This window comes from Pyxicephalus adspersus, chromosome 11 (assembly GCF_032062135.1).
Source record: "Pyxicephalus adspersus chromosome 11, UCB_Pads_2.0, whole genome shotgun sequence".
NCBI classification, from domain to species: Eukaryota; Metazoa; Chordata; class Amphibia; order Anura; family Pyxicephalidae; genus Pyxicephalus; species Pyxicephalus adspersus.
Window position 1 is genome coordinate 31,028,531 of NC_092868.1, and position 59,332 is coordinate 31,087,862.

The 59,332-nt window shown below is 38.8% G+C and overlaps 2 protein-coding genes across 2 annotated transcripts; one reads left to right on the plus strand and one right to left on the minus strand.

The window, feature by feature from the left end:
* Positions 1-24,052: 24,052 nt before the first annotated feature.
* Positions 24,053-26,547, plus strand: RNF26 (ring finger protein 26). The gene has a single exon (XM_072425255.1). The coding sequence runs from the start codon at positions 24,530-24,532 to the stop codon at positions 25,913-25,915; it is 1,386 nt and encodes a 461-aa protein (XP_072281356.1). The 5' UTR covers positions 24,053-24,529; the 3' UTR covers positions 25,916-26,547.
* A 5,524-nt stretch (positions 26,548-32,071) lies between these two features.
* Positions 32,072-53,461, minus strand: MFRP (membrane frizzled-related protein). Its single transcript, XM_072425254.1, has 14 exons — positions 53,406-53,461; positions 51,637-51,724; positions 50,044-50,210; positions 46,006-46,108; positions 44,245-44,358; positions 43,030-43,128; positions 42,141-42,348; positions 41,861-41,991; positions 40,155-40,280; positions 39,415-39,640; positions 36,616-36,743; positions 34,791-34,925; positions 34,550-34,677; positions 32,072-32,370 (listed from the first exon to the last, which is right to left on the minus strand). The coding sequence occupies exons 3-14, from the start codon at positions 50,191-50,193 to the stop codon at positions 32,146-32,148; spliced, it is 1,773 nt and encodes a 590-aa protein (XP_072281355.1). The 5' UTR covers positions 50,194-50,210; positions 51,637-51,724; positions 53,406-53,461; the 3' UTR covers positions 32,072-32,145.
* Positions 53,462-59,332: the final 5,871 nt, after the last annotated feature.

Sequence of the window (59,332 nt, forward strand, 5' to 3'; positions counted from 1 at the left end):
ACTTTTAATACACGCTCGCCAGTGTAAAGCTGCCGGATATGCGCGGCTCCGGCCGCGATCTTTTTCAGTTGCTGAATAGCGCGATCGCGTACGATTCCGGATCGCGAATACGAATGCACGACCGATAATCCGATTCTGCTTGATGAATCAGGGTCTATGATTCAGCCACACTATACAAATGATTGGTCTTTCACTTTATTCAGTGATTTTTTATTAAATCCCAATGTATACCCGTGTCACCCAATATTGGCAATAATATACTGTTGTGTTGTGCACCCACTCACCAGATCTATACCACTCCTTTATGAATACCTCCCACATTTGAAGCAGCTGTCCCTTTTTTGGAAGCAAAGTTGTATTTGGGTACTACCCAAAATTTTGTACTGCAGTATGCTTTTCATTCAAACAATTTCAACAACTGCATTTTGGTATGCTTTGAAAAAAAAATAAATCACTACATCGTTTAAGGGCTGTGTACCTCTGGGAGTCTCTCTGGGTGAAAGAAAACTCTGTGTACAGGAAGTAGGGATGAGCGAGAAGAAATTTTCCTTGAACTTCCGATGGGTCCGCAAAATTTCAGTGAACCAATTTTGCAAATCCACACAGGTTCCAATGGTTCCTGGGCTGTAATTATCATTGATAAGTACAGCCCAGGAAGCATGGGAACCTGCGGTCACAGCTGATTGGAGGCACGTGCCTCCAATCAGCTGTGGCTGCAGGCGTACTAATGAACTCATATGACCTCTCAATGGCTAATCTCCATTGAGAGGTCATTTGAGTTCAGCTGTGACTGTCCAGGTTCCCACGCTCCCTGGGCTGTAGTTATCATTGATTAAAAGTACAGCCCAGGGAGGGTAGGAACCTGGCCCAGAGCAGATTGGATGCACGTGCTTCAAATCAGCTGTGACCACAGAAGTACCACTGAACTCATATGACCTCTCAATGGAGAATCTTTATTGAGAGCCCATATGAGTTCAGCTCGCCTGCGAACTCGACCTCACAGCGAATCACAAGGCCATTTTTGCTTACATGTTCGGTAAGCAAGAAAGGCCTAATTCACTGCAAGATCGAATTTAAAAATCTCGCTCGCTCATCCCTAACAGGAGGGTCATGCAATGCTCCATACCCATACCTGGATTTTTTCTTATTCTCACTGATCCATTTATCTCCCCATACAAGAGGCAGTGTTAAAGAAAAGGGGATTGTGCAGCAGCTTATTTCTTATTAGTGATAACTTTAATTCATAAATCAATGTAGAGAAGGATCTCAGCTGTTAAAGTGAAGATAGAAGGAGCGCATGAATATGCGGAGTGCATGAAGTGCACGAAGGAGTGCATGAATATTCCTATACAGAGCGGATGGCTGTCACACCGACAGTGGAGTACCAATGGTACTCCACTGCTGAAGCAGAGCTGAAGAATTAAGCTGTCAGTTTTACAGCTGGGTCTGGCACACTGCATGAAATAGGTGATGCAGAGACTGGAGAAGAGAGTGTCTATTTTACTGCTGCCCAACCAAGTATAGGAGATGTTATATCTGTTAAAAGTAGTCGTGTTCATTCTTTTCCCTAGCAGCGTAGAAGATCATATTTTTCTCTCTACTTTAGTTAAACAAGACTCACAGGCCTTGTCCTTTCTTCAGACAATTGACTGCACAGTAAAACAACCAACAGCAGACACATAATCTCATCTGTGCCCCTCTGCATTCTCTACCCATTAGCATGTTCCATGTGAGCACTTTGCAACAGCTGACTGGCACCTTTTTCTGAACCCTCCCCTTGCTAATCTGAGTTCTCTTTCATTGCAAGTGTCAAATTCTTGGTCAAATTCAAATCTCTAACATACTTCCATTTCAAAAATACATATGCTAATTATTTAGAGGTGGAATAATTGTTGTAATTGGTGTATTTTTTGAAAGCTACTTGTATTTCAGCTATAAATATTCCACCACATTGACCTAAGGATCTCTCCAATTTCCTAGCTTACACCTGGAATGCTGACCTAATGGTACTCTTGCTGTGCTATATTGCACCCACTCCCTGATTCAGTTGTTGATCCTTAGCTCCTGTTCACCCTTGATCAAGCATATTTATGTATGTTTATACTTTTTACCTCTTGGTACAAGAAATGTGTGCAGGAATACTGGAGTGAATGTGGATAGCATAAGCGTGAAAAGAACAAATCAGTATGTTCTTATAGAGTGTGGAAGGTGGAGCAATGTCTATGCAGGAAATGATAACAAATGTATGGCACCTCTATGAATAGTATACACTTAGGAGTGTTTGTTACTTGTTTCTGTATTTGGCCAGCATTTGTTAACATACATTGTACAGTGAACAATATATGGAAGAGGTAAGCACAGCAAAAGATGGGGTCATGTTTGAGAGCTCAGTGCCAAGCATCACAAAAACCTGGAAGTTCTACAGACAGTTTGAAATAGAAAACAAAATATGACAGCAGCTAATGTAGAGTGACCACATTTGTTATAACACAACACACGAGCCTGTGCATTGTTTTTTTTTTTTATAAAAGACGCTTCTTCATTCACAGTATGTACCAATAATTTCAATAACATTGAATCTGCCCATGGTCAGTCTGGTGCAATCAATCCCACTATGTTGCTCTTATTTTGGTACTTTGTTCGCACAATGCACACATTGTACTGAATTATGCTTGCACATGCATGTTTGTGTCCTGTGTTTCCTTAAAGCAGAACTAGACTTTTACTTGCAATGTCCTTCTGTATTAAAATACCTTTTCTAGCCTGATTGCAATTTTTAAATACGATCATCTGTCCACACTCCGTTGTGCTTTCTGCACTGAACTGTTCATGGCCATCTCAATGTAATTTGAAAAGAAGAATTTGAAAAAGTAAGTGTGTTTCATAATGCAACAAACATTGACTGTTTCTTCTTCAATAAACAACCTGCTTGTTTGCAATGTTTCTTTATAGAACTATATCTGCTTTAATATCTACAAAGTTTAATAACTACTTGTAGATTAACTAATGATAAGATAACCATATAAATAATTACCAACCCACTTGCAATTGCCCAATCTCGGGTTAAAAGCCAGAAGAACATACCTATTCTTTAGGTGGTTGTCATAAGCTAGAAAAGCTGTTCTAGTTACTGGTGCAACTGACTGGGTGGGCAAACATGAACAATGCAAATTCCAAGTGAATACTGGCTATTTGACCTTCAAAAGTACTGTATATACAGAAGTAAAGCTGCGTACACACTTCCAATAAATGTCATTGGAAACGAACCACTAACGGCGAATCGTCCGAGAATCGTTAACAAAAAAGGTGCACAACGACTGACCAACGACGATCGTCGCTGGAAATGAACGATCATCCTGTCGGATCTAATTGAGCGATGATCGTTCACTATCTATCGTGTGTACAGTCGTTCAGTGATCGAGGAAGTTTCTGCAATACACTTGCTCGTTACAGCATGTACAGAATTGTGCACAATACGATCGTTCAAATATAACCGTGCATAATTGTTGATTGGCCGTAATCGTTTGTTTTCTAACGATAATTATTGGAAGTGTGTACCAAGCCTTAGATTTATGTATTGCATATGCAATAGTATTTTATGTATTCCTTGTATTATAAATGTGCATCTATAGACTAAGAAAAATCATTCTGTAAATGGATAGAAAATGGCCCTAAAGGCGGTATTCAGAAAACAATGATTAATGATTCATGCTCTGAATGGTCTAAGGCTGTATGTGAGTGGTGTATATGAAGGTTAAGATTTTAGATCTTGTTTTTTATCGTTTTGGAAAAAAGAGTACAATTTCTGTGCTTCTAGATGACAAAGTTCTATATATTGGAATACAGTTTCTGCAGATGTCTCCATCTAATAAAATGACTTGGATGCATCAGCTTGTTGGGCAGCAACATTGAAACCTGAAAGGTTTTCATCCCTTAATTTTTTGTTTGCCATGTCCAAATCACAAAAACAAATCTGACTTTCCTATATTTTCAGCTTTAGCAATTCCTTAGGGACTGAGAGGTCTATTAATAAAAATGAAAACAGAAAAATTTTCTCCGCTTTTTTGCTTTTCACTTTTAGAACCGTGACCTCCACTTTTATACCAAAAATATATTTGTGGGAATAGGTTTATTTGCCTGGCATTTATGTTTCTAAACATGAAGAACAGAGATACTGTAAAGCCTCTAAAATGAGAACGGTTGGAAAACCTGAAAACTGGTATAATCCTGAAAAGCTAGAAACCTGAAAACAGTTCTAAAAAACTTTTCACTAGACATACTCTTCACCTTACAAAAAGCATATTTACAATACAGTAAATGTGACATTTACCAAACATTCACTCCACCTCAATCTCTTTCAATGTGTTTAAAAATATGTAGTTAATATTTAGCCTTCAGTGAAGGTTTTATCTTATAGTTTTCAATATGTTGGTGTTTCTAGCTCTGCATTTTTATAGCACAGAGAGGAAGGTATACTAGTGTATGCATTTCTGTGGATCTGCAGAATGTAAACATTCCTTTATTTTAATTTTGAATTGTATATATTCTGCTAAATATGGAAGGAGTCTATGCTCAAATATGGAATTTTTCAATATTTATACAATACTATACAATACTATATTGAATTTGCAGTAATACCTTCCTTTTGTTAAAGCCTAGTTTAGAGAGTTATTTTTTCCCATCAGTATGGATGTGATTCCCCCATGTCAACCAGTCCCCAAAGCCCTATCATTAAAACAAGCAATCCCTGTTTTTACAGAAGTTTGCTCCCAGTGGCAATGCCAGTAAGGAATAAATGCCTACAACCCCCTCCAGGGTATCAGTCAGTTGAAAATAAATGCCATGGAGCAGTTAACTGCAAGGTTTCAGTCTAAAGCCTATAGATGTCATGTGACCATCATCATACCCATCTTTTCAAACTTGTCTGCCTGTCTTCTATTTCCTAAAACCCTCACTACTTACCCACCAATCCATATCCCCCCTCCTACTGTATCCTGCTTCTGCACCTCTTAGATTGTAAGCTCCTCTGGGCAGAACCCACTCCTCCTACTTTATTACTGTCTGTATCTGTCTATCATTTGCAACCCCTATTTAATGTACAGCGCTGCATAACATGTTGGTGCTATATTAATACTGTTTATTATTATTATTAAAAATAAAAATAATTGTCGCTGGAGATGATGTGTTATGAACGTACCCAGTGAAATTTCATATAGCCATCACTGTAGCTAGGAACTAGTTGCAAAGCGGCTGAAGAAGATCAATAGTTCTGAAGCGCAGAAAAGGATGAACAAAAAAATATGAAAGCAAGAATTTTATTGAGAAACATGGCAATGGTTTATGAAATGCCATTTATTTAGAATAGCCTTTCTCAACCTTTTTAACATAGGGGAACCTTGAAATAGTGTTCAAATCTCAGGGAACCCCTGGTAAAATTTCTATATGTACAGCTCAAAATATATTAGTATGATGGTCTTTGGGAAGAATGTCACCATTACAGACAGCCACACTTGGGGCGGATTTGCAAGGGAGTTATAAAAGCTTATCTGGTCCCCACGTGCCTGCGGTGTCCTCCAGCGATGCCCAGCATCTGCTTTCCTGGTGTGTGAATGTTGGGGATGCGAGGCCAGGGGACGCAAATGCCAGCTGGGCATGGAACATTCGAGCGTGCATCTGGGAGGCAGGACCTGGCAGTAAATTTAAAATAAGTGTTTTTAAATGTACCGCTTTGAAATTTAAAAATAGTTTTTATTCAGACTGCCAGGGAGGTTAAAGTGACCTGAGAACTCATGGCTCAAGGAACCCCAAGCAAACTTTGGAGGAATCTTTAGGGTTTAGGGTTTAGAGATTACATCCAATGGTTTATAGCTCTGTCCTCGGGAAGTAAAAATCAAACTCAAAGATCTGGTCCAGAAAAGCTTGAAACCCACTGGATGAAACAGTTCTCATCCCTTGTTACACTGCAGCAAGTGGCTCAGGAAATGATTTAGTGATGATGGGGGTGACTATTTATAGATTGTTTTCCCAAAATGTGAATCTTTTTTCTCAAGGTTAAAAAATGGTCTCATTGTAAAAAAGCAGCATCGCTGTCTGGGGATGGAAAGGAGGGGCTGCCTGAGAAACAATCACTCCATACAAGGCAATTTGAAGGTGGAGGGGAAATAACTCCCAAGTGCTTCTTCATTCATGTGTGTACTTCAGAAGCATTTCTCAGAGGAAGCCCTAATAGATCCAGCTCTCAGCAGATTCCATTAGTCAAACACTGAAATCTACATGGACCATCACATGACTAATTGTTTAAACTGTGCATGAGTGTTATAACCAGTTATCCGTCTGCAGTGAATTACACTACAAAAGTCTGTTATACCATAATTGTGGTCAACATTATCTTCCTATTGCAGCTTTCACAATGATGTTGCACTAGCTAGCCATACTATGGTTCAATTTTGAATAATTGTGAGATATATATATATATATATATATATATATATATATATATGCATGTATTTTAAATTTAATTTTGATCTGATCTTGTGACAATTTGCATGCTACCCTTTTTTAGCAAATTGTCTTTTGCCAGTCTCTTTCTACCCCATATGACTTAGATTTGACTTTGCCATAGAATTACACTAACAAGGTCAGGCACCAGAGCCACATGAAGCACATAACGTATGTGGAAGGAGACACATGAAACCTTATACGATAGGATGTTTTAGTGGCAGTGGGCAGATGATGTATGGAAGGTTGTATACCATCTCTGACAGCCCGTCCATCCTATGACAGTCTGGCCTTGAATTTAATGCTGCTGCACAATGATATATTTTGCTGTAGCAGTGTGTTTTGGAGTGCTAAAATTGTTATTATTGTCATTATTATTTATAAACATTATAGCGCCTACAATTTATGCAGCACTGAACATTAAAAAGGGGTTGCAAATGTATAGAAGTATTTTAATTCCATTCATAATTTTATCCAATGAGGATTTCCTTCTAAAATGTTTGAATGATAAACCAAATTATTGTTCACATGATTTTTTACATTAAAAGTATGTATTTTTAGTCATTGCAATAAATATTTTACACCATACATCAGCTCCTATTGCCCCTTGCAAAAAATACAATTTTTAATATTTATCCTTGAAGAATGGGAATGGTCAACCCTTCACAGGAACCTCTTGTTGACCAGTGGATGGGAAACCCAATATTTTAGCTTGACTTGATTAGTTGCTAATCTCATATATCCTAATAACATTGTACTCTGCCAGCCCCGACTTCTGCTGTGTTTAATGACCATGAGGGCAAAAGGGGCATCTCCCTAGGTCCACCAGTCCAGGTAGCCCACCCAAAGAATCTGCAGCCTGAATAGTGGGCCAGTAAGGCCATCAATGCAGCATAATAGATCAAAGCTTTCCTTAGATTACATCCCCCCTTTTAACCTATATTCTGGTCAAGTGATTTTATCATATCTCACACAACCCAGTCTGTAGTGCTTAGATTGCAAGGGACTTTTAAAGCCATCAGTACAATACTAAATACTGCTGGGAGAGGCATGGAGAGGTTATCAGTAATGTCATAAGCATTTCTGTTTTATGGATGTTCTATGACAAGGGTGCCCAACCTACAGCCCGCAGACCACATCTGGACAATTTCTCTGTAAGAAAAGGAAATATAACTGCAAGTGCAGGACTCTTGTGGCTAACTCCTCCTAAAATTTAATCACAAGATACAAAAAACTATACCTGTCATACTGTGCTACCCTGTCACACATATCTGGCCACTCACCTTCTGTAAACCCTAGTTTCTCTGGAACGAGGAGATGTGGGGAAGATGTAGTAGTAAGAACATGTACCCCTTGGCTATCTGTCACATGAATCACATTTCTCCTGAAGTACCCATTGCATAGATTTTGGGGTTCAAAGAAGGTTAGCAGCCCCCTATAACTGACAGGATGCATTGTGCAGGTTGATAAGCAAAAATATGGCAACTTCTGGACCTGAGGTGTGCAAGATTTACAAAAATTCTGGATTTTTTTTATACTTACCTCCACACACAGGCCAGCCTTCCTCTCGCAGCACCATGGATATCTGGCACAGTTCCAGGGAGCAGGCAGCAGGGAGGTCTTAACGTGTATTAAGTGTAGCAAGCAAGACCTAACAGCTGTTTCTGCAGAACAGCGCCATGAAAACATAAGTGGCCATACAGTGTACTACAGTCCCGCGATCCGAAATTAACGCCGGGAAACTAAAGGATCTGGATTATCGATGGGCGGATTTTCGATTGTCAACCTGTATAGTGTAGTTTGTGCTCTTTGGTACAGGAAGGTGGTGAGTGGGGAGAAATATATGACCGGTCAGCACTGTTTGATAGATTTAGTTTTGTATCTTTTAACAATAAAATAGGCATCAAATGGTGAGTGCAGAAATGTTTGATTTGTCATTTCCTTTATTTGGTGCAAGTTACAGTAACTAGAAACATTTCAATTTAATTTCATTTTAAACTAAAACTATTCTAGTTTTAAACATTTTTAATGATTGTTTGAACTGGGGCCCGCGAGTTTTATCTCAATCACAACAGTGGCCCCCAGATGAAAAAAGGTTGGGCACCTCTGTTCTATGGGATACAAATCATCCGTTCTTCATTTTCTAGCTTACCAACACTTCAGTTATGAAGTTTGGAGAGAAAATATATACGTAGGTCATGTTTGTACCTGGACTTACCTTCTAGGTAATGGACCCTTCACTGGTTGAGTCTTCAGTGTACAGATGTCTTTTCCTCCAGAATGGGAAGTGCCCAATTCCATCTCCAAATGTCACTTGTTCTGGCAAGATAGATATTGAGTGGGATTCACATTAACTGCTGTTTTATATCTGGCCCATAGAGCTATATCCAAAGCAGGTCTTTTTAGAAGTAAATGCCATATTTGTACACTAAATACATGTGAATAAAATCCACCTTATTAATTCCCACTGCTGAACTGACTGCCAGAAGGTTGCCTTTGTTCACTTGAATTAATGTGACCACAATAGTATATATAACTGGTGTGTCATATACTTTCACAATACCACAATATTTATCATAAACCACAATCTTCCTTTTCAATACGTACAGTAGGAAACACATCATTTCCATATCAATCATGACATTTATTACATTGCATTTACACCAGCCTTGGTGTAAACTATAATATTCCAATACTGCAGCTATCTTTAATGCCATACAGACACTACCGCGACTGTGACAAAATAATAATACTCACTGTGTCTGTTTGCTTGTCAGATATGTACTTTGATTTAAAATGATGATCCTTACCTGGACTAAATTTATTTTCCATTGCAGTGTGTTGTCACAGCACTGGTATATAGATGATATACCACTCTTTTTAGACAATTGACATTTTTAGGTTAAATTGGTTTACTAACACATTATTATTATCTATTTATGTATTTTTAAAGAACCTTTAAAGGTCAGTCACATATAACACACAGTGCCAAGGTCAGTAGTATGTAACAAAAAGTGCAGAGGTCTGTAGTGTGTAAAGCAAGGTGCAGAGTGCAGGGGTCGGAAATATAACTAAAGCAAAGTTCAAGGGTCAGTATTTTGTAACACAGAGTAGAGGAGTCAGGAGTGTAGACCAGTGGTCGCCAAACTTTTCGGACCTACGGACCGCACATGCATGGACAGCTGTGTGTCACTCAAAGGAGAAGAAACTTCCCCCAGAGTGACGTCATGATGCCAGAACCTGCCCACTCTCCCATTAGAGGTCTGAGCCTGTGTCCAGAGACACAATCTGCCCTGAGCCTGCGATCCAAACTGGAGACATGGTCTACAGCTCTGGCCGGGGCACCCCCCCAGCAGAGTGCTTCTCCTGACCCCACTGGGTGGCATACTGGTCAGAGCTATGGACCACCAAAATGTTCCCACCGGTTGGCAACCGCTGGTGTAGACTACAGGAGTCAGAACTATGAACTTTGTACAATATTTTCAACCTGTGTTATCATGATGTGCATACTTAACACATGATTAAAACACTTGCTTTTTTTAGCTATGGATTAAACAGTTACATTTTAGATAACATGCAATGAACCCCCATATTTGGACTGGTAATTCACCTCTATAAATGAGTACCAACACCTTTCTTATTTTGTTTACTTATTTAGGGGGGGCATTAGAGTATATTTACCATGAGACGAGGAACCCTCATTTCTTCAATTGCATCTCATTGACCGTGTTCCTTCCTGAGACACATCGTAGCATCTCATGGTATGTTTGTCAACTCCTTCAATAGACTTGAATGAGAATGCTTTTCAAATGCCTTCTAAGCAGATTGTAAGTGCTTTTTAAGTGTTTGAAAAGCTTTATGAAGATGTTTATGAAGAAGTACAAACATATTACATGTTTCTGTTTCCTTTACCCCTCCAGTTCATGTGAAAGACAACTGAAACACTAGAAAACCGCTCCTATAGTTTTTTCAGGTGTTCTACAAATGCCTCCAACTGTCTGTCCTAACGGCCTTCAAATGTCATTGGCAGTTAGGTGACCTATGGGGAAAGAAGCACAATTATTTCCACAACACAGAATGTAATGAAACGTAATGAACTCAAGTTCATTTTCTGTATGATGTTAAATAAAGAGTGCCTATACATAATATCTAATGGGCCTATTGTAGTCTATGTTTGCATTACTTGTGACATCTCCTCTTTGTTACTTTGACTCAAGCATTGTACAGCTGAATTCCTTTTCCTTTTTTTGTTTAATTAAATTTAGGATACTCCTCCCATCCTACTTTTTCTGCATCTTCTCATAGCAGTCTTTGCAGCTGCCTTTGTCACTCAGCAATATGTTTGGAGTCCTTGTTTCCCAGAGAAGCACTTGCAGTTGATCCCTAGAGGAAGGTGTGGAATGATGGGAGGGATTGTACATATCCTCTGCAATGTTGTAGCTCTTCTCACGAGCTTTGGGCTTTTTCCCAGGGCTCGGAGTTCTATTTCTGGCTCAATGGCTACTTCAATTAGAATACAGTCCCCATCTTGGAGATTAAACGTTTGTCCCGCACTGTCCTCATACAGCTTGCTCCTCTTTGTCTGTTTGTTTTGTAGGTTTGTCAGGGATCACATCCTCACTGAGATATAAACCTACCCCATGGAGTTGTGTTATCTGAAATGTGATATTGTGCCAAAATGTCTTAACTCTTCACCTCTGGAATTAAAGAAATATTAGATTTCACACTGCCAGGCAGCATTTCAAAACTGAAATAATGAAAATATGGGCAAAGAAAAATAAGGATACCTACAATGACTAGGAGTTTTAGAATCATTAAATATGGGTAAACTGTCATTGAACATTCCGTTTTGCATTTCTTATAAAATATTAATATTTACTTTTAATACAACTAGTCTGATTTTTATTGATATCAGCAATCTCTAATTTTAGAGTCAGCAAAGTGTGCTGTATATGTGATGGCATGCAGTATGCTGATAGGAGGAGGAAGCAGTGTGAGCAGACAGGTAAACTGTTGTGGCTTCTTCCTCTTCAATCAGAGGCTGCAGATAGGGAAAACTCATTTGTATTGCTTAACTGCTGCAGAAAAGTCAGATTGCCCATCTGTTTGTACTGCTTTAGCTTCTCCATCGCCATATTTGTGGCAACATCTTTTCACTGACATCTGGATTTTCTTAATCTTCATTGGCAATGCCAGGATGACATAACTCCGACACTTGCACACAAAATTGAATTTATCTTGACCTCTGTGAGAAGGTAAGATATTACAATTATAGCATCTCATTTTTACAACTGTTTAACTAATCATGTTACAATAGCTGACAAAATGAAACAATGAATTTGATATTTACTACATGGAACAGTTTTAGATATAGAGACACTACACATGTTTAATGACTTTTCCGCTGGTTCAGTTGTGCTCCCAACTGCTCCAATTCAACGAAATGAGAGTGGTTTGGGAACAATTTGTGTTTGCGTTTGCAGTGGAAAGCAGCAAGTCTTTTTTGTCCAAGAAGTTTGTTGTTTCTCCTCTGGAGGAAGAACCCCATGGTACCCACAAGGTCAACATACAAACACTTAACCTGCGGTGCAGTTTGCTACTGCTGGGCACATAGCACAAGCCTTGCTATGCACCTGGGAGCAGCTAACCACATGCTTTCCCACAAGTATACAATGTGCCTTATTTACTCATATACTGTTTTATTTACTTTTATAGATTACATTTTTAATCCACATCTACAGTAAATATATTTCAGTGCTACTGCATTGTGTATCTACTCTCTATTATATCTATTATATTATCTGGGTGCACCAGAAAACTATTCGGCTGTGTTCATTTCCAGAGTGCTTATAGCTGCAACAATATCCTGCAAATAAAAAAAACATGCTCCCAGAATGCATATATTATGTTGTACTACAGGAAATTGGCTATGATTCTCAGGAGAAAAGAAGCATTACTGTGCAGGAGGCATCAGGGCAACAATGCTGAAAAGTGAAAAAATATGTCAGAGAAAGATAAGAGAAGACATTAGTATATAAAATAATGTTTTCTCAAGCTTAGAACTGGAAAATGTTATTTTTAGATTTTAGTTCTGGGAGCGTTAACTTATTAAACAAGGCTGCACATTGAAGGGTTCCAGCAGTTTATAAACAAAAGGCCCTATCCCACCCTTCTCTTGCCTCAAATGTGTAATAGCACGTACAGACTTCAGATGATAACCATCTTCTCTCTTCCTGTCCTTAAAATCAAGTAGTAAGATTTTATTATTCCATGCTGTCCTCCATTCCTCATATTCAGGCTCATTTTCCAGGCCTGGCGATAGAGTCTAGAGGTCAGCCACTCTGAACTAGGTACTGGTTGACTAATATTCTATAAGGCTAGGCCTGGTGTATGCACATTGTACAAAATATGGGGTCCAAGTGAACAGGGAACCACGATAATTGAAATTGAGATAAGTATATTTTTTATATATATTAGGACTATATATGATATATACAATTTCAATAAATAAATTGGCGGTAGGATAGGGTTTTTTTGATTGTATCTGTAGCTAGGCTTTTAAATAAAAGTTACATGAAGATAACAGCTTTCAGAATAAACTAGTAAAACAATATGAAGGTGAAGAAGGCGGCCCTGGCTGAACACACTTACAATCAAGGATTTATCAAAAGCCAAGGGGGTTGATTTAGTGCAGTATACATGGTTTAAGCAAACTGGAATCACTGATGTTTGCAAGTATAAGCCTCACTCATAGCCAAATGTCTGCTTGTTATCAGGCTCTTTGTGGTTGCAGCTGTGTGTGTGTTCCAGGCACCTGTCTGAATAGCAGAATAAAGAGGAGAGGGAACGTAATGAAAGAACAGAACAAAACATGGTGAAAGATAGTGATGGGAGGAAAGAGAAAATATAAAAATGTATTAAAAACAAATTGTTGTGTTAAGATAGGGAAAACTGAAGGAGGCGCCCAGCTTTGGGGACATTTTGGGGAAATTTTAGTTGCTATTCAAGCAATTCAAGCAATATCAGCTGTTTTCGGGTGTAGTAAGCCAACATGGTAGATTACTAACATAATGAAAGATCAATTTGGGAAACAAAACTCTAGTGTCCATAAGAACCCTCACACATTTTAATCCTGCTGCAGTGCAACACCAAGCTTTTCTTCTCTGGAAGCTAGGTGAAGAAAAGAAGTGCTATTTTTTTGTGTTCTGACATGTCCCTGGATATCACCACTATGTAATGCATTCTCCTCACCAGGACATGTGATCATTGCTAGTTGAAGAGCAGTAGTTGTGATCTATGCACATGCCTACGGGTATCACCTTGCTCATTTCAGGTCTGTTTTAGGAGTACATGCAATGCTCATGTATAAACAATCCAACTACTTTATTCACATTTATACAGCAAAGCTGACATGCACAGTTGAAGGGCTTGTCCCAGGCGCCTTATTCCTACTGCCATAAATTCTGATCTAATACTAATCTATTATAACTCAGCTTATACTACACTTACCATCCATCTGCTGTTGTTCTGATCACATTCCAGGGGGTTACTGGGAAGTTATCAGTTTAAAAAGATTTCTTGCAAGATCAACAAGTATTCTTTAAAATATGTCCATCTCACCTCAAAAGCTGCAAAAATACAAAAGGAAAAGCTATATTACTTTTTATTCCTATTTGCTAAGCATTGTTTTGCAGTAACCAACAACACTCCTATTGGGGTTTGCTTTACATGGCCTTTAAATATCTGCATTCCAAGGCATTTGTCAATACCCTGATTTACATTAGGTTGTAAGTTCTTTTGCCTTCTGTATTCCTTTTCTTTATCTATCCTTATGCCAAAAAATATCAATTATCAATTATAACAGTCTCTTGGAGATTATATCACGATAAGCAACTCAAAACCAAATACAGAACTGTAACATAAAAGTGATTATATGGCACATTCTAGTGGAGAAGTACAGAAACTGTATGCACATACTGAGCGAGGCTGTATATTGTTACAAATATTTGTACAATGATGCATTACATTATTGTGCACAATGTATTGCAATTACAGCATGGTTCCTTATTGCCCATGCAGTGATGCAGGGATATTCATTTTAAATGATCGGTCGAAGAAGGCTTTGCAGACATGCATAAAGGGGGTTTATATTTTAGCTATTCATAAGATAACTTTCTTTTCCAAGTTACATCAGACAAAAATATTCTATATTATATTTAAAAATATTCTATATACAGGGCAGTGATTTTCTAATATTTGGGCTTTAGAAACACACTAAGCTAAGGGCTGCCCCATTATGTGTTGGTTTTTCGTAGACTGAGAGGGTACCTCTTCTGAGTAATCACCCTCCTAACATAAGGTGGCATCTAGATTTTGGAAGCAATGTAAAAATCATCAAGAACTAGTATTTGCCTACAGTATATACACACATCAGCTCTTGTGGATGAGGCTGACCTCTTGCCAGGCTTATGTGCATTTGGTATCTATTAATGTTGATATCTAAGTAATTATTTTTCAAGCATAGAAAAAACACAACTATAGCCTGAGATCAAGAAGATAAAAAAAAATATATATTAAATGGTATTAATATTTTTCCAAATATATTTATTTAAAAGAGAAGTAAATTGGGGGGGAATATAACATTTCAGAAATGGAAGGTAAACTTACACACTTTTGGTCACCATCAGCCATTCCAGAGCTTCTTTCTCAAATTTATGACTCTAAAATGTTACTGCTGTCCAGTCTACACTGTGTTATTATTTCAGTGGTGTTGCCACCGTTGTCTTTGGCATAAATGCAAATACTGAGTGCTATCCCCAAGAGATGTGGTTGAACTTGTCATCAGCCACAAAAACGCAAAGGTCTGGCAGATACATACCGACGATGGAAGATACAGAACACACCACCAGACATGAATAAACTTAATACAACCCACTTAAATCTCATAAAAGAGATATGTTCTTAGGATTTAATTTGAAGGAATAAAAAAAAAACAAATGGGAAAAGAAAATCACACAGCAAAGAAACTAGAGCCAATTAAATATGTGCATTTGCTGAGCAGCTGCTACCAGCTGTTGCTTTGACCTAGTGGTCTTTGTCATGGAACTTGGTAGATCTAACAACAATCGGACATACTAAGTAAAAAGTTTAATTTCAGGGCTTTTATTATGAAGATTTAATACTTTTCATTTATGTTTCCTCCTTTTTTCCTATTGTCCTTAAAACGCTAGGGAACTTAATTACAATGCAGAACTGCTGGCTTTGGTAGACAGGAATTAAAGTAATAAAAGCTTCTGGGGGTAATGAATAATGTAGGTATATTACTTTATTCATCATCCCCAAGGCTGAAGGGACCCATTGCAAAGGTAAAGTGTTTTTCCCCCAAAGTTCAGTTATAATGCCCTTTGTCATTCTTCTGAATAATGGTGAGTTCCCACATTGCCTTTTAATATTTTAATGTACCTATTAGCAAGTGTTTTGGTAACAATACATCACCTGGGTGGTAAGTTAAGTTAGCCTCCTCCCACTCTGCCCTCTAACCCATCCTGTATTTTCTTGCCTTTTGAAGCAAGTACTCACCTAAATTCGCTGTCCAGGTCCCTTGACCTTTTACTTCTGCAGGGGACTGGCTGATCCATCCCCATCATTTATTCTCTTTTGGTCCCCCCCCCCCCCCCCCACCGCACTGATTTCACTACTCTTCCAAATTACTATGGGGGCCTGATGCTGGACAGCCAAAAAAAAAAGTCTACAAAATACAAGCAGTGACATACAAGAAGAACCAACCAGGAAGTAGACAGAAGATGAAAGATTGGGGCTGAAGCATCGCATGGCTGCAGCTTTAAGTAAAATGGGTTTTAGCTGAAGGTTTAAACATATCATAAGGCATTGAGACTAAATTTATACTATGTACATTGAGCTGATATGCAATGATGTATCTTTTTAACACAGCAGAAGCCAACAAATGTTAACTTGTCTTATGCTGCAGCGTGCTGCGATGTGTTGTAGAGAATTGCACTGTATTGAAATTCAGCATATTCCATTCTTTAACCACCACACAGCAATGCAGCATTCCAGTGTCAACCATGCCTTTTAAAAAGGATAAATTATATTTTTATTATTTGGGTTGGGTCTGTGTTAAGCAACCAAGCCAAATGGACAGGGTGAAAGTGGTCCCTGAAGCACACTTGCTGTTATATACTAAGCCAGTGTTTCTTGACCCCAAAAAAACTTTCCGGTCTTCAGGGAACCCCTTCTATAATTCCTATATCCACAACGTACAGTATATTAGTGTGGTGGCCAGTGGGAAAAATGTCACTCTTACAGATAGCCAAAAAGATCACTGGTGTCAATTAAACTTACCTGAGAGGCACAAACTGCTCATTGCTCAGGGAGCCCTACAGCGGAGCTTAAAGTGTGTCCTCCTTCACAATGGCAACATATTTGGGTCAGTCCCAATTGACCATTCAGTTTCTCTTTGTGAAGAATATGCAGACATAAAGAGAGTCATTGAGTTGTTGCAATATCACCAACATAATTGGGTCATCTGTGTCGACCTTAAAATGGTATGCTTCCTTCTTGGTCAGTAACTCTGATACACCAAGTATCCCTGTTATCTGTGCATGTGGGACAGCAGAGCTCATGAGAGGGATTGGGTGGAACGGAATTGACCTCCAAGATCTGCCCTAAAACCAGGTGATCCAAACATTCTACACGAGCCTCTTGTTGACAGAAAGAATAATATATACCTTCCTCTGCACATGTACCTGGGTCTGATGAAGCAGTTTGTTAAAGCTTTGCCACCTAAAGGAGACTGTTTCAAAAAACTCATTTTGGCATTTCCTAGCCTGTCATTTGAAAAAATAAAGGCCGGTGTGTTTGGTGGTCCACAGATTCGGCAACGCAACTCATCAAAGATGAACATTTCATCAGGACAATGTCAGAAGTTGAAAAGAATGCTTGGTTATCATGCAGAGCCATTGTCAAGGACTTTCTTGGAAACACACGAGAAAATAATTACACAGAAATTGTCCAGAAACTCTTGGAGAGCTACAAAATGCTTGGCTGCAATATGAGCATAATTTTCTGCATAGCCATCTTTCTAACTTCCTGGAAAACCTTGGTGCAGTCAGTGATGAGCAAGGTGAACGATTCCACCAAGATTTGAAGGTCATGGAAGGACGGTATCAGGGTAGATGGGATGTACAAATAATGGCTGACAATTGTTGGAGCATCCGGAGGGATTGTCCTAACACTGAACACTCCAAGAAAAGCTATAAGCGTACATTTTTACCTTAACCACTCACCGATTAATTTTCAAATGTTTTTCTGTAAAAAAAATGTAATAGAGTAACAATAAATCCTTTGTATGAACAATAGAAATTTATATAAACAGTACATTCAGGTCATTATTTAACCACCCAAAAATTTGTAAAAAACAACAGGCTTATAGGGAAGACCCCTTCTCCTCATATATTTACTACATTGGTCGACGGATGCCGGGACCAACCTTCACCACACCCATAAAATATTCGTAAATTGTGCTAAAACCCCTAACAAGAGTATAAATTACTACTTCAAACCTTAGCATTATCATCAGCAGCAACTACGTATATACACCCCGCCTGTGGGGCATGTTCCTGACTTCGGACCGATAAGCATGCACCACTATCTATCCCAGAGGAAGCCCTTAGTGGGGAAACGCGACGGATCACTGCGTGCCACAGCACAGCCTTTTGAATAGTTTTATGGTTATATGTAATAATTTATGACAAATCCATACTTTATAGTATGTATAACTACTCTGCGCTGTGAATTAGTAACAGGACAGAGACGAAAACAATATATGTTTATGTGTATTTGATGACTTATGTACTGAATAATCAATCAATACACTTCACTTTTTGCATGAAAAACCTATGAGCCTCAAACCTGTCACGGTCCCTTCCGTGACTGAAGTTTGAGGATCTGTCAGACAAGCTGCATGTGAGGTTATCTGACAGCCTCTTTGGTTTTACTTGTTTCTGTGTTGTTGTTTGTAATGACCACACCCTTGTATCAGGTGCAGCTGGTGCTCATTACTGCTCCTCCATTTAGTCTGGCCTCACACTTCATGCTATGCGGTTGATAGTCACTGCTGGGATGTGAAGAGCTGGTGTGTTGTGCCATCCTGAGTTCCTACTTATATATCTGCTATTAGGATAAGTTGGGCCTCAGGGAGACACTGGGTCCTTCATAAGGGAAGGAACCAGTAGTCTCAAGCCAGTCACTACTCCTAGGGCTATACAGGGCTAGTAGGGCCTAGGTTCCTGTGTATGAGTATTCCCACCATCAGGGGATACTCATACTGTTAGGAGTTAGGGCTAGGTTAGGGTGTCTGCAAGGGGTGACCATTCCCTTTTCCCTAGCCATTGGAGGCCTAGTACTGAGTATACCCTTTCTGTTTCCCTCCCCTCCCTGTTATCCATGACATTATCAACCGCCCAAAACCGCTATTTTTTGTTTATGTTAGTGCAGCTATGGATCCTATCTCTTCACTGGTCGCACAACTGCAGGGGTTATCTTTGGAGGTAGCTGACCTCCGCACGACCGTCTCTCACATACTGAGACCGCAGGCAGCTGGTTGTGACAGCAAGAATCAGGCCTGCCCTGAACCCAAGGTGGCGCTCCCAGACAGATTTTCCAGGGGAAGCGATAATTTTATTCGGTTCAGGGAGTGGTGCAAACTTTATTTTAAACTACGCCCACACTCTTCGGGGGATGAGAGTCAAAGAGTGGGTATTATCATTTCATTGCTTAAAGGCGACGCTCAGTCTTGGGCTTTTTCGCTGCCGACCGGATCTCAGTCCCTACGGTCGGTAGATGAATTTTTCAGAGCGCTAGGTCTTATTTATGATGACCCAGATCGGGTTTCCCTGGCTGAGACCAAGTTGCGTGGCTTGCAGCAGGGAGAGCGTTCTGCAGAGTCCTATTGCTCTGAATTTAGGAGGTGGGCTACGGATACTGAGTGGAATGATCCTGCTCTCCGTAGTCAATTCTGTCATGGGCTATCTGAGAGCCTGAAGGACGCATTGGCGTTTCACGAAAATCCCGGGTCATTGGAAGCGGCTATGTCCCTTGTTGTACGTATGGATAGACGCCTGAGGGAGAGATCAAAAGTTCCTCAATCTCAGGACGTACAATCCTATAAGATGGCGCCCTCCTCTGACACGGTGGGTGGAGAGACGCTTGAGGTCATGTCCGGTGACGAACCTATGCAGTTGGGGGAGCTACCTCTGGACCTGGGAATAAGAACTTTGGGCATAAGAAGGGACTCTGTTTTTTCTGTGGAAAACTGGGACATTTTGTCAATGTCTGCCCTCATGTTCAACACCAAGGTGAAAACAAAAAAAAAGGAGGTGTGTTTAACCCTTATCTCTCTCTGGGTGGTCTGTGTGGGGAATCAGAGAATTTACTTTTGTCATTTACCGGCAGTGCTCGATTTCTCCTGTCTGCTGAGGTGGCGCTAGACTCCAAATCGGTGGGAATTGAAGTGTTTATTGACAGCGGGGCAGGGGTTAACTTAATCGATGGACAGTTCGTCCGTATGCATGGGTTAACAACTAGTGCACTAGACAAAAATATCTCTGTGTTTGCAATTGATTCCGCTCCACTCACACAGAAATGTTTGTCACAAATGGTGAAGGGCATTCATTTAAAAGTGGGTGATTCTCATCAAGAATCCATCTCCTGCTTTGTGTTGGAGGGTCTGCCTGCTCCATTGATACTAGGTTTACCATGGTTAAGTCAACATAATCCTACTATCGATTGGCAAGCAAGACAGATTCTTGATTGGAGTGATTATTGCATAGACAACTGTCTTAACACATCGCTTTCTGTTGTAACCACTAAGGTTGTACCTTCATTTATTTCTGAGTTTGCTGATGTATTCTCTGAAAATGGAGACCAGGAGTTACCTCCACATTGGGAATATGATTGTCCCATCAACCTTATTCCCGGAGCTAAGCTGCCCAAGTCTCGGTTGTATAATCTTTCTGAACCCGAAAGAGCGGCCATGAGAGAATATATCACTGAGAGTTTGGCTAAAGGTCATATTAGTCCATCAAAATCTCCTGTAGCCGCCGGGTTTTTCTTTGTTAAGAAAAAGGATGGAACTCTTAGGCCATGTTTGGACTTCCGGGAGCTTAACCGTATTACTGTCTGTGACCCTTACCCCCTTCCTTTAAATCCAGATTTATTCAATCAGATTGTTGGCGCCAAGGTGTTCTCTAAATTGGATTTGAGAGGGGAGTATAATCTGGTAAGAATCAAAGAAGGGGATGAATGGAAGATGGCCTTCAATACCCCTGAGGGTCATTTTGAGAATATGGTCATGCCTTTTGGGTTAACCAATGCTCCTGCGGTTTTTCAACATTTCATTATTGACATCTTTCATCATCTGGTGGGCAGGTTTGTTGTGGCGTATCTGGATGATATACTAATTTATTCTCCAGACATGGTGACTCACGTGAAGCAAGTGTTACAAATCCTTAGAGAGAATAAATTGTATCCGAATATGGAGAAATGTGTTTTTGCTGTTCCGGAGGTGCAGTTCCTGGGTTACTTAATCTCATCTTCAGGTTTTCGTATGGATCCTGAAAAAGTCCGTGCAGTGTTGGACTGGGATCGACCCGAAAATCTGAAAGCACTTATGCGATTTTTGGGGTTCACCAATTACTACCGTAAATTTATCTTGAATTACTCGACTGTGGTTAAACCTTTAACAGACATGACGAGGAAAGGCTCAGATTTCTCAGTCTGGTCAGATGCGGCATTACAAGCCTTTTCAGCTGTTAAAGAGTGTTTCCCTTCTGCTCCTTTACTGGTGCAACCAGATGTGTCACAACCATTTATTGTGGAAGTTGACGCATCTGAAGTAGGGGTAGGAGCAGTCTTATCGCAGGGTCCCTCATCTAGTAAATGGCGCCCATGTGCTTTCTTCTCCAAAAAACTCTCTAATGCGGAGAAAAATTATGATGTAGGTAATGGAGAGTTGTTGGCCATTAAGTTGGCTTTTGAGGAATGGCGTCATTGGTTGGAAGGAGGGATTCATCCTATTACGGTAATTACCAATCACAAAAATCTGGCCTATTTGGAGTCGGCTAACCTCTAAACCCAAGACAGGCCAGATGGTCCTTGTTTTTTACCAAGTTCAATTTCATTGTCACCTATCGCCCTGGGGTTAAGAACGTCAAGGCGGACGCTTTGTCGCATAGCTTTCCTGGGGGGGGGGGTGATTCGGAAGATCCTGGTCCGATATTGTCTGAGGGGGTAGTAATATCCCCTCTATCCCGATCCGGAGGCAGAGGTATTGGAGGCCCAGGGAGATTCTTGCCCTTCGGGGAAATTGTTCCTTATGAATTACGACATAAGGTGTTTGAGAAACACCACTGTACAGTCCTTACAGGACACCCTGGGAACAAATCCATGGTCAATCTCATCTCTCGTAGATTCTGGTGGCTGGGGTTGCGTAAATGTGTTGAGGGCTATGTGTCAGCATGTAGTACTTGTGCTCGTGCTAAGGTGACACATACTCGGCCTTCTGGATCCCTACTTCCGTTGTCAATCCCATACCGACCTTGGACTCATTTATCGATGGATTTTATCACTGATTTGCCGAATTCCCCAGGAAAAAACGTGATTCTGGTGATGATCGCTTCAGTAAGATGTCACACTTTATTGCATTGGCAAGGCTACCTAATGCTAAAACCCTCGCACAAGTGTTTGTCGATAACATTGTGAAGCTACATGGTATTCCCAAGGATGTGGTGTCTGATAGGGGGACTCAATTTGTTTCCAGATTCTGGAAGGCGTTCTGCACTCGTCTGGGGATACAATTGTCCTTCTCTTGGCCTTTCATCCTCAGTCGAATGGACAGACTGAACGCACTAACCAGAATCTGGAGACCTATTTGAGATGTTTTGTCTCAGAGAATCAGGAGGAGTGGTCTTCATTTTTGTCTTTGGCCGAGTTTGCCATAAATAACTGTAGGCAGGAGTCCACTGATAAGTCGCCGTTTTTTGGGGCATATGGGTTTCATCCACAATTTGGCACATTTTCTGGTACTGAGACTTCAGGCATTCCTGAAGAGGAAAGATTTTCTTCTTCTTTGTCATCTATTTGGCAGAAAATAATTTAAAAAAGATGGGCAACAAGTATAAACGTATGGCTGACAAGAGACGTATGAGTGGTCTGGATCTAAGAGTGGGTGATTCTGTGTGGCTGTCCACAAGAAACATTAAGTTGAAAGTACCTTCTTGGAAGTTGGGTCCAAGGTTTATTGGGCTAAATAAGATCTCTGCCATTATTAACCCAGTTGCTTTTCGTCTTGAACTTCCACAGGCTTTGAAGATTCATAATGTGTTCCACAAATCACTGTTGAAGAGATTTGTTGAGCCTTTGGAACCGTCTTCCTTATCTCCCCCTCCTGTCATGGTGGACTGTAATCTAGAATTTCAGATTGCCAGGATACTGGACTCTCGAATTCTCCGCAGTAGGGCCTAGGTTCCTGTGTATGAGTATTCCCACCATCAGGGGATACTCATACGGTTAGGAGTTAGGGCTAGGTTAGGGTGTCTGCAAGGGGTGACCATTCCCTTTTCCCTAGCCATTGGAGGCCTAGTACTGAGTATAACCTTTCTGTTTCCCTCCCCTCCCTGTTATCCGTGACAAAACCTCTTTCTTACCAGCTCATTTAATAATTTATACTTAAATACCATATAGAGGTGGCTCAACATATAAACACATTCATATAGTGAGGAGCAGTAAAACCCTTTCTATACAAATATTATATATATTGGCATCAAATAGTTTGATTTTGATAATCACTTCTTGTTTAGTCTTGGATTCAAATGAAATAAACCCATAATGAGTGGGAAAAGGCAATCAAATATTTTGCATTTCTTTAGTAATACCAAAGATAATGCAACTAATGATAATAGTAACAATGGTAATACTTCACTTAACCGTGAGCTGATCAATGAATCAGAGCCTCCACAGTCCTCATCGTGCACTATTAGGAAGATCATTATTTTACAAATGTATTGATCTTTTTTAAAAAATCACATTAATGGCCTGCACGATTTAAAATTATGAATTTAGAGGTCCGTGAGGTCTGAAAGGTGGGCGACCCCCTGTCTTGGACTGTATTAAAGGACATATATGACTATGGTAGGGACATATATTGTATATTGTGAGCCCCTTTGAGGAACAGCTAGTGACATGGACTATCTACTCTATGGACTTTGTACAGCACTGCGTGATATGTTGGCGCTATATTAATACTGTGTAGTAATAATAATAATAAAATTATAGGTTGAGTGCTGTACATCTGTTGGCACTACAAATCAATATCCATAACAAATCTGAAATAATAAAGCACATTTAGAGCAGTAATGGCACGGAATGACACACTTTATAACTATGGATGTCTTGCTATTGCTGCACTTCTGCAGTTACATAAACAGATGACCACGTGTTCCCTTCCAGCCCTGTGACTTCCGCATTTAACCCCGCCCAACAGTTGCCCAGCTGGCCTATCACGCATTAGAAAATTCAAATTTCCCTTTAACGTTCACAAAACACTTCCAACCATTCACGAGCGCAGAAGTTAACTCTTGGTGGTCCGGATATTTCGTCTCTTGCTGTTGCGAATCCTTGCGTTCTGCGTATCGTTTGCTTTGGTCTGAGGCTCTTCCATTGGTTCGGCCTGTACGGCGTTGGAGGAGCAATATGTCTGCGCTCAGCCGTTAGCACCCAGCGGAGATCGGACCGAGGTGCTGACAGACAAGCGGGAAGTGCCAGGCTCACCCGTAGCTGCTCCGTGTCCTAGCTGCAGCATTCCGTGTTATAGAGGACGTGAGGTGAAAGTTTGTCAGTTCTGGGAAGTCGCCAGGTGCTGTCATAAAACTCTTCGCTGGACTATGAAGTGTAAGCTGCCCTGTCGGTGACGACCCCTGCAATGCTTTGTGAATAGGTGAGCCAGGCTGGCAAAATGCAGGCACTGCTGATGATCCTCTCTGGTTTGGGCTGGGCTATGGACTTGTTGTTCCTGGTGTTGGATTTGAATTACTGGCTGGTGTCATCGCTCATTTCATTCCTATGTTGGACCATTTATTTCATCTTCAGTTTGCCGGGAGCCATCTCCCTCACTTTACTGCAATGCTGGGAAAACACAGTGCTGGGTATGGCGGTGGCGGGAGAATCATTCTGCGGCCTTGTGCTGGGGGCTGTGCAGACGGTGATGGACGTCCTCCGAGGAGCCTTGGCCGGCCTGGACGCTCTGCAGCTGGCCTGGAACGTGCTGTGCTATGTGGCGAGCCGCAGCAAAGAGATGGTGCAGCGCGGCTTCCTAAACATCGCATTGTCCGGGCAGAACCTTCACCGCCAGGCCTGGGAAATGCTGACCATCAGCGGTAGTTTGGCCACCTACCTGGTGAACACTTTGATCAATATGCTGCTTATTGCTGTGCAGTTTGTGTTCTCCGCAGTTCTGTCCTCCTGGCTATGTGTAGTCAATGTGCTCATGGCAAGCAAGGAATGGATCGTCACCATGTGCTCTCAGTTCTCCAACTCCGTAGTGACGGTGGTCGTCCTCCTGTGGGCACCGATTCAGATGACAGTGGACGCTCTACTGTATTGCAGCACCAGGATCGGAACCATTGTGTCCAGACACCTCTATGAGGTTCTGCTGCTTTTGTTCCTAATTTGGGTCTCCCGTATGTTATTCCGGCCTTCGCCTGCTCTGCGTTTTTTACAAGAAAAGCTAAACCTGTTCTACCAAACTCTTCTGGTGTTTCTTCATATCATTCTAAGTTCTGATGTCTGGCGGAGGGTTGCTGACCGCAGCCTTCAGCTTCTCCGGATATATGGAGCAGCTTTGTACAGAAGCGCCAATCAGATGAGGACCAGAGCACAGGAAGCGCCACCCCCGAGGACCAGAGCACAGGAAGCGCCACCCCCGAGGACCAGAGCACAGGAAGCACCACCCCCGAGGATTTACAGGGTTCCGACCCCTGCAGAGCCAGCCCAGCCAACTCCAAGGTTAAACTTCTATATTCCACCTCATTTCCGGCAAAATTCAACTGCCGATAGGAGGCAGAGTTCACAGCAAGCACCCCCTGTACCCCAGAGCAGCGCATCAACCTCGACAGGGAACGGCCCAGCAAAGGAGGATCCATGGAAATTGTTAAAACAGCAAGAAGAGAGCCGGAAATGTGTCATCTGCCAGGATGAGACCAAAAGCATTCTTTTATTGCCGTGCCGTCACCTTTGCTTATGCACTCAGTGTGCCCACATTCTTCTGCAACAGCCAATCCTTCAGCGCAACTGTCCGCTGTGCCGGCAAATGATTCTGCAGACCATAAATGTTTACCTGTAATGGGGAGAGAGATAAATTGTGATTCGCTGATAGAACAGCAACTTGTAGAGGAGTCACCTGTTGCTGGTGTCAGACTGCAGTCTTTGCTTTTTCCAAGAATCTCCAGCAAGTTCTGAGTGTGCTGGATTTCTGCATTTCTCTCAGAGCTCGCTGGTTCCGCTTGCTGCCACTACAACTCTGCAGGGATGCAATGCGGGCACCTTGAGATGGCACAGCTGGTGGAATCTTCATGGGCAGCAGATGCAAACATCGCTTCCAGAAATCTGTATGCTGCAGAAGGATCTTTGTAGCTCTTCAGAAAAGCAATGATCAGACTCCCTGCCGGAGTGACCGGAGAATCTTAATCTTCAGGCTTTTTTCTCCAGTCAGTCACTTTAACCAAACTGTGAAAAGCCATTTGAGAATCTTCTATGTGCCACATTTTCTTTTGAGCACCCATTTATTTTAAAAGGCTGTGAATGTTTTAAAAGAGACAGAAAATATTTTTGTCACATTTTGAAATAATATAAACAGGTGACTGCCAGTTATGACGTCGGTCCATAAAATCAGATGTATTAACATTCCACCAATCCTGGAGGTCTTTTTTATGTTAAAGGTTTATATTCAGAGTATAAAACTTTATCTGTGCGGGGGATTTTTCCTTTTTTTTTTTTATTGGTTAAATATGAATTAACATTTCAAGATCTATGAAGCTTGTAAGTAAATAGTTTGGCAGCAGTATAGGTACTCTATGTGCTGGTATATGTCCTTTGGTTGGTTTGTATTTTTGGTTTTCCCCATGAATCAAGACCAGGGTTATATGCAGGTGTACTGCTCCTGTTGCCTTGTTACATAATTGATAAATGCCCCCATTGTGTCTAGAGTTGGGCTTTAAATTATGTCTATAGCCAAAACTATTTCTAATTTTGAGTAGAGCTAGAAGGGGTGAAACTTTTTTTTTTTTTTACCTGTGTACTGTTAGAAAATTTTTTGTTTACGTTTTTTCCCAGAAATGCAACAGGTAGTAATAACAAATCTCAGAAAATGAGGATAATGTATTTCTCAGATGGTTGTCCCCAGAACAGGTGTCCACATTGGAAGATTTCAACCTAACTCTTGTATCTGGGAAAATGAAAATGTTTGCTTTTCTCTGTGACAGTGGTCAGTGGTACAAATGAAAAGAGAGAGTCATCCCAAAGGAGACACAGACATCAATTAAAAGTTGACTGGGTGTCTACTCCTTTCTAACTCTATTTAAAAACTTAAAAAAAAAAAACATTTTGCTTGGAGATGCACTTTAGCTGCTGACTGATAAAAGGGTTTGGTGCCAGGTGAAAGGTAGTGCTGATTTTGACAGAATTGGGGGTCCGTGAAACAGCCTTAGCCCAGCATTCAGAATCCTCTCATGTATACAGAAACTGAAAATAAAACAGATTCCATACAGAGCCCATTCTGTTAGTTGTTGTTAGTGGTTCCCTTATTTACAAAGATAAGACCTAGAGCGATGTGAGTGCAATCACAAACACAGCATTACATACCGAACGGATAATAAACTTGCTTTCAGCCCTGACATCCTGTACTATGGGTGTAGGTCACCTAAAGAGTGGGTAATGCCAGTAGTTGTGTTGACCTCAACAGCTTTCAAATAAAAGCTGCTTACTTATACTCGCCTTTCCAGTGGTCCTTGTCTCCTACCTTCCTTCTATTTCAGAATTGCAGCCTCTTCCCTTTTTCTTCTTGGCATCATTTTTTGTTGTTCCTTACCTCTGAGCCGTACATCTCTTCCACGTACATCTCTAGGTGGTGGATGGAACTGAAGTACACAACGGGACAAATGTTGACTCTCCTGTAAGAGTTGATTGCTGGGGAGGTTGATGATGATCAGCCTGAAACACTGAAACAGCAGGAAACTTGGAGACACTGTACACAATATTATTATTATTAATATTATTAATAAACAGTATTGATATAGGGCCAAGATTTTACACACTGCCGTGCATCACTTGGACCTATTTTCTTTTACTCTAACAAGTCACATTATTTCTTGCACTACTACATAGGGATATGTTGGCATTGGATTTCTGCTTTCATTCACATATTCCCTACAACAATGTCACTAACATGCACCTTTTAGTATCCAGTGATAGTTTTGCCTTTTGTGCCTTTACAGACTTTAGACTTCATTATGAGTTTTTTTCTCCCTTACTAGCAATTGAATGTAGCAGCATTGAGGCAACTGTGAATCTGGCCATTATTATGCCAAAGAATTGTTCCAAGATAGGATAGTGAGTCACCATTTGGTAAAACAAGAGGTGAAAACAACCATGAAGCTTGAAAATAAGGCAACAATGGCAGCCCCCCACCACCATATTTCTATGTTCACTCTTTGTTACCAAGTCATTAACAAACCCTAATCTCTGCTAAAAAAAAAAAAAGCCCCCCTCCCTTATTAATGATTGTAGAGTTTTGATTCCAAGCAGTTTTGTCCTCTGCCACAAAACACCTTACCAGTACCAGTAGCCATTCATTACGTGGAGCCTACACAAGTCGCAGGCACCACCTAATTTTAGGAATCTGATGGCACACTGACTAAGCATCGGCTTTTAGAAGAATCCACATAACCAGTGCTGTAGTACTGGATATGGAACTGGTGCTGGGGAACAAAAAAATATGGGGATTTAGGAGGCACTTTGAGAAATGTTGGCGCACTTGGGGGGATTACACATCGTTTTGTTTCTGATATGCTTATATCGTCTTAATTCCCTAATAATATTTACCTTGTCTTTTTTCCAATTGAGTGCTCAGTGTAAATGTTCAATACGTTCATAGTAGATCAGGAGGTGTCATGTATTGAGCTTTCTTTTCCAAAGCAGCCACAGCCTGAGCATAAAAAAACTGTCCTTTGCCAACATGCTGCAAAAAAAGGTCACTCGCTTTCTGTTTTGAAGAATTGGGGGGGATTCTGCTTGTACACACAGAGCAACAGTCCAAGTCTGCACCGTGCTGGCAGTGGTTCTACAACTATTGTGGCTGCTTCAGAAGTAAAGCAATCCAGAAGACACTGCATATCTATTGTTTAATGCACCTGGAATGTTTTAATGTAAACTAAAATTTTCCTGTTGTCTTTAAGGCTAGATTCTCCCAAAGTTCTTTGTGCTCATCTTTATTCATAATGCATGGGCTTTCTTTCCTTGTCCTGTTGAAGATTTTCCTTCAACTATTTATTATTTTGCTTATGAGTTGTAATCTTTCTAATATTAGGAAATTCCCTCTTGGAACGAATGTCATTGAAAGATTTCCTCTTCTCTCCTGTCCCATTGACAATGGTAATGTTTTGTATTTCTGTCCTTGTCACAATGTTGAAAAGTAATAATAAAGTAGGTGATTTTTCGGGACTCAAAAAGCAAATATACCATTACAAGGAGTCCACCTTCCTTATTTCTATCTCAGATGAATAAAAAAAAATTTTACTAAAGAAAAGCTGTAGCTTTTACCCATTTTTTATTTGGTAGAGAATTCTGTTCACTCTTTGTGCAGGAGTGAACAAATGTCACTCAGGGCATAAGTGACCAGGAAATGGATTTTCTTAACATCATGGAGATGCATTTAATCAAGCGATTCAGCATAAATGCTTCTCAAAGTTTCTGAAAAATACTGCAATCTGCAGCATGACTTTCGTGTGTAACAAGCTTGACTTGTATTGTGTGTAATAGCACACTGAACTGAAACAAATGTGTATTTTCTTTCATTTTTGAATAGAGTAACTTCGGAATGTTTCCCAGTTGTAAACCTTTGACCTGGAATATCCATGGAAACAACACAAATGCAACACAGAAAATAATCTCATTAAAAATGCATAAATTCACATGGTGAGAATGCCAGTAAGAGACTTGCTAGGTAAAATCCCTTCGGAAAAGCCACTGCTGTTCGGTTTGCCCTGCGGTAGCCTGACTCCACATTCTGCACATACAGAAAATGACCTTATGGTAATCATCCAGAAAAACTGTGTACTCCCATATTCCTTTGTTTTTATCATTTAGCTTTGTGTTTTGGATCATTATTCTATTAGAACATTCATGACTTGTGACTAAGGGTCTGATTTAATAAAGCTCTTCAAGACTGGAGAGGATACACTTTTATCAGTGAAGCTGTGTGATCCAGCAAACCTGAAATGGATCTGGTCCAAGACCAAAAACATTTGCTAGGAAATAGCAAATTACTTTTATTAAAACCATTCCGGGTTTGCTGGATCATACAGCTTTCCCAATGAAAGTGTATCTTCTCCATTCTTGGAGCGCTTTAATAAATCAGACCTTAAGACAGAGCTTTCTGACCCTGGACTATGTTTCACTCCAGAATGTCATTAATAGTCTTTAGATTTCATTGTTCCCTGCAGTGTTCAACCTAGAACATTTTCAAGCTGGGTGACAGCCTCTGTATGGTGACTCAACTCATCACTAACCACCCAAAAAAAGCCGGGTGGTTCCTGAAAAGTGCCAGGTGGTGCGCCCAGCTAAAAGGGCTGGGGAGAACACTGTCCTTGCATGGACTCAAGGCATCTTGGGTATGGTTATCAAACCATAACCTAAGTCGCCTCTATGTCTCATAGCTTTTCTTTTGTTGAAGCTCCATTTTTTCATCATCTTGGAGATGGGTACATGGATCATGGAGATTAGTTAAAAAGCTCCAGTTTTGTCTTATAAATCCAAAGGACTATCTCCCAGTAGCATTGTGGCTTTCCAAATATGCACACAAAGGTTTATCTTTTTTCTTCTAACAGTAGAGTCCTCTTGGATCTTTTTCCACTGAGATGATCAGATATTAATGGACCTTTAGGTTGGAGCTCAGTGTATATCATTGGAAGTTGTCCTTGTTTTTTGTCTATCATCCTCATTGTCCTTCTGCATTTTCTGGGGTCAATTTTCTTCTTGTGGCCATATCTGGGAATTTTGGCTACCGGCCAGTGGACCTAAAACCTAATACGTTTACAAATATTGTCACAGGAACATCAAGCTGCTTGGAGATGGTCTTACAGCATTTGCCTTTAAAATGCTTGTCTTTAGGTTTCTTCCTGATTTCTTGGGTCATTTCTTTGCTTTGCTTTCCTGATCTTTGGTAATTGTAGAACATAGGATGATCCCAAACAACAGTGAAGAGCTACTACTCCATTGAAATAGGCAGAATGACTGATTGCAGTCAGAGATTTGTAAAAGTATTTAAGGAGAACAGCTTATTTGTAAGGTCACACTGTAATGTTTTACATCTGATCACTTTTCAGGAGGCATCAAGTATCGATAAGTATCAATAAGGTGTAAAAGTACCAACAACATAGTACAGCAGGTCAACTTATGTACAAGAGCTGTTAAATAAGTAAAGCTCTACTTCAGTGCTGTGGAGTCTCAAATTCTATTTCATAAACAATCAACTTCACAAGTTGAAACTTCAGCAATAAGCAGTCTTTCAAAAATGTTTTAGAGTTAGGAGGTTGACATTTTCTTTAGTAAGAGGTTAATATTTATCATTGTGTAGCTGACAGGGTTAAGTTGTAGGTTCTTAAGAAGCACATCGCCTTTCAGCCCAGTGCCCTAACCGGAAGTGAGTACTTGTTTACTATACATGGGTTATGGTAAGAAAGACATTGTTATATTGAACCCTCTAGCCCTTGGCCAGCAGGAGAAGGAAGCATCAACATTCATTTCATTTTTGTAAGGTTTCCTTGCATTGTTTGGTGTAATGTTTGACCTCCGATTCTTTGAATGTCATGTTAGGATTTGCATTTCAAGAATCCTTGTTTCAAAGACCTGGAAATGGCTGGTGAAGCATGTAAGCACTTATCTCTTGTCTGAAAAGTGTTGATGTGACAGTTCAGTGTATTGTGCTTTATTTGCTTCCTCTGCCTCAACTGTGGAGACATGTGGAAAGTAAATTAAAAATACTGAACCAAAAATGTGCATGATGTCGCTTCAAACAACTGTTTTTATTACTCACTTAGCTCGCATTCACTTAGTACACAAACTGCAGTGTGCGCCAGTTAAGTGTTGGAGTACATAGGCGATATTTATTCTTTTATAATGGTACCAATATCAGTCTGCTTGCAGAGATAAGCACAGATAGAAATAAACTTAATGTCACTCATTAAGATGCCATATGAGACAAAAAAAGTAGACAATAGGCTGATAAATATTACGTATTTTAATTGATTTCATATTTTACATGTACATTGACTCTACAACTCTGTATACTAAAGTTTATTAGGGGATCACACAGTCTGGTTGTTGGCTACGTGGTGGTAGATGGTCACACTTGAATGGCCATGAGAGGCCAAGCTGCTCAATTTGAGCCAAGCATAGGTGCATTGCATTCAAACACACTGAACGACAAGGCTGTAAAGCTCCACCATCAGATGAACAGCTGGGAACCAACAGGGCACACAATAATGGGCGCATAGCAGGAAAACATGGCAGATCCTGAAGGATCTGTAGGAGGATATAAGAAAAGTTTAAGTAAAAATGTAGATGTTACATTGCAGACAAAGCAACTTGTATCGATGTCCCCACCTTTAATTATATTATTTGAAAAAACAGACCTTAGATGCAAAACAGCCCCTACTTCACATTGCCCATCTCTACACCATGCTGACAGAGGTAACATTGTTTTGAGCTGCTGTGAATGCTGCATGGTTTGTCTAAACCAATATGGCTACCAATTCAATTAGTTAGTGGCTATATGTACGGCATTTCTTTACACAATTTATCACAGAGGTTATGTTATTGGATAATTCTTTGTTCCTTTAATTGCTACACATGTCTAACTTCATTTGTCTATTAGGAAGTCTAACTTCTTTAAATTCCAGAGCTATGCATTTTATCGTGCTAAACCAACATTTGCAGCAATTAGGATCATTCTCCATTTTTTACTTATACATAACCTCATACTTGGGGGGGGGGGGAGGATAGAATGATGTACAACAAATCCAGCTTTCTCTAGGAATGCCGATGCTGATTGGAGAAGAAATTGGTTTATTAGGGTGCAATCCTTTCATGTATTTAAAGGAATGCATTCCAACTGCATTACTTTGAGTGTCTCATGAGTTTTGGAATTTGTCCTTGACAGCAGTCCTGGGACAAATTCCCTGCCACTCTCCAGCTTTACTGCTTTAGTCAATGTAGATCAGGAGTCGTCAAACTTTTCAGCTCCTCAATGCTTTTATATTGTTTTAAAACAACTGATCTCTAAGCATTTATTAAAATACAAAAATCAAAAGTTATATTGAAGGTTTTTAGCATAATTATTTAGTCATTACATATAGTTGTCAATATACATTGATTCACTGGTAAATGAGATAAAATGAAGTTTTAATGCTGACAATTTCTCTGGTTATCCACAACTTCTAATATGGTTGTTACAATGATGAATTTTAACACATGCACAGCAATCAGTTCTTTGGCACCACTCCTATCACAATGGGTGTACTCCTTGGCTTTGGTGGGGAGTATGCTCAGTAAGGGAAGTGACCCCATACATATATGCATCCTGGAAGCAAAAAAAAAGTCATAAGACCAGTTACAACATGCAACTGATCTTACTGGCAACTGACTTTCTCTGGGCAACACTGTGTTGCTATTAGCCACTTCACCTTTAGAACTACTGCAGAACTCCACACAGAACTAAAAATTTTTATTGACCCCAATCAACCTTTTACTGACCACATATTAACCACCACACATTTATCGCCCCTCTTTTACCTCCTGTTGATTTATTCATTGTGAATACAGGTAGTACCCGAGTTAAGGACATCCGACATACAGATGACTCCTAGATACGAATGGGGTTTCCCTGCTTGTTTGTGTGCAGGACAGAGGCTTGATGGGGGAGGAGGTAGGCGGTTTGCATGACTTGCAGAAGAAATCCTTTGCTAAACACAACTGAGACTGAGTTCTTCTACAACATCTTGTAACTCTTTAATGACCAAGACAAACGCTGCAGTTGTTTCTTTTTGCATATCAAAACAGCTTGCCCTAGAAGTTATTGAATGTTTTTTGCTCCATAAAGCTGTTTTTTTTTTGCTTTGTGATTAACTCACAGTGAGGATTTATTAAAGTAACTAACACCATGCTGCCTAATTGCATTTATTAAAACAACGTACCTGTTCCGACTTACTTAAGAACAAAACAGTCCCTATCCTGTATGTATGTTGACCCCTGGGGTTCCCTATTGACTATCTAGCCTTTGACCCATCAGAAACCATAAAAAACACCTCTTTTACACCCAAAACTTGGATCATGCTACATTCTTGGATATGATTCCTATGTGTCTCCTTGATGAGTTCAGCTCTATAGTCATCTTATCCAGTCCATAGGTCAACCTGTTTTTTCATATAGACCTGGTTCTGTTTGGGACGAAGGGGGTGCTGCTGTTCACGGCTAAGTCTGTAGGATGCTGCTACCACTGTTTACTAGTTAGCTAATGAGGAAAATCATAGGTTAATTTCTGCTAAGTAGCCAGTGGTGATAATTTTTTGGTTTTTGCTCAACTTTATAAAGTTATCATTTTATCAGATATTTATTAGGTATCAGTTTGTATACCTCTGACAATTACATACATACAGTTAAATGAAAAATGTTAAAATTACCATCTACCTTATGTCCATACTACCTTATATCCCTTGAGCAGTTCATTGGCAGCTGGTTGTTCAGGAAGAGACACCCAAAGATTGGGAAATACTGTGAGAGAATAGGATAGTCCCTGACATAATGGAACATTCAGTGGGTGACATGGGTTCTCTAAGACAAGGCAGAAAACAACAAAGAAAATTAAAATGATATCAGAAGCATATCTGTGGTTTAGAACTGGCAGTAGGGTAACTATACTGGCACACGGATTATGAAATAATTACCTGATTCAGGAACAGGTATATCAGGACAGTCCAGTTCATCTCTTCCATCAGAGCAGTCCTGCCATCCATCACAAGCCCATTGAAAAGTTACACACTTTCCATCTCCACATCTCAACTCCATGGAACTGCATTCAACTAAAAAAAAGTAACACTGGCCACTAGGTGCAATAGCAGGAATATTTAAACCCAAACACTAGGACTAAAGCAATGTGAATTTGTTTCAGAATTTAAGTCTACATTTTTCACTAATAAATACTTCATTCTTCCATTAAGATCCTGTGAGCAATCTAAGTATGCAGAGAAGTGGGAGGAAGAAATGGGGGCTAACTTTTTTTTTTTGGTTTAAGAATAGCTATGGATGACACTGATAATGGGATGACTGACCACATTTTTAATAGATTATGTCCAGACCTGCAAAAACAGTTAACATTGGATCAAATCATTTATTTGACAGATGGCAGGAAGCAGCAGTGTTTCTGTATGTTTTTTGGATGCTCAATGCGGAGTCCAGGGGAAGTTTACTGCCTCCATAGATTTGAAAGGGAACTGCCTACAAAGACCTAAATGGGCTTAAACAGGCATTTTCAAATATCTGTGCTGGTGTTTATTGCCTAAGCTAGCATTTTACCTGAAATTACACCTAAGCACCTAGGTATTGGCAGTAGGTTCTGGGATTTGTAAACACTGTTTTTTTTTTTAACATGGGTCCAAACATAGCTATGTGCTGTATTGTTCATTGCATAATCATCATTATTTGAAATTTTATGTATAATAAAACTTCACTCTGTACGCTGTGTTGTATGTGATAAAATAAATACCAATAATCATCACCTAGTAAAAGTTGTTTAGAACAATTAAATGTCAAGGAATCTTGTAGGTAAATTAATAGCATTTATGTAACTGTATCCCAAATATATATATACAAAGCAACAGCTTGATAATCACCTTTTCATCGCCCATCCATTAACCATACTGAGCAGAACCAAGCTGTCAAATAGATAGCTCAGTCTTGCAAATTACACTGGAAGATCTTGGCTCTCCCTGTGTAATCAGCAACACTCCACTGTGCAGTATATTCTCATTTTAACATGCTCTATAGAAATACAAAAAACAATAGTTCACTGCAACAGCATGAATCCAGCCTAAAGCACTATCCCAATCTGTCCATAAAGTTTGCCTGCTTTTCATTACCAAATGCAGTCAGTTATACTGTATGTTACTCACATGATCTCAAGGCCAAATATAATTAATTATATTACTTCAAAAATAAATTAGTAAAACAATTACAGTGTGGCTTTAGAATAATTATGTGATGGAAGCTGTGGAAATCAACTTCACTGATTAATTGTTTTACAGCAGGTAGCATTACAACAGTTGGTATAACATTATAAACAATGCATTGTATCCATAGAGAGAAGAGAAAAATCACAGAACACCACTAGATGTCTCTTATGTCTCAGGTCATCCATATGATCAACATGTTGTATAGGAGGAAATATCTTTTCATTTCTCCTACAAATTGTGATGTTTGGAATTGTAAAGCTCTTAATCAAAAGCGTGGAATAGCTATGGGGAAGATTTAAGCACTTTAAATATATTTAAAAAGCAAGTTCTGTTAAATTTTTTTTCTTTATTTCACACTTAAAGGTTTTTAAAGGAACTATTTTATTTGGAGAAAATAAAATCTTAGAAAATGGGCAATATTACTTCACCTTTGCACCATTATTCCTGAAAATTGAATAATGATAGTAATAAAAAATGTAAATTAATAAATACAATCAGAGAAACAAAATTCAGTAGATATTGCAAATGATGTATTACTTACTTTCTGCAGAATTTAGAGCTTGATAAGTTGCAAAGAATCCTACATTTGACACTCTATTTGCCACAAACAGAATAGTCATCTGAGCCCCAGAAGACGTAAGTGTTGGAGGTATTTCAGAGCCACAGAACCTAATTAAACAGATTGGGATATAATATTGTGCATGCTGTGTAGGAAATTTAGGTTGTGTAATATTTTTGAGATTTTTGTGTGTTTAAGCACAAAAAACTAACATTTTGAAAGTTTTGTATATAAAAAATTATAGTCTTCCAAGAACATAATACCAATTTTCAAGTTTAAATTGTTAATCTGTCTACAAAGTCATACCATATCGTAAACCAGTAATAACTACTGTAAAATAGATTGGCTAACATACTATGATATAAACACCACTTCTACGTTCATACATTAGGTATCAAAAATTACTACAGATTGAGGTTTTACTGATGTAAAAAAAATATATGCACATTTAAAAACATAGTAATATTGACTCACCCAGTACCTCTATTTTGGACCTTCTGAACCCCAACAAAACAAATGGCTGCAAAAACACATAGAAAATAACCCTCTACTAGATATGAGCGAATCGAAGCTGACGAAGTGGAATTCGATCGGAATTTCAGGAAAAATTTGATTTGATCCGAATTTCCTTGCGATTCGTGGTAACAAATCGAAATTTTTCCTGAAATGGCGGCTGCACATCTAAGGACTTTAGAGAATCTACTACGATCTTTGGGCACTACAGGGGATGAATAGGGACTTGTCCCCATTCATCACTTGTAGTGCCCTGTATTCTTAGATAGTGAAACTCTAAGAATACATAGTGCAGCGCTGCAACAGCAATCGCTCTTGGCTTGCTGTGATTTTACTATGTATTCTTAGATAGAGTTTCACTATCTAAGAATACAGGGCACTAAAGAGGATGAATGGGGACAAGTCCCCATTCATCCCTTGTAGTGCCTGGACATTGTAGTATAACTGCAGAGGTCATCTGCAGTTCAGTTTTGCCACTGTGACGTCACGTGGGAAACTGAACTGCAGTCCTCTGCAGTTCCACTACAATGTCCAGGAATTACAGGTGATGAATGGAGACGTGTCCCCATTCATCACCTGTAGTGCTCTGTATTCTTAGATAGAGAAACTCTATCTAAAAATACATAGTAGAAGTACTGCACAGCAACCGCGAAATAGCAGAAATAACCAGAAATAGCATTTAACGCTATTCGCCGCAAATAAATTCGGATCGAACTGAATCTTTTCGGAAAATTCGGCGAACCGACCGAATTTTCGAGAAATTCGCTCATCTCTACCATCACGTTATGGCTTTGTTCATAGCGACCTGGCTATGCACTGTGTAATATATTGGTGCTATAAAAAATATGATGATAATACTGATAATGAAATTGTGGCTATTGTTTTCTCTAGGGTATAGCAGAAGATCTAAACTAGTGGTACTGGGGAAGAGGGAGTCATTATTATGTTTTTTTAAAATCCGTATTTAGGTTTTCTATGATTTGGTAATAAATAAATAAATATTCTTGCAATCATTTAGTGATATTCTAGTTTTGACAGTGGTATTGTCCCAGTCTGTAGCAATACCTGATTAAGGATATAAGTATAATTATAAATATAAGTACAAAAAAAAGGCAAAAGTTTTGAGAAAGTGATTTTTTTAATGTAATGGTTTTGCTGTATATTTGTTTTGATTATTATTAAAATTAAAAACTAAAAAAAAATTGCAATCAAAATTTAGGTAAATAAAGAACTTTTACATTTAGCCAACAGATGATGTACGCTCCTCTACACGTTTTCCTCTGTGGCCTTTGTTCCATTGTTGAAAAAAGCTGAAGCTACACACATAAAGAAAAAAGTCAGGGCCTTGCCTCATCCCTTACCACACAGCTTCATCCATGGCTTTAAACTCTCACAGCGGGCAGCTTTAGCTGTGCACTTTCTTTAGCCACAACTAGTAGTCATAGTACTCATGGAATATTTTATTACATATTAAATGTTAGCAAAACAAGAAAAGTGAGAGTGTATTGAATAGACTATAATAAGAAAAAAAAAGTACATTCAAACCATCCTGTTTATTGGCTATCCTAAACTGTTTGCAGTAAAAGCTTGGTGAGATGGTTTATAAACATGAATTTTGGGAACTTGGATGGAGATATTCATACCTCTTGCATGTAGAATTTTGTTGCCTGAAAAACAAAATTGTCTTGCTGCCAGATAGGAATTTCCTACATTGAGCTGCTAAAGAGCAAAATAAAGCAGGATTTATATGTCCCGCCCTTTTAAGCTGAATTGCTGCTTCCATCACTACATCTACTTTACCTAGCTAGTTAGCCTTAGTATCCCACTAACCAGACATCATTGCTACACAAGGCACAGAGATACTAGTGGAGGAGTTTTGCCCTCTTCACATTAATACTTCTGGATCCAACAAGAATAGTTTGATAGAAAAATAATGCTCTAATTTTTTATAACTTTGTATATAGGTGTAAAGCTTATTATGAGAGCAATGTTAATAAATTACACAATCTCTATCTCAACTTGCCAACAATAGATAGAATGCGCAGCAGAATGCAATCTTTTATGTTACACTGGAAGGTGTTACTGATGATCAGCAACATGATGTGTAAGCACCCTGACAGTCTTCCCTTCCTAGGCCACAGGCTTCATTGACTGAGCAAAATCTGTCCCTGATCGAATACATGAAAATATGACAGCACTGAATTGCCCATATAGATGCTTATATAGAAAGAGTGCAACAAAACATTTAAACTAGCAGAATTCCCTCACCTTCCCATTAAACTGGCAATTCCAAATCCAGCACTGTCATGGACCTCAACGTAATCATAACTGCAGCCCCTCTGGGACACCAGGCTAAAGTTGTTGAATTGCAGTTGGATAGTCAGACCATCTGGTACAGAGATAAGCCAGCGACAAACTGTCTTTCCAGGATAAAGTTCAGGATGGCTGGGGGAGAAGAGAGACCCTTGGAGGGTACTTAAAGAGCCTCCACAGTCTGAAAGAAAAGAAATAGACTATGTATTTTCTTCTGCTTTTATTATCGCTATCATTCCTTGTTTCTGTTTCCAAAACAGATACCAGTTCCTACCCCAGGACAAACAGTCATATGTATCTACTACCACAAAGAGAAAGATACCAACTATAATACCCAGGCTGGTATATGGAGGGTAGATCTAGAAATGCAACATTTATTATCCGGTGTATACGTACTTGTGTTACTTTATTGTAATTATTTACATATATGGTACATAGCTGCTCACTTAACATGTAATCTCTGCTGGGTGTTTTGTTCCTCCAAATAAAGGGAAATAATATAAGCAATAATCAGACACTACTAAAATACAAACTGTATACTATTACAAAATGTAATTCAGGCAGTTGTACAACCTATATCTATATCTGTAGCTAAACAATTTTTAAATTTATTGTAATCTGACAATGGTTGGATACATACTGTATGTATTGTGTGCTCAGATAAAATATACCATAGCAGTAAATTAGAGACATACCCCACTGGCTTTGGCTGCAATTTTCCTCATCTGTTCTGTCTGCACAGTCAAAGATTCCATCACAGAGGGCAGGAAGCAAGAGACAATGTCGTCCATCACATAGGAATTCATCCCAGGAACAGCTTCCTACCAAAACACAAAGATCACAAACACATTCATGGAGATCTTAAATGATGTTACATCTTGCCACGTGACATCATCCTCTAGAACAGTGTTCTCAACCAGGGTTCCATGGAACTCCAAGGTTCCTCCAGAGGTTGCTAGAAGCTCCTTAAGCTTGTGACTTTCAGGACAGTTTACCAGTTTACCAATATTCTTTTTTGGTTATCTGTAAGGGAGCCAGCCTTCCAAGCCCACTGACCACCACACTAAAATACTGTGAGTTGTGGATATAGTAATTATAGAAGGGGATCCTTGAAGACTTGAAAGTTATTATTATTAACATATTCAACCCACAAATTAAAGAAAATCTTCCTCTTTCTTTTGCATTCCAATCTTTTGTCATCTTAATTGTCCAGACTGGGACGACTTAACTCCCATTTAGCCCTAGCATCTGCAGGGGAAGCTGAATCATGCCAGGTATCGTGTGCACATGTGCAGTTCAGTGAATTTTGACAGGTAGGATAATGATCAGGCAGGTAAGACTACTTACTGCAGAAGGAACATTGTCCCTTTCTGCAATAAAGCCCTGCCTAAACCCAAATTAACATGTATCTTAAGAACTTTTATCTTCAGAAATGCATCCTTATGTGGTCTTTATTTGAATAATCTTAGTATATGGTTACCTAACATTTTGATTATGAAATGTGTTTTCTGTATATTTACTATAATGACATACAGTAAAATGTTTCCATTAGTAGTAATTGGAGTTAGTTTACTAAAGGACTAAAAGATGTTTACTAAGCAAAGTGAATTATCGCTTTTCAAGGGGAATGTTCACTTATCTTAGTGAACATGGTTACAAGTCATTTTGGGAAAAATGTGCTATCATGTGCAAAGAAATTATTTTTGCTTGCACATAAATGGATGGTTGAAGTCAGAAAATTCATATGCAAGATGATACTTCACTTTAAAGTGGGAGTAAACTAAAAAAAAACCTAATTTGATCCCTCCGGAGTTCTCTTTGGATTGGGTCCCGCGTTGTCCTGGAATCCTCCTTCATCCCGGCGCCATCTTCTTTGCCCTTCCTCTGCCTTCTGCCTACGTCACGCAACATGGCATTGCGTAAGCATGTGATCCGGTGACATAACCTGCGGTAGATGGGGAAAAAAGAGTGCCGATCTCACCACGCATGCGTAAGTTAACCTTTTTTGTTTTACTCCTTGAAGAAAAAGCTCCTTCTGCACATTCTCGAGATCAGGCATGCCCAGAAGGACCAGCCAGAAGCCTCCTGGGATGACGTATGTATCCCAGGAGGCTCTGCTCTCCCATTCCGTCGTCTTGACAGCCCATACTCCCTCCTCCAAAAAAAAAGGTCATTTTTACCTTATACAAAAGTGTTGTCTACTCTACCCCTAAAGAACATCCCTAACTCTTTAGCAAATCAACCCTCCATTGTCTTTTACCGGTCTGCTTTGGTTGAGTTGGGTAAACACAATGCTTAAAATCCACCAATCTACTAAAAATTTTGACTGCCATTTCCAATGGCTTTTTTTCAATATAATTCAGATATTTGTAAAAACTGCTTATGTAGTTAAATGACGTACCTTGGCTAGGTTCAATCATTTGATATTTTGCAAAGAAGCCTATTCCTTCATTATGGTCATCAGACACAAACTGGACTTGTAACCAATGTGAGCTAGAAATAAATGTAGTTGGTGTAACAGAGCCACAGTACCTGCAGCATAAAGAAAGTCATCATAAATATAATTTTAATGAAAATTTACATTTTACATTGATGTGAGAGCATACCTATTTAATATACAGCACTGCCTAATATGTTGGCGCTATATAAATACTGTTTATGAGTGATAATAAAAATAATACCTGCTTGATGTGTTACCATCTCTGAGCTCCAACCAATCAAAAAGACAAAATCCATATCGTTCCACATCCAAGTATTGGATTTTAAGCTGGATTCGCCTTCCTTTACCAGCTTCCAGCATCCACGAGCAATGAGAATTAGGAGGGTAATGAAAGGGATAATTGGGAGAGCTTATTATTCCATCAGAGTCACTCAAAAATCCTCCACACACTAGGAAGAAGAAGCAGACAAATGTTCAATAATTGATAATGCACTCTCAAAAATAAATAGATCAAAAATTAAATATTAAAAAATATACACATTTATATAAATACACACACAAGTCAATAAACATTTTGTATGTGCCTTTATATCTCATTGGTTACTATGTCTTATTTTTCTATATTATTATTATTATTATATTTATATATATATATATATATATATATATATATATATATATATATATATATATATATATATATATATATATATTTTTTTTTTTTTTTTTTTTTTTTTTTTTTTTACTATAAATCCTAAAATTTTCCTTCTGCAAAAAAAACCCCTCTACTTCCATTTTTGTTTTCTTTTTGCAAAGGTTTAGTTTCACTTTAAATGTAATGAGTGCATACATTTCCTTTTTTCACCAAGTACAAAAATTTTTTCCAAACTATGTTTTTAAGCCACTCCACTTGTAATGGAGATGAATATAGGACATGCTATATGTAGTGCAAATGAGCACAGCAACTCGGGTGACAAGGCTGGCTTTCTCCACCCACAGACTGGAATTGTGTTATTAGTTGGGTTACTAAGTTAAAACACAAGGATTAGGGTTTTTGAAACTAGAATATGCCTTAAATGTCATCAAATCATGGTATATCGTACCATTTTACAATTAGATTTATCACTCACCAGGAGCAGATTCAGAAAATTCCTTTTCCTCGCTGGTTCCAGTAGAGAGTACACTGGAATTGGGCGATGCTGCTGTTGTCAGATCATTTTTCTTATATCCTGATGTAGAAATATAGGAATATTATGAATACAGTTTTGATTGAACTCCAGGCAATTAAATACCATGATGGAATTACTATATGGAAATATTTTATCTACTAAACAATTTCCAATCAATTATTTCTAAGCTTTACACAGGCACCTTTCATAGCACATCCAGGCTGGTGACAACAAATACAGTTAAGGAATACAATGATGTCCCCCAGAGGTGTTCTGTTTTCCAAGTTCTATTAGTGCTTTGTGTTGTTGGTTATGGCATTGTAAGACATTCTACTCATCAATATTATTAAGCTCCTAAAAAACATGTACAAATACAATAAAGTTTGCAAAAACATTAATTTGCTGTAAGATTGGCCAGCCTGACTTTCGCCGACATCCCATCTTACCTGTCTAGTTCCTGTAGTAGTAAATATGCAAAAGTAAAGAGCTGGGACACGTACCCAAAATATAACCCAGCACAAAGGTGTAGGCTGGCATTTTAGTGGTAAAAAAGAGTAGGGAGAGTGAGCATGTTGTTATTAAGCTCTTGTAATGTAGGCAGGAAATGGGGGCTTCCTCACTATGCTTGGACAATGTAGTACAGGTACAAATTTAAATATGCATAGATGGGGGAAAGGGTACTCAATAAAAATATTTGAAAGTCCATGGCATTTCACAGTGCTCCAGATATAGGTAAAGGTAATGTGATGATATAAGAAATGTTCCCACACTTTACTAACCCATTCTGATAATAAATCTAAGAGGTCAAAAAAACATTTCTCCACCCTACCTTCATGGAGCAGAAACCATAATCCAACGAAATAGGAAACCTTTTAATATACCATTCTTAATACGGTAATACAGTGATGAGATCCCTAAAAACAAGAAGTGGAGACCTCATTCTCCAAATCATGTTTTGTCCATTAGGATATTATTCGTGTGGGTCTGGGACAAAAATGACCTCTCCTATAGCAAACCACATTCCATTCCTTTTCTGTATTTACGGATTATTTTTTTTAAAGTACTGGTCAAAGCTTTACCATCTGACCATGGGGACACTAAACATTAGTTGGAATGTGTATATGGATTATAATAAATATAGCAGCTGTAGTTTCATTATATATAATTATTACTTACTAGAGATCAGTATTCCAAGTGTTAGACTGAAAATCAGCACCAGGATCAGGATAACTGCTAGAAGTACGAGTACAGTAAGTCGATTCTGATGAGGTCTTCTACTCTGCAGAGAAACTAAAAAGAACACAAATTACCCATATTACACTGACCCATTCCGTCTTTACAAGATTTCTTGTTTCTGTATTGATATTTATTTTTTTTATTTTTATTTATTTTGCTATTTGCTGGTCATTGATCAATGCAATCTCTTTCACATTTCTCCGCTTAAATCTTTAGTTAATGGTAATTTCAACAACAAAAATTGAGGTCATTGGATAAAATATTATAAGTGGTGCTATTAGCAAATTGGGACACTGTGTATGTGTGCATCAAGTGTGGTAAAGGGCAATTACAGCTCACCCTTTTTATGTGGTCATATAATGATGAGTTGTAAAGGTGGTTTTGGGTTTGGGTATCTAATTCTCTTCCACTAATCTGGTTGAAAATAAAGGGCTGTTCCCCACCAAAATAAATCAAATAACAATTGCAAAAAAATCTCCCTTGCCTGACAACTATCTATCTATCTATCTCTCTCTCTCTCTCTCTCTCTCTCTCCCTCTCTCTCTATCTATTTACAGTATTTTATGATATATATGATATATATAATGTTTTACAATATACAATATATATAATAATATACAAATATATAAAAAACTATTTAGGTGGCTTATTCTACTTCTACTCTCCTGAAACTGGAAGCTTGCTTACTAACACAGATCTTAGTAAGTAACTATTTGTGTGGGAACTCTCATTTCATGTAGTTACATTTCATTGTAATAATATTTATAGCAAATCTCTTAGTTGAAAAGAGCATAATTTACCGTAAAAATGTAATATGGAGGCGACAGGTACACCAGGATAATATTACAAAATTTTAAAGTAAATCTAAAGTTGAATAAAGCAAATTTTCAATCTGTCATGTTGATAAGTCTTACCTTTGAAACTGAACTATTAAAATAAAAAAATGTTAAGTTTAAAAAAATGTATATCTGTGAAGCTACAAGACCTCTTAGTGATACTTTACTGCGGTGTTTGCCACCCCTAAGAACCTACTTTCAAAAAATAGGCAACCGGGAGCAGTAACAGGTGGTAAATGATTGGTTTTTCAATTGTTTGGAAACTCCTGTGCAAGCGGCAGCAAAAGCCTAGCAATGCTGCAATTATCTTTTCATTTTTGTGTTTCGAAGTATGAGCATATTTAAATGTTTGCAAGTGGCACCAATTATTATCATTGGAATCAGGATAGATCCCAAAAATCAATAGTCTGAGCTCACTACCTATTTCCTGTGACTACAAGTCTCACTTTATCAATTGATTTCTACAGGACTTAGGGATGTTTTGTCTATTGTTTTATCTACCTTGGGTGTTTTCATGATGACGCATAATTAACCTTCTAATGGGGTGAATGGACTATATACACTGTTTTCCTAATAACTTGATTGCTATTAGAATATGCCTTGTTCAATGTTGGGTTTATATGGACTTTAAAACTGCATTTTTCGTGACTGCAATTCATTAAATTGTATAGTTGTCTCATTCTTATATGTTTCATACACTAAATGCTTAATTGTGAGGTCTAACAGGAGCAGCACAGAGCACAGACAACAATAAATTTTATTGAACAGGGTGGACACAAACAGATGACATATACAGAGCTGTGGACCATTTAGTACTGTTACCACCTTGCATTGACTATGTCATGTGTAAAATGTTTGGCCTTACCAGTGCTGACTTGAAAAGATCGCATGACAAAATCTAAGTCTGAAAGGGCTCCGGGTCCAATGATCTCTGTTCCAGTGTCAAAGTCCAGATTACAGAACATCACCTGTCAGAGGCAAAGAATATTTTGTGTGGTTTACTGCCCATTACCACAACATATTAACATCAATGAGCGCTTTAGGAAGTCAGTTCTAAAAAAGTTCTGATTTCACTTTGAATTTTTCAATTGCATCATCGTTCCACATTAGTGACACAGAAAGTATTAAAGCCAAAAACAACCAGAAACCTATTGGTCTTGGAAGGCTTGAATCATGGTGGATGAGGTTCGGCAGTATTATAATGCTAGAAGTCTAGCAAACAAAATAGGCTTTAATAATAAGCCTTAATGAGTGAGGAGAATTATGACTTAGTTGGCATTGCTGAATCCTGGCTTTGTTCTTCGCATGACTGGGCTGTCAATATTCCTGGGTATACTCTCTTTTGTAAAGACAGAGACAAACAAAAGGGTGGTGGTGTCTGTCTGTATGTGAGAAGTGATCTAAAAGTGAATGTGAAAGAAGAAATTGCGGATGGAACAAGAAATGAGGTTGAGGCATTATGGGTGGAGTTGAATGTTGAGTTGAATAACACACAATTAATTATTGGAGTCTGCTATAGGCCCCCCAGTGCTGAGGAAGAAATAGAAAATCAACTACTGGCACAGATAGAAAAAGCAGCAAAAACTGGAAATGTTTTGATCATGGAAGGTTTTAACTACCCCCAGACATTGACTGGAGTAATGGCACTACAGGAACAGCAAAAGGGAGGAAATTTGTGAATTTAATACAAGATAATTTTATGGTATAGTTTATAGAAGCACCGACTAGAAATGATACTCTGCTGGACCTACTTCTTTCTAACAATGCAGAACTTATATAACAAGTGTGCATACAAAAGAGAATCTGGGTAGCAGTGAACATAATATGATTTCATTTAATGTAAGCTGTACACGGGAAGCAAAAACAGGAAAGATAAAAACATTTAATTTTAAGAGAGAAAAGTTTCCATTATTAAGGGTTGCTACCTGTGACTTGGACTGGGAGACAATATTGTCCTCAAAGAACACTGAACAGAAATGGGAATGTTTCAAGCCTGTTCTACAAAACCACACTGAAAAATATATTCCAATGGGTAATAAGTTTAAGAGGCTAAAATTTAAACCTTTGTGGCTCACAGCTGATGTTAAAAAAGCCATAAGGAACAAGAAAAGGGCATATCATTCCATAGATATAAAAATGAAGGATCACCATCATTTGAAAACCTATTTAAAACTTTTTTCAAATATATTAATAGCAAAAAGATCAGATTTGAGCATGTAGGCCCCTTAAAGGATGTCGCTGGGTTGGTAACTGGGGATAAAGACAAGGCGGATTTACTAAACCTTTTTTTTTAGCTCTGTGTACACAAAGGAAAATGGCAGAGCTCAAGTCCAAATTCAAAATAGCAATGTCACTCTGCCTTAAATGAGTCACAATAGCTCAAAATTGATATGATTGAGAAACAGCTGGGAAAAAATAAGGTTGACAAAGCACCAGGACCCGATGGATTACATCCACTTGCCCTCAAAGAGCTGTACTTGGGTATGTCAAAGCCATTATTGATATGTTTTTGAGACTCTTTAGTCACTGGCAAGCTTCCAATGGATTGGGGTAAGGCCAATGTGGTTCCTATCTTCAAAAAGGGAGCAAAGTCATTACCAGGGTTAATACAGACGGGTTAGTTTTATGTCCATAGTTGGAAAGGTCTTAGAGAGTTTGATAAAAAACCACATAGCAGAGTTTCTGCTAGAAAATAATATTATAAGTGATAGCATGGCTTCAGGAAAGACCAAAGTTGTCAAACAAATTTATTCTCTTTTTATGAGGAAGTAAGTAAACAGGTAGACAGTGGAGTAGCAGTGGATATAGTGTACTTGGACTTTGCTAAAGCATTTGACACTGTACCCTACAGACGGTTATTATGCAAGTTAGGATCAATAGGTTTAGAAAAGTCATTCTGTAAATAGATAGAGAACTGGCTTAAAGATCGCAACCAGAGAGTTGTAATTACTGATTGTTACTCTGAATGGTCCAAGGTTGTTAGTGGTGTACCCCAGGGTTCAGTGTTGGGACCTTTACTGTTTAACAACCTTATAAATTATATAGCGATTGGGATTAAAAGTACCATTTCTGTGTTTGCAGATGACACCAAACTATGTAATGGAATTGGGTCCATACAGGATGTCTATAATCTACAAGCAGACCTGGATGTACTGTTTGATTGGTCAGCCAAGTGGCAAATGACATTTATTATTGATAAATGTAAAATTATGCACTTGGGGGCTAACAACATGCATGCTTCATACTGCTAGGGTCAATACATTTGAGGGAGTCAGAAATGGAAAAGGATCTGGGGTTTCTGGTAGATCATAGACATAATAACATGCAATGCCAAGCTGCAATATCTAAAGCTAGTAAAGTACTTTCTTGTATTAAAGAGGAGTTCACTACAGAGATGAAGACATAATCCTGCCCCTGTACAAAGCATTGATCAGACCACATCTGGAATATTCAGTCCAGTTTTGGGCACCAGTTCACAAAAAGGACATTGTGGAATTGGAGAGAGTGCAGAGAAGGGCAACTAAACTAATAAAAGGAATGGAGGAGCTCAGCTATGAGGAGAGATTAGCTGAACTGAATCTATTCTCCATTCAGAAGAGACGTATAAGGGGGGATATGATCACCCTGTATAAATATATAAATGGTCCATATACAGAACTCTCTTCCCCAATATTCACCTTGAGATCATTACAAAGAACAAGAGGGCACTCTTTGCGTCTGGAGGAAAAGAAGTTTAAGCTCCGGATAAGGAAGGGATTCTTCACTGTCATGTCTGTGAAAATGTGGAATCTACTCCCTCGGGAAGTAGTTTCAGCGACTACTATTAATCACTTTAAGAAAAAGCTGGATGCTTTTCTAGAAGGACAGAATATAACTGGGGATTAAGGATTTAAAGTAAAGATAACAGAGACTGTTGACACAGGGAGCATCCCATTGCCTCATGGAATCAGGAAGGAATTTTTTTCCCCTGTTGAAGGAAATTGTACCAGGGTTTTTTTTCCCCTGGACCAACTATGTCTTATAGGGTTTTATACCTGGGATATGTTTATTTCCCTAGTCATTGAACTTGATGGACTTACGTCTTTTTTCAAACTAACTATGCAAGTATATATAATTGTGTGCATAAAACAGCCCTTGTTCAGTTATACACTTCATTTTCTCAAAAATTTGAGTCCCAGGCTATTTAAAATTGGACTCCTTACCCACAAATACAAATGTCACACTGTATAAATGCCCCAGAGTCATCCACCTCAGACAATCCTTTGAACGTCAACATACAAAATTTGCATCTAAAATCATGCATCATTCAGGAATTTTTATTACTATTCCACATCCCTATCTCAGAATCCTTAGAAAGAGGTCATCCTCATATCAGTTCTCAAATTCCAGGTTTGCTGGATCACCCAGGTTCACTGATGCAAATGAATTTTCTCCAGTCTTGGACAGCTTTAATAAACCAGGCCCATTGTGATTTTAATCCCATTAAAATGTAAGTATTGTAATGGGCATTTCATTTAAGGACACCTACAAACATATTGTAACAAAGGGAATTTTTCATTGAGGAATATTCAAAATTTCAACCATTCAGTGGCAAACACTAGATGGATGCTATGCCAAATACATATGCTAAGTAATTTCAGCAAAAACAGGCAATATCAGCTTAAGGATTCAGGGATGTCCTATCTTTTCCGGAGTATACCATTATATTTATTGATATTTTTAGAAACTAAATTATTAAAAAGACAAATCTTAATTCTTTATTATGCATGTATACCATCTTTATGTTTTATTGTTTTAATATTACAGGTATACAAATATGCCCATATCAGCAGTATACCGGTAGGTTGTTATATAAGAAGATTTTCTAACCGTATGCTAACATTCTATGCTGCTTATCACATACCTCTTCCTCAGAGTGCCCATGTTGGGAGACACAGCTATTCTCACTTAGCGATTGATCTTGCTGTATGATTATGGTGTCTCCAGGTCCTCCTGGTTCCGGGTTTAAATGATGCATGGATACACAGCTCTTGATATGTTGAGTTATTGTCATTAGGGGATGCAAAGATTCTGTTGGGAGAAATATTTAAATATAAAACCAAAGCTAATACTTTCACTTGCATTTTTAAAAATATAATCTTAAATATATGGCCAGTTACAGAAATAAGAAAGTTGGAGATTTGACAGTGACACATGAGTTTTGGTAGGAATGATTGGATGATGTCTCCAGGGCTTCCACATTTGCCCTTGTATCCCTAACCATCTTCCCTGTGCCCAGTCCATGCTATCCTACCTTCACCCAGGAGGATTTGTGTCATCAGGGATAACCTCCCATTTGCAGTAAAACATTTTTCAATGCCCGACTGCACATGTAGATAATAACATGTAAATACAGGTAGCCCCCGGGTTACATACGAGATAGAGACTGAATGTTTGTTCTTAAGTTGAATTTGTATGTAAGTCTGAACAGGTACATTATTTTAAAAATGCAATTAGGACAGATGTTTGTATCAATATATTATTAGGCAGCATTCTGTCAGTTACGGTATAAAATCCTCACTGTGAGTTATTCACAAACAAAGCAAAAAAAAAACTTTATGGAGCCTAGACATTCATTAACTTCTGGAGCAAGCTGTGCTTTGATATGCAAAAAAAAAACAACTGCAGAGTTTGTCTTGGTCATTAAAGTTTCAAGATATTGCAGAAAAGCTCATCTCTTAAAATGACCCACAATCTCAGTTTTGTTTAGCAACAGATTTCTTCTGCAAGTCATGCAATCTGCCTGCTCTCCCCATCAAGCCTTCGTCCTGCACAGAGCGAGCAGGGAAGCCCTGTTTGTATCTGGGAGTCATCCGTATGTCGAATGTCCTTAACTCAGGGACTACCTGTACTGCTCAGTTCTTTCTCTAGTATACATTTTACATTCATCATTTTTCATATACCACACTATGTCAACAATTATGTCATGGCAATGGTACTAAACCATTTTAACTCTCTACGTTCTGATTTGCATCACCATTTACAGGCAGAGGTTCATACCATTGCTTTCCTACAAATGGCATTGGTTGCTCCTTTTCATTAGTGTCCTTAAACCTCAAGCATAACTAAGCAGGGTAGAACTTGTGTTTTGTTAGAATAATTTGTCTAATCAATGTTAATGTTTTGTGTGATGCAGAATGAGGTTACATTTGATGAATGATAAAGTTTTGGTGATTAGATTGGGAACAAATACGTGTCGTCAACCTCCTAATAATAATGTAAGTTGATATAAACCATTCAATTTGGTTAATGTGCCTAACCCCTTAATGTCCGAGTAGGGACAAAGTATGAGAAAATGTAAGGACAGAACAGTAGGCTACATGCGGGACAGAAAAACTTTTAGGTATTGTATGAAATTAAAAAATCACTTTTATTAAATATATAGGAATTTAAAAAAACAAAAAAATAGGAATAACAGAGTTAATACACTGTATCCTTCAACAAAGTTTTTACAAACGTGTATCAGGAATCAAAGAGACAGAGTAGTTGGGTCCCTTCCCGACATGTTTCGCCCATGTGGGCTTCTTCAGAGGATAACAGAGACCCTAAAACGATAGCTAGTGTAAGTATAGTTGTTTACAAGATAAGCATAAAAAATATATATGTTTTGGTGATGCAAAATGAGATTTTTGATGATGAGGTGGTATAACTGATAATTTTGGGGAAATGTAAAATGAAGATTTGGGGAATAAATAATTATGTTTTGTTTGATGGAAGAAATATAAATGATGATGATCTGTGGAAGGTGACATCACACCCAGCTATTTGGAAGATTAGCCTAATGTCACTTTAGATGTGATAATTGTTTTTAAGTAAGTGGTATAACTATGAGCACCTAGAAGAAAAGAGAGTTATGTTCGAGGACTGGTTAGACCATTTTGCCTCTTTTGTACATCATCATCTAAATCAGTGTTTCCCAACCTTTCTTAGTCGCGGCACATATTTTACAATTAGAAAAATCCCACGGAACACCACCAAAAAGTCAGACACGTAAATTAGCTACCTGCTGCCATCTAGTGGAAGAGTTTTTTTTTGGTTCTGCCTATCACTATACATCGCTGGTATAGACAAATGAAGACAAATTTTTTGCAGTAAATAAATCATTTTGGGACCAATTAACTGAAATTGGATAATTTCCCACGGTACACCCGAAGATCTCTCAAGGCACACTAGTGTGCCGCGGAACAGCGGTTGAAAAACACTGATCTAAATCATTTACAATAATAATGGGACGTTATGGGGTCCTGAGATACTCTGAGATAAACTGACTTTAGCTTGCATTTAGCTCTCTTAAGACAGTGGTCACCAACTTTTTCAGTTCCATGGACCACTAGGGTTGGGGGTGCGCCAACCACAGCCCAAAATTTTCTCACAGACCACCGGTTGGCAACCGCTGCTCTAAGATACCTCTTCTGTTCCTGTATAAGAAATGGCACATACGTAGAAAACGTACGACACTTCCAATATTTCGTAAAACAAACCTTGAAGTTTCAACTACCATTTTTTAAGGAGTCCTCCAACTTCCCTGTGTTCACTGGTTCTATCAAGAACAAGCACAGCTGGGTCCCTGGGACTGCCGCTGAGCTCTTCTACCTTACTGATGTCAATGAGAAGACCTTAGCTAACATAGACAGTAATTATAATTACCTTGAAGAGGAGAATGATATGACATTAAAAAGGAGAGGTAGCTGTGTTTAAAGTAGCTAGAAAATTAGACATATCAGTTAGAGTGATTGCAAGTGAAAAATATGTTTTTAAATAGGAAACTGCACATACATGCAAGTAAGCATGTAAAATATATAACTTATTAATACTTTTTCTTGCCTTTCTTAATGTTGTGGCATTGTTTCTTTATTTATACATGATCCATGTTTAAGAAGAGTCATTCTGTGCCTTACAAGAATATAATCATCAAAAAAAAAACAAATGCGTCATACAATAAATATATCTACAGCTTTCTGCACTCAGTTTTAACGCATAGATAAATGTAGGTATTTTTACATAATTGAAAGTAAGTTTTTTCACATAATACATTGTTTTGTAAGTTTATGTAGTCACATGGTGCAACTGAGCAAAACAGAATTCATACAAAGAAACACAAAAAAGTTGAACATACTAAAGTGTCACTTATACAGTGTACAGTTACACAGAATTACCATAAAATAGTGTAACATGTTCATATAACAATAAACATATTTTACACAGTGCAGCATAAGTGTTACGTACCTGTTGTGATTCCAAGTGTTTCTGTTTCTTGATGTGAAACTTTGTAAGCTTGAAGCACAGTGCCAAAGCAGAGAAGGGGGCCTGCTAAAAAATGTGCCAGACAATCTAATCCGAGTCAGGTGAGTGACCCTCCCTGTAATGCCAAGAAATCCACCTCAAGCACTCTAAATTAAGTTTAAACACGAGTTTTATTTAAGCAGGATGTTATGACGTTACAACAAGGGTATTACAATCAACTCAGAGGTAAAGCATAAAACTATAAAAAAAATGTATGTACAGTCAAAATTTTATTCTGTTAAGGATTTTTTTTGTTTCCTAATACGATGACAATTTTACAAACTTGGAAAAAATCAGAGAAAGAATGGGCCCTGATTTAGTTAAGCTCCCCAAGGCTGGAGAAGATAGCCTATCATGGGAAAACCTGGGTAATCCAGCAAACCTAGAATCTAATTTAAAGTCATTTTCTATTTGTTGGGAAATGTTTTCAATTCTGGACCAGATCCATTCCAGGTTTGCTGGACCACCCAGGTTTTTCCATGATAGATATCTTCTTCAGTCTTGGAAAACTTTGAAAAATCAGACTCACTGTTCCAAATATTTATGTGTGTACATATGTGTATATGTATAATATAAATATATACGTTATAATTTTATACTGTATATATGCAAAGCTTAAAGCCCCCCTGCAAGGAAAATCAATACCGTATTTATTCGAGTATAACGCGCACTCATGTATAACGCGCACCCCTAATTTTCGAATAAACATCGGTATAAAATTTTGTTTACACCAAGCATTTTAATTGACAAAAAATATTATTGAACACGTGCGGCCATGTGCGGCCAAAACACTGAATTAACGGGATACAAAAGCAATGCTTACCGTAACGTGTGGGTGAGGAAATTAAGCGGCAAACCCAATTCGGGGGTGGCAGGGCTGGGGTGGCAGTGGCGGCCGGTCCATTGAGGGAGTACGCGAGGGCGAAGGAAAAAAAAACGTCACCGCGTCGCGTACAGTGAGCGGCTGCAGCCCGGAAAAGGCGCAGTGCAAACTCACAATTCGCGTACGCCCTCAATGGACCGGCTGCCACTGCCACCCCAGCCCTCGTTTATAACGCGCACCCAAACTTTGATTTCTTTTTTTGGTATAAAATTTTGCGCGTTATACTCGAATAAATACGGTAAATAGATTTACTGGGAGCCCACACCAGCTGACCTTTCTCCCATCCTTACCTATCTTTAGCTTTTTTGGTCACTGTTGGCTGAATAAAGTGGGAAGGTGAGTAAAAGGAAGGTATGTCAGCTGGTGAAGTTGGCATTGGAATGTACTTACTGCATTGCCCTAGCGAATGACATAGTGGCCTAGTGCCATGCTACACATTGTACATGCCATTGTAGTCCCCTCTCGCTGTAATCCATTGTTACAAGTATCACAGGGTGGACCAGATGTCTCTTTTAACTTCCCCACATCCAGCTTTGGCATGACTTGTCTGGTTCTAAAGTTTGATCTTGGTAGTGTGATATTAGGAGGCCAAGGTATGTCCATGATAGGAATGCACTCACTTACAGCGAACAGACCTTTTAAAGGAGGAAGGGAGCTTGAATTGACAACCACAGATGGCATTTTATAGAAGTTATGAAAACAGAAGACAAAGTCACCAACATTTCAGAGTACAGAATTTATTGTAAACCCCTGCCACAACATGTTTGAAAACCCAACGTTTCGGGGCCATGGAGGGTTCCTTCTTAAAGGAAACATAGTGCCCTAAATCATGTAAATATTAAATAAATGCAACAAAATAAACAAACAATCATCATCATCCTCCTACAGAGGCCCCTGGGTGTCACAGTGTTTGGAGTGTATATACAAAAGGCCTCCCTTCCGAGCAATAAATTAATCCCAGTCCCCACCTCATGCTGTCTAGCCACATTTTCTATAATCATAGCTCTTACGTAAAGAATTTGATGGTCATGCTGTACAATATGTAGTGCAACTGGCTTATTGGGATCCAACTCTTTACTCTGTTTAAGGTCAATTGATACTCTAATATCACTCTGTCATTATGTTGCTTTGAGGAAGGGTCCCTGGTCTTAATACGTTGTTTTTTTTTAATATGTTGTGACAGTGCTTTTACAATAAAGCAAGGATTTTGCTTTGGAGTGCTGGTGACTTTGTCTTTTATATTAGGAGGCAAGTTTGTAAAAGAGACAATCAGGATGAATCACCGTCAAAGTTACTTTTTTTTTTTTTTTTTTTTAGCCAAATGAATTGGTAATTTTACTGTTCACCAGCTTTTTTACTAGTGCCAGCATATGCATAAAGTGGAGATCAGATCTAATTAACACTTCAAGAATAACAAAACAAAGTCAATCTATTATCACCACTTTTTTTTATAAATATGCTTTCAAGACTAGCCAGGTAACTGGATTGGGGTAATGGCCCATACAAGATAGTTGACTTATGGTAGCAGGAACAATTTATATGCCAATAGTGTGAATTTTACATGTCCCAACCCATTTTTAGCCCTTTACTTTTACCATTGAGGCAGACCAAAAATTAATAGTATGAGGAGATGATAGGAGGTAAGCAGGAGCTTTGCCTAATCTGAACAGTTTGGGGTTCAAGAGGAATACATTAAAACTATCATGGTGACACAGAGGTTAGCACTCTGGCCTTTGCAGCACTGGGTCCCAGGTTTGAATCTCGACCAGGACATTATCTGCATGAAGTTTGCAGGTTCTCCCCATGTCTGTGTGGGTTTTCTCCATGTACTCCGGTTTCCTCCCACATCCCAAAAACATGCAGTTAGGTTAATTAGCTTCCCCCCAAATTGAGCTTACACTGTCATAATGACATATGACTCTGGTAGAGACATTAGAATGCGAGCTCCTTTGAGGGACAGCTAGTAAAATGATTTAGCGCTGCGTAATATGTCGGCGCTATATAAATACTGGATACAAATAGTAAAATCAATTGCAGGAATTTTGCACTTTTTGCATGTCCACCACTTTTTTGGTAAACAGTGTAATAGTCATTTTAAACTTGAACACTTTATAAAGTTTCTCATTTCCTTTTGTCACATTTATTTACATATCATTTTAATTGATTTATTCCAAAACAGTAAAAGAATTGTAGACGGTGCTTGTTGTTATCATGTTATTGCCATCTGCAGCCACAGAGCTACTTCGGCCTAACATAAACAAGTGATTAGCACAGCCAGTTCCTAATTTAGCACTCAAAGTGAATAATAATACAGAAACTAGGCAAACGTCTGTTTTGGCCTTCTCCATTACCAGGACAAACAGGCAGGTAACTTCTGCTGTTTAATAAGGAATTTCTATGCACAATCTCAGCCTTGTTAAGATTTAATTTGCAAATAAGATTCTGAAGATTTTGGAATCTGCCTACAGGCACTTTGTGCATTATAAACTATCACAGGAGCACTGCAAACTATATTCTTGTTACCCCAACCTTGCTGCTTTGCTCTTTCTCCCCACAGAAATAAAAGCAAGTGGGAACACAGAATCAGGGCCGCAGCAAACAAAGTCAAGCAGCATTATGTTCTCCAATTACTGACCACAAATCTGTCATGTAAATTCCAAACTTTAAGATACAACTGCAAAGTAATGTATTTCATTTCCAATGCTACATTAGGAAAAAATGTATAGTATTATTCTTTAGGTATGCTGTAATTATCAGAATCTATTTTTCTGTATGAGCACAGCGGCATTCCTTGTTCTGTATGCTGGACATAATTATCATCATTTGTTAGTTTGTATGTATAGTCAGTACACAGGGATACTTCTCTTGTTCTGTATGCTCAGTGTAAGTGTCATCTGTTCCTCTTCTGTTTGACACTGCACAGCACTACTTCTCCAATTTTAAATTCTGTAGGTATACATGTTGAACAGTACTAGTACTTGTTTTCTATGCAGGTTGTAATCATCAGTATCTGTTCTTATTCTGTGTATGGGGACACTACATAGTACTACTTCTCCTGTTCTGTATGCCAGGTGTAGTTCTCAGTATATGTTATCATTCTATATGCATGGGCATTGCACAATACCAATTCTTTTGTTCAATATGACTGATATAATGCTCAGCATTTTTCAGTATTCTGCATGCATGGACACAGCTCAATACCACTTCTTGTGTCTTTTACACTGAGTATAATGCTTATTAAATGTTCTTATTCTGTATGCATGGATATTACACAATGCCACATTTTCTGTTCTGTATATTGGGTGTACCGTATTTTTCGCCGTATAAGACGCTCCAGAATATAAGACGCACCCAATTTTAAAGGAGGAAAATCTAGAAAAAAAAAGATTCTGAAAGATTATTCCCCTTCTGATCACTCATGTGCCGTTCATACCGTATTCCCCTTCTGATCACTCATGTGCCATTCAAATTCCCTTTCTGATCAATCTGTGCCTTTCAAATTCCCTTTCTGATCACTCTGTGTCATTCAAATTCCCCTTCTGATCACTCTGTGCTTTTTTTCCACTGTACGGCAGTTAGGACAGGGAACAGCAGGTGGCGCTGTGCCAGCTTCTTTCGCTCTGCTTTACAGACAGGAGAAGACACAATGCTGGCAGAGGAGAGAAGAGACACGCTGCATGCAGCCAGAGACACATGCAGGATCGGGTATCGGGTGAGTATATTATTTTAATTATTTTATAACACATTTGTCGTATAGGACGCACTAACTTTTCCCCCCCAGTTTTGGGGAAGAAAAAGTGCGTCTTATACGGCAAAAAATAGGTAATTCTCTATGTCTGTTCTTATTGTGTTTCAAAATAATGAGAAAGTAAGAGTTTTTTTGGCAGGTATAATATGTTTTATAATCATACATATATACATATAGTAAATGCTTGGTAAGTCGCATAACAATATAGAAGGTTCCACGCAGGGAAACTTTTACCACTCTACCCGCAGATTATCTGTTCAGCAGCCTGGAGCATCCTCAGCTTCCATTTAGCTGTGCAAAGTTGTGCCTTTTGTTTTAGCATCCCCTGCACTTTCTCTAAAGCTGTTCTCAGGTGAAGGGGATTTGGGGAAATGCGAGCAGCCTATGAGCAGAGTAGTTCCTGGCCCCAACCTTGTCCTGATATTGGCTGCTAGCTGTATTTACACCTCTCTGAGTCCAGGCTGGATCCTCAGCCTTGTTACTTGTGAGTTGTTTAGTCACACTCTTCCATTTCGTGCCCTTTTGGATTCCTGGCCTGTGCACGTAGCTGGATTACGCTTGTCTGCTGCCTGCCCTGACCTGTGCTTGTACTTGGACTCCGATTGCCTGTCACCTGCTCTGTCTATCAGTCCGCCTGGACTGTACCTCCTGCTGTCATCTAACAAAGTACCTGATCTGCACTGTCCCTACACTGGAGCCCTCTGTACCGCTCACCCCTGGTGTTCTCCCAGCTGCAAAGTAGTCCGGTGGCCATTAGTGTCACTGGCCCATTATTCCTTGTGAGTGCTCTGGTGAAGACCGGAAGACACTTAGACTCCACACCCTAGGTAACTCCGCATCACCTGCCAGGGGGCGCATCCCTAACAGAAACAATGGTGCAAGGTCTACCCCATTCAAAACTGGGATTTAATGACCAAAGTGCTATACATATAATCTCCTACTAAATCAGCCTCTTAAAGAAGAAGAGCCAAGTGTCTTTTTTTTTGCCCGACTGGCTTCGCCTACTGGCTTCATCTTGGGTATTTATAAATGGAACATTCGGCATTATTATGTCTGTTAATTTGTATGCATGGATGTTGCATAGATCTTCTTTTCTTGTTCTGTATTCCAGTTGTGCTTCCCAGTATTTTTTTCTACTCTGGGCCTGATTTGTTTAAAGCTCTCCAACTTAGAGAAGATGGACTACCATAAGACAACCTGGGTCATCCAACAAGCCTGGAATTAATTTTTAAAAAATAA

Bases quoted from the DNA above. Each gene is read 5' to 3' on its own strand.
- RNF26 (XM_072425255.1), top strand. From the start codon at position 24,530: ATGCAGGCACTGCTGATGATCCTCTCTGGTTTGGGCTGGGCTATGGAC.
- MFRP (XM_072425254.1), bottom strand. From the start codon at position 50,193: ATGACAATAACTCAACATATCAAGAGCTGTGTATCCATGCATCATTTA. The intron at 42,349-43,029 runs GTGAGTGATAAA...TCTTCTTCCTAG, and splicing joins ATTTTCTGAATCTGCTCCTG to TGTGTGGAGGATTTTTGAGT. The intron at 41,992-42,140 runs GTATTATTTTTA...TTTATGCTGCAG, and splicing joins GATGGTAACACATCAAGCAG to GTACTGTGGCTCTGTTACAC.